Here is a 72,089-nt window from a genome sequence, read left to right as displayed (position 1 = left end):
GAATATTCATTTTTCTTAAGCCTAAAAGGGACCTCAGGATCACCTTCTTCTGTGCTACTACTTTATAGAAGTGGTCTTGGTAGGCTTTGGTGATGAATCTCTCCATCTCCCAAGATTTGGAGGTGGCGGCTACGACCTTTCTTTTCCTCTTTTTAGAGGGTTCTCCAACCTTGAGTACTATAAGTGGTAATGGAAAGCAAAAAGCAACACTTTTCCCACATAAAAATCAAAAGATTTGCTCGTCCTTGAGCAAAAATAAAGAAAAGAGAAGAATGGAGTAGAAAAAGAAGAAAATAGAAGAAGAATGAGGGAGAATGCAAGTCGGCTAAGGGGCTTTAGGGTGTGTATGAAAGGTGTGTGTATGAGGGTTAGAATGGTGGGTATTTATAGGAGTAGGCTAGGGTTGGGTTCGGTCATGGGTGGGATAAATGGGAGGAAAATTTGATTTTGAAGTGGGTGGGGGTTGGTGGGATAGGTAAAGATGCTGTGGGACACCTGGTCTTGAGAGGCTAGGGAATTCAGATTCCCTGCCATCTTAATGGGCGTTGAACGCCTAATACTATACCCATAGCTGGCGTTCAACGCCAGTAGTGCTACCATATGGGGGTTGAACGCCTGATAAACCCTAATTTTGTGGTTTATCTTGTGCTTATTTTAGGAAATTTTATTACTTTTTCTCACATTTATTCAATGAAATAGCATGGTTTTGATTATTCTCCTTTACTTGTGCTTAAGTGTGAAAACACGCATTTTAGCCCCTTAAATTGGTAATTTTGATTCACTTTAATTCTATTCGATGCCTTGATGTGTTTGTTGAGTGATCTCAGGTTCATAGGGCAAGTATTGGATGGAAGAAGTGAAGAGAAAAGCATGCATAGTGGAGAATTCGTGAAGAAACAAGGATTTGGGATGCTAAGATCGACGCGCACGCGTAGCAGACGCGCACGCGTGGAATGTGAAGTCACATGGCAACGCGTACGCGTACATGACGCGTACGCGTGGAAAGCAAAATGTCAAGCGATGCGTACGCATGACCCACCCGTACGCGTCAATGCTCGCACGTGACTTCATTAAAGTGAAAATGCTGGGGGCGAATTCTGAACTTCCCAAGCCCAAATCCAACTCAATTCTGAGCCTATTATATGCAGAAATCAAGAGGAGTCAAAGGGAGGGGGAAGTCATAATTGAATTTTGGAGGGAATGCTTTAGTTAGTTTCTAGAGAGAGAAGCTCTCTCTTCTCTCTAGAATTAGGTTAGATGTAGATTAGGATTTCTTAAATCTAGGTTTAATTCTTCCTTTTATCTACTTTTCCTTTACAATTTCTTGTTCCTCTACCTTTCCTCTCTCTAATTTTGTATTTCATTCTTGTAATTGTTCACTTGATGTTGATGCACTTTTATTTCTTCTATTTCTCTTTTAATGCAATTTATGTTTGATGTTACTTTATTGTTGATTTGCTTTATTGTTGTTAATTTCTTGCAATTGGTAGTGTAGATCTATTTTTCTTGCAATTTGATTTTACTTTCCTTTTATGCCTTCCATATGTTTGATAAAATGCTTGGAAGGATGCTAGAGTAGAATTTTCTCCTCTTGGCTTAGGTTGAGTAATTGGTGACTCTTGAGTTATCTAATGCTCTCGTTGATTGATAATTAGAAGTTGCTTATCAAATTGCAGGTCACTAAAGCTAGTCTTTCCCTTTGGATTTGTTTAGGACTTGTGAATCCAATTTGATTATCTTCACTTGACTTTCCTTCATAGTTAGAGGGTTAACTAAGTGGAACAATGAACAATTGTCATCACAATTGATGAAGATAATAAGGATAGGACTTCTAGTTCTCATGCCTTGCCAAGAGCTTTTCTAGATATTAGTTTATTTCTTTTGCAATTTACATTTCTTGTTTCTTATATCAAAAAGACCCCAAAGATATACAACTCATAACCAATAACAAGAACACTACCCTGCAATTCCTTTAAGAGACGACCTGAGGTTTGAATACTTCAGTTTATTTTTATAGGGGTTTGTTACTTGTGACAACCAAATATTTGTATGAAAAGATTCTTTGTCGGTTTAGAAGCTATACTTTCAACGAGAACTTATTGTGAAATTCTTTACCACACAAAAATCTCTTCATCAAAATGGCGCCGTTGCCGGGAAATTGCAATTGTGTGCCTTGTTATTGGTTATTGTATATTTGTGAATATTGTGAATATGTTTGCCTTTCGCTTCCTTATTAGTTTTTGGTAGTGGTAGGAGTTTGTTTCCTTTATTTATTGTTAGATTTTGTTTTTATTTTCTCTTTTCACTATGAATTCTCACTTTGGCTATGAGTTTGGTTCTAACTATGTTGTAGAAAATGGGAGCTTCAATGAGGATGTGTATCAAGGATGGGACAATCAAAGGTGGGAGGAGCCATATGCATATGATCAATCATCTTGGCAACAACCACCACCAATGCGCTATGAACAAGAGTCATTCTATGATGCATACTAATCAAATGGCTATGATGGACATCCTTGTCACTATCAAGAACCACCACCATATGCCTATGAGTCATATCCTCAACATAGCCATCAACCATACTCACAAGTACCTTTTCACCAAACACCTCCATATGACCCTAATCCATATCCACCATACGAATCACCTTTTGAGCCATATGAACCACACATGGAACCAACACAATATCAATACTCCCAAGAACCACCTCAATACACACAATCTCCATACCCATACCAAGAAGAATCACCTTCCTATTATGAATCCTTTCTCCAAGATAATGAACCCTCATATCCACCCCAAGCCCCAATAGATGAGTCTCTCATTTTGCTACTTCAAGAGCAACAAGATATGCAAAGGAGTGCACTAGAATATATAACTACCTTGATCGAGGTAGTAAACCTATTAGCCTCCCAATGCTTGAACACTCAAGGAACCCCCATGGCTACATGTGGAGAATCTAATGAAGAGTATAGCATGAAGAAGATATTGGAGGAACCTATGATTATTGAACAAAGGAGTTAGAATTTGTATTAGAATAATTGGAGGAACCTATGATTATTGAAGAAAAGGAAGAAGTGGTTGAAGACTTAGGAGATGCGGAACCTCCATGGGAATCTAGAATCATAGAACATACCTCCAAGAAGATTGAAATTGATGTTAAGGAAGAGAGTGCACAACCTCCAAAACAATTTTTGAATGAAGACTTGGAGGGAATGAAGCAAGAATTGAGTTTCCTTGGTGATGAATATCATGCATCAAACTTTCTTGGTGGTTAATCCTTTGAACTTGAAGAACCTATTCCCGATGAGATAGAAAGAAATATGGAGGTAGATTTCTCTCATCCTTCCATTTATGATTTGAGTGATGGAGAAGAGTTAGATGAAATTAGTGAACAAAGGATTGAAATTGAAGAAGTTTGTAAAGAGGTGGAAGTTGTCAAGGAAGAACATAAGGGAGTAGAGCTTGCAAGGACATTGGAGATACTTCTCCCCAAACCATTACCATCCAACTAAAATTCAAGTGGGTAAAATTCCTACCCTTAAGCTTTACTTTCTCACTTGAATATGGTTTGCTTGAGACAGATGGGCAACTTAGAGCTCTTTGTGGCTTTAAGAGTAAAAAGGAGAGGGTTAGTGGTTGGCATTGTAAATCAAAGTTCATGATGGTTGCATGTTCAAAGCCTAATAGCAAGGGTTGGGGTAGAATTAGATTGCTTAGGTCTAGGATAATCTTTGGTCGCTTGCGTGAGAATTCCAAGATTATGGCACCCAAATGGAATAATGATGATCAATTTGAAGACGGGTGTAGAAATAAGATTTGGGATCCCGACATACATGAGGATCAACTTTGGGAGCTCATGGTTTGTGAAGAACTCCATCAAAGCTTGGAGGTATTACTTTTGAATGATGGAGCTTATTGGAGATCCAAGCATTGGTGGATGTTTAAGGATGGATACAAGCACAAGCCACCTTGATGAGGAGCTCCCCATAAGTTCAACATAAGGACAATAAATAAAAGTGCTAGGAGGGAGACACCCCACCATGGTAAAATCTTTTCAATTTCTCTTTTGTACATAGTGGTAAAATTAGTATAATTTCTTGTTTTGATTGATTTTTTTAGTTTATTTGGTAGTCTAGTATGTTGAATACGGTTTTACGGTGTTTTGGTAGCTGTTTGGAGGTTGGAATGCTTGGTTTGGTGCAAGAACTTAAAAATTTTGAAAAACAGAGCACCAACCCACGCGTATGCATTATCCACGCGTACGCGTGATCCATGTACTTTTGCCCATCCATGCGCACGCGTGCGCCACACATACGCGTGGATCCAGAAGTTTCACTTCCCAGCCAAAAACCCGAGAGTTGCACCTGCATTGTGCACGTTTTGTGCCTTTCGCGCAAACCAACCCACGCATAAGCGTGAAGCACGCACGTGTCGACTCTCTGATTTGCCAAGCACGCGTACGTGTGACCCACGCGTATGCGTCGCTTCCATTTCGCCATCACCACGCGCACGCGTCACTCTACGCGTACGCGTGGAGTGTCTTCTTTCGCACACTTCTTTTCTTCTCCTCTTTCCATTTCTTTCCTTCTCCTTTCTTTTTCTCTTCTCTTACCCCTCATCCAATACTTCCAAACACCATTGATAACCATTCATTTTAGATAGTTGGTGTTTAGTTAGTTTAATTCTCATTTCATTTTCTCTTTTTCTTTGATAAGTGTTGGATTATTAATCTTGTTTATTGTTAAATTGCTGCTGATTACTAACGAGATGTTAGTTTAACATCATTGTTGTTAATTTTCATTGTTGAATTCTCTTGTTGAGGTCATAATTTGCTACTTGGTTTTAAATTTTTCATGCTTAACTTTTGTGAATACCAAGTGAGTGACATTGCCTATAGAGCTTTTTAAATCTTTTGATTTGCATGACTTGGCCACCATGTGATTTAAATCCTATTCTTTAATTAGGCAATTTCCTTATGGATGTTGAGCATTTATCTTAATGCATTGTGTTTCATGGTCATATGCATCCATGTGTTTTTGGCTTGAATACTTTCATGCTTCTTTATTGCTTGTTTGGGTGTCTACACCTACGAGTTAAAAGTATCTCAAACACACTAGAATGAGTGGAATGCATCATTCTTTTGTGTAATTGTGACATAGCTTTGTATGCTAGTGTGTGTTCTAGACCGCATGCATCTTAGAACCCACACACTTAATTCATTAATGTCACACTAATTCACTCACTCAATTCTAGTGGTTTTTACCTCATTCCAACAATTTATACTTCCCTGCTTTTACATTTACTTTTCTTACTATCCTGTATTCTATTTTTAGGATAAGTCACTATAAGTAAAAATGGAAGCGGGAGAAAGAACACACATCAGCCGGTTGACCTACTAGCTGAAGGTAGCAATTCGGAGAGTCACCGTATCCCCTTGTTCGTCTTTAGATGCACCGAGGATGGTGCAAACTTTTAATTGTGGGGAGGTCATCCGACCAGTCGGCGCTTTTGGGTGACAAATTTCTAATCCTAATACTTTTGCATCTCATTTTTAGGTCTTTTAGGATTTTTTGTTGTATTTTCTTATTTTTGCACACATATACATAATAAGCTTAGTCAAAATAATGAAAATTTTCCAAGAAATTTACCTATAGGGCCCCAATTGATTTGAGTAGAAATTTTCCTCATTGAACTTGCTTGATTTATATCTTGTGGAACATGTTTTAAGCTAAGAACACAAGCTTGTGAGTTTTGAGTCTAATGGTGTGGTTACATCTTATAACCACTTATTTTCCTTCTTGTGTGCATTATTCTCTTTCTATTATTGTAATCTTTGATTTGTTTGATTCTTTATGTCCATTATTTTGTGTATTCATGCATTTATATGATCGAGGCCATCATTTCATTAGCTCACTTACCCAAATAAGCCTACCTTTTATCTTCCATTGTTAGCCAACTTTGAGCCTACGACTAACCCACTTGTTCTTAATCTTAGCACATTACAAGCCTTAAAGCAAAAAATAATAAATGTCCTTTATTTGGATCTTTGATTAGCTTAGGCTAGTGTGAGTGTATATCATTCAAGTGTGGGGAAACTTAGGACATTGGTTGGGAAAAGGGTGTTTTTATATTTTGTTAAAAATATTGGAAATTGGGTACATACTCATGTGTTAATTAAATGTGTAAACCATATGCATTGATACCCTTGTATATAATTACATAAAAAAAAAGAGAGAACAACAAAAAAATAAAAAGAAAGAAAATATAGAAAAAGGAAAAAAATGAAAAAGAAAAGAAAAAGAAAAAGAATGAATAAAAAGGGGACAAAATGCTCCAAAGTGAAGTTCGATAAAAAAATCAATGCATATGAGTTGTGATCAAGAAAAGAAAATGCATGAATATATGAAAAAGTGAAGAATGGGTAGTTAGGTTAGCATTAAATTTGTATAGGTTGTCATAGGTTAGGTGGGAAGCATAGGTTAATCAAAGATTCAAATTTCAAACTCACTTAACCATATACAATCCTACCTTGACTCTAGCCCCATTACAACCTATGAAAAGACCTCATGATAATTGTATGCATGCATGAAGTAATTGTTGATTGTTAGATGAAAAACAAATCTTGGAAAGCATGATTAGGGGAGAATTAAGAGAATCGACCCTATATACTTGAGCGAATAGAGCAGATACACGTCTGGTGAGGGTTCGATGCTCAATCACATGTTTCCACATAGAATCATCACTTTTCTTGCAAGTTTGTAAAAATCTTAATAACTCAATTCAATTGTAGATTTGATGTGATTGCTATTACTTTAGCCCTTATGCTCATACATGTTTTCTTGGAAGTTGATTTATTTTGACCAGGTAATTGCATTCATTTAGATAGTTGCATGTAGATAGGTTACATGTAATTAGTTTCCATAAAATAAATGTTGATACCCCTTGTTTCTCTCTTGATTCAAGCATGAGGACATGATTGGTTTAAGTGTGGGGAGGTTGATAAACCCCAATTTTGTGATTTATCTTGTGCTTATTTTAGGGGATTTTATTACCTTTTCTCACATTTATCCAATGAAATAGCATGGTTTTGATTATTCTCCTTTATTTGTGCTTAAGTGTGAAAACATGCTTTTTAGCCCCTTAAATTGGTAATTTTGATTCACCTTAATTCCATTTGATGCCTCGATGTGTTTGTTAAGTGATCTCAGATTCATAGGGCAAGTATTGGATGGAAGAAGTGAAGAGAAAAGTATGCATAGTGGAGAATCCATGAAGAAACAAGGATTTGGGATGCTAACATCGATGCGCACGCATACCAGACGCGCACGCATGGAATGTGAAGTCGCATGGTGACGCGTACGCGTACATGATGCGTATGCGTGGAAAGCAAAATGTCAAGCGATGAGTACGCGTGACCCACGCGTATGCGTCGATGCTCGCACGTGACTTCATTAAAGTAAAAATACTGGGGGCAAATTCTAGGCTTCCCAGGCCCAAATCCAACTCAATTTTGAGCCTATTATATGCAGAAATCAAGAGGAGTCAAAGGGGGGAAGTCATAATTGAATTTTGGAGGGAATGCTTTAGTTAGTTTCTAGAGAGAGAAGCTTTATCTTCTCTCTAGAATTAGGTTAGATGTAGATTAGGATTTCTTAGATCTAAGTTTAATTCTTGCTTTCATCTACTTTTCCTTTACAATTTTTTGTTACTCTACTTTTCCTCTCTCTAATTTTGTATTTAATTCTTGTAATTATTCACTTGACGTTGATGCACTTTTGTTTCTTCTATTTCTCTTTTAATGCAATTTATGTTTGATGTTCCTTTATTGTTGATTTGCTTTATTGTTGTTAATTCTTTGCAATTGGTAGTGTAGATCTATTTTTCTTGCAAATTGATTTTACTTTTCTTTTATGCCTTCCAAGTGTTTGATAAAATACTTGGAAGGATGCTAGAGTAGAATTTTCTCCTCTTGGCTTAGGTTGAGTAATTGGTGACTCTTGAGTTATCTAATGCTCTCGTTGATTGATATTAGAAGTTGGTAATCGAATTGCAAGTCAATAAAGCTAGTCTTTCCCTTTGGATTTGATTAGGACTTGTGAATCCAATTTGATTATCTTCACTTGACTTTCCTTCATAGTTGGAGGGTTAACTAAGTGGAGCAATAAACAATTGTCATCACAATTGATGAAGATAATAAGGATAAGACTTCTAGTTCTCATGCCTTGCCAAGAGCTTTTCTAGATATTAGTTTATTTCTTTTGCAATTTACATTTCTTTTTTCTTATCTCAAAAAAACCCCAAAGATATACAACTCATAACCAATAACAAGAACACTACCCTGCAATTCCTTTGAGAGACGACCCAAGGTTTAAATACTTCGGTTTATTTTTATAGGAGTTTGTTACTTGTGACAACCAAATGTTTGTATGAAAGGATTCTTTGTCGGTTTAGAAGCTATACTTTCAACGAGAACTTATTGTGAAATTCTTTACCGTACAAAAATCTCTTCATCAATGCCCAATTTGTGCTCCCTGGCTGGCGTTTGACACCAGCAAGTTTGCCATTTTGGGCGTTGAACGCCCAGCTAGTACTCCCTGGCTGGTGTTCAATGCCAGCAAGACACTCTATCCAGAGTGGTCTGTTTTCATTGTTGAAGCTTTCTGTCTCTATTTTAACTGCAGCACATGATCATGAACCTAAAGAAATAACTGAAAGAAAAAACAAAATTAAGGAATTAAAATAAATAAAAATAATTAATTAGGGTCGGGTTGCCTCCCAACACGTGCTCCTTAAACGTCACTAGCTTGACGATTAGCTCCTTCTAGAGAATGGTATGGGCTTAGAATTTTGCCCCTTACAGTGAACTTTCTTCCTGTCTTCTCATGAAAGAGCTCCACATGCTCTAGAGATAGGACACGACTCACTGTATGTGGTATGATTGGCTTCTTAGTGAAGACAACTCTCATGTCAGGCGAAAAGCCTTCAGTGGGGACTTTCTTGTCCCTCCAGCCTTTAGGTACTTTCTTCCTAGTACCTTTGTTCTCAGTGCTTGTTAATGGCTACCCAACACCAAACTTAGAATTGATGTTTAGGGGCTTAGTAAAGCTCTGCACTGAAAGAGAAGGTTGGAACACTAAGTGTTGCACAGTTATCTCTCTTTTTTCAGAGGGAGAGTTGGGGTGAGGCATCTTGAACAAGATATGATCCTCTCCTAGTTCGTTGTAGAATCAGTTCTCCCTTAGCTATATCAATGATATCATTGATAGTGGCTAGGAAAGGTCTTCCAAGGATGATGGATTCATTCTTATCTTCCCTAGTATCTAAGATAAAGAAGTTTGTAGGGATGTAGAGGTTTTCAACCTTCACCAAGACATCCTCTACTAAGCCATATGCTTTCTTCATTGATTTGTCTGCCATCTCCAGTGAGATGTTTGCAGCTTGTACCTCAAAGATTCCCAACTTCTCCATTACAGATAGTGGTATGAGGTTTATACTTGACCTAGGTCACAGAGAGCCTTCTTAAAGGTCATGGTGCCTATGGTGCAAGGAATTAGGAAGCGTCCGGGATCTGGGAGCTTCTGAGGTAGCTTCTGCTAAATAAAAGCATTGAGTTCTTTGGTAAGAATTAGAGGTTCTTCCTCCAAAGGCTTTGTACCAAATAGCTTGGCATTCAGTCTCATGAGAGCTCTTAGGTACCAAGCAATTTGCTCTTTCCTAGTGTCTTTATCCTCATCAGAGGATGAGTGTTCATCAGAACTTATGCACTGCAGGAGTGCATGCAAAGGAATCTCTATGGTCTCTATATGAGCCTTAGCTTCCTTTAGTTCTTGCATATGGATAATTTCACTAGGTAATTTACATTTTGGAGGTGTGCCATTACTGGCATTCAACGCCAGTTCTAGTGGTTCTTTGGGCGTTGAATGCCCATGATGTATACCTTTACTGGTGTTCAACGCTAGTTCCCTTACCATTTTGGGTGTTGAACGCCCAGCAGGACTGTCCTTGCTGGCGTTCAATGCTAGAGTCCCTACCAGTTTGGGCATTGAACATCCAGTGAGGGCTTCCTCACTGGCATTCAGTGCCAGGCTCTTGGCTATTTTGGGCATTGAATGCATAGTGAGGGCTTCCTCACTAGCGTTCAATGCCATCCCATTCTCTTCAAATTTAGCCTCTACCTCTATGGTGATGGCCTTGCACTCTTCTCTTGGGTTTACTTCAGTGTTACTAGAAAGAGTGTTATAAAATTATGAGTGGTCTTAGAAAGGCTGGAGACTAGAATGGCTAAGTCAGAAAGGCTCAGCTTAGAAATCTCCATATTCCCTTGAGAAGATGGGAATGGTGGCCTGTTGTTGAACCTATTCTAGGTTCTTCCACCTTGATTATTATTGAAGCCTTGCTGAGGCTTCTATTGATCCTTCCATGAAAGGTTAGAATGATTCCTCCATTAAGAGTTATAGGTGTTTTCATAGGGTTCTCCCATGTAATTCACCTCCTTTTTGTTGGGTTGGTCAGGATCATAAGCTTCTACTTCAGAAGAAGCTTATTGAGTGCTACCAACTACAGCTTACATTCCAGTCAAATGCTGGGAGATCATATTGACCTACTGGGTCAAGATCTTGTTCTGAGCCAATATGGCATTCATAGTGTCAACTTCAAGCACTCCTTTCTTCTGAGGAGCCCCATTGTTCATAGGATTTCTCTAAGAGGTGTACATGAATTAGTTGTTTTCAACCATCTCAATGAGTTCTCTTGCTTCTGCAGGCATTTTCTTCAAGTGGAATGATCCACCTACAGAGCTGTCCAATGATATTTTGGATATCTCAGACAGACCATCATAGAAAATTCCTAGGATAGACCATTTTGAGAGCATGTCAGGAGGACAACTCCTGATCAGTTACTTGTATCTTTTCTAAGCTTCATAGAGGGATTCACCTTCTTTTTGTTTGAAGGTTTGAACTTTTACTTTGATTTTGCTCATTCTTTGAGGAGGAAAGAATTTGGCCAAAAAAAGCATTGACCAGCTTCTCCCAAGAGTCTTGGCTCTCTTTAGATTGAAAATCCAACCATATTTTAGCTCTGTCTCTAACAACAAAGGAAAAGAGCATAAGTTTGTAGACATCAGGATTCACTCTATTGGTCTTAACAGTGCCACAGATTTGCAAGAATTCTGACAGGAATTGGTGTGGATGTTCCAGTGAAAGTCCATGGAACTTGCAATTCTATTGCAAAAGAAAGACTAATTGAGACTTAAGCTCAAAGTTGTTAGCTCCAATGGTAGGTACAGAGATGCTTCTACCATAGAAATCAGAGGTAGGCATGGTGAAGTCACCAAGAACCTTTCTTGCCTCTCTTTCATGATTAGGTTCGGTTGCCATGTGTTTTGCTTCTAGTTCAAAATTTTCTGAGAAGTTTCTTCCGAAATGTTTTGGTTTAGCTTGTTGTAAACGCCTCCTTAGAGTTTTCTCAGGTTCAGGATCAGGTTCAAAGAGAGGCTCTTTATCTCTGTTCTTAGTCATAAACAAGAAAACACAGATACAACAAGAAAGAAAGGTTCTATGCCAGAGGACAGAGAACTCCCAGTGAGATGTGAGGGATAAAAAAAGAAGAATATAAATAGGAAAAGGGAGAGAAGAAGAATTCGAATAAGAGAGAAGAAGAAGAATTCAAAAATTAGAAGTAAAAGAGAAACAAGAATTAAAATATTTTTGTTTTTATTTTACTTATTAATGAAATTTGAAAATAGAAGCTAATTAAAAAAGAGTTGAAAATTAATTGATGGATTTTTGAAAATAGAAGGAAGAGAAATAGAAGAGAATTTTTGAAAATCGAAGAGAGATGAGTAAGTTAGGAAGTTTTGAAAAAGAATGAAGAGAAGACAAGTAACTAATTAAGAAAGATTTGAAAACAAGATAAGATAGAAGATTATAAAAGATTTTATTTTGAAAATATTTGAAAAGTCAACAAGATAAGATAATAATTGAAAAGATTTGAAAAAGATTTAATTTTACAATTTAAAAGAAGACAAGATATAAAAGATTTTAAATTAAAGATAAGATAAGTTAGGTAAGAAAGATAAGATAAGGAAGTTAAGAAAAGATAAGTTTTAAATCAAAAATATTTGAAATCAAAATAAAAAAGTTAGTTTCTAATTTAAAAAGATTTAAAATTTAAATTTTAAAAGAAAGATAAGATAAGAAAGAATAAAATTTTAAAAGAAAATATTTGAAAAGAAGTTGAAGAAGATAAGATTTGAAATTTGATTTTTGAAAAAGATTTGGTTTTGAAATTTGAATTTTGAAAATTTAAATTTTGAATTTTGAAATTGAATTTTAAAATTTAAATTTGAAATAAGATAAGATAAGATTTTGAAAATTGAATTTTAAATTTTTTTTATTTTGAATTTGAAACAAGATAATGTAAATATTTGAAAAAGATATGATTTTTTAAAAGATTTGAATTATGAAATTTAAAACTAAGATAAGATAAGATAATGATTTTGAAATTAAAATTTGAAAACTTGTTGTAATTTTCGAAAATTAAGATAAAGATAAGAAAGATATTTTATTTTTTTGATTTTTGAATTGAATGAAGAAAAAGAAAAACAACAAAAAGCCACCAAACTTAAAATTTTTAGATCTAAGACACCTAATATGTGAAAATTGCAAAGAAAAACATAAAGAGACACCAAACTTAAAAAATTTAAGATCAAAACAAAGAGAAAAACAAAAACGCTTTGAAGATCAAGAAGAACACCAAGAACAAAACTCAAAGAATTCAAAGAAAACAAGAACATGCAAAAGACACCAAATTTAAAAATTTTGAAAACTAAAGACACAATTTTCAAAAATTTAAAGAAAAGACATAAGGAGACACCAAACTTAAAGATTGACACAAGATTCAAACAAAAGACACTATTTTTGAAATTTTTTTGAAAAAGACTCAAAGAAATTCGAAAATTCAACAAGAACAAAAACAAAAGACTCAAACAAAAAACAAAGATTAAATAAAGAAAAGAAAAGATTTTTGAAAAAAAATTGAAAAGAAAATAAAATACTCAGATAAAATAAAACTAAACCTGTAAAGAAAAGCAAATTTACCTAATCTAAGCAACAAGATAATCCGTTAGTTGTCCAAACTCGAACACCCCGGCAACGACGCCAAAAACTTGGTAGCACAGAATTACACTACGCACTATTGAACCAGCAAGTGCACTGGGTCGTCCAAGTAATACCTAAGTGAATTAGGATCGATCCCATGAGGATTGTGATTTGAAGCAAGCTATGGTTATCTTGTAGATCTTCTTCAGGCGGATAGAAAAGTTGTTTGTTTGTTTAATTCGCATAAAAGGAAAATAAATAAAACGTTACTAGGTTGATATGTTTGCAATGATAAGAAGATGGTTAAGGCTTGGAGATGCGTTGTTCTTCTGGATCAATCCAATCTTATTGTCTTCTTCAATTGTGGATGATTTCTTATATGGCAGGCTGTATGTGATTAACGTCTTCTTTAAGAGATCGCTAATACTCCTCCAGATCTGAACCCCAGGGTTTGTGCAGATCCAGTCTTATTGAAGGTGAAACTCCTACAGTTCATTCTCTTTGGTGATTCTACTCAAAACGCCACAGACAAGGTCGAATCTTTCGGATCAGAGGATGTTGTGCCTTTGGTTCTAGCCTCTACCACAAAGACTCTAATCTCCCCATACTAAAGCTGAACTAGTGTTTTGAGAAGTCCTCAACGAAGTCGTGGATTAGCCGTCTAAGAGATGTATAATCAAGCTGGTGGTTCATCATTGTCCGATGAAAGACTCACTCTGAACCCATGTAGAATGAGATAATCTTATGCCGGTTCAACGCATTCATATTGATGAAGAACGAAGATACATCTTAGAATAGAGAATCAAACCTAGGAGGTTTAGAAACTCATACTGATAGAAAATACAATGTGAAATTCGAAAATATGGCATAAAGTCCTGAACAAGGGTGAATCTTGTTCTATATATACTAAACTAATGACTAAGGATTAAAAAAGAAGTGTAAAACAGTCTTTTAGTGCTAGAATCCACTTTCGGGGCCCACTTGGTGAGTGTTTGGGCTGAGCTTGATTGAGATCCGCATGCTAAGAGGCCTCTAGGGCGTTGAACATTGGCTAGGGGTCCTTTATGGGCGTTGGACGCTGGTCTGTTCTCCATTGGGCGCTGAACGCCAGAATAGGGCAGGAGGCTGGCATTAAACGCCAGTTTTTGGCCTTCAATTCTGAAGCAAAGTATGGACTATTATATGTTTTTGAAAATCCCTGGATGTTAGATTTCCAGAGCCATTGAGAATGCTTCATTAGGATTTCTGTAGCTCCAGAAAAGCTCTTTCGAGTGTAAGGAGGTTAGATCCGAAAAGCATATGCAGTGCTTTCTCTGCAATTGTTTCTATAGTTCATCTGTGTGTTAAGTTTCCTCTGCAAAATGATCAAGTTTCCAAGGAGATCACAAAGAAGCATGCCAATGTTACAACATCAGCATGAAACTCCAAAATCATCCCAGGAAACAAGTTAACAACATCGGCCTTCCCAACGAAAGCAGCGCACTCGCCGACCTTGATCCAAGAGCTGACTTTCTCGAACGCCCCACACCATCCGACGACCTGCAGAAAGTATATTTTAATAATGATCCCAACAAATTTACTTATGTAGGTACATCGATCGACACATCAGAACTAAAAGCCATCACTAACTTCTTACAAAATCAAGCCGACCTTTTCGCATGGACACCTTCAGACATGCCCGGCATCGACCCACAAATAATCAGTCACAACCTAGCAATAAGCTCGACTGCCCGACCAGTACAGTAGAAGAAAAAAAACTCGGTGGAAAGAAGAAAAGAGCATCACTAGAAGAGACTCAAAAGCTCATCAACGCAGAATTTATCAAAGAAATACGATTCACTACCTGGCTAGCAAATGTGGTAATGGTAAGAAAACAAAACGGTAAGTGGCGCATGTGCGTCGACTTCACTGACTTAAACAAGGGATGCCCAAAGGATTCTTATCCTTTACCATCCATAGATTCCTTGGTAGATAACGCCTCAGGTTATGCTACCTTAAGTTTTATGGATGCATATTCGGGGTATAATCAAATCCTCATGCATCCCTCCGATCAAAGTAAAACGGCATTTATTACTGATTTCGATAACTATTGTTATAAAGTTATGCCATTCGGATTAAAGAATGCAGGTGCAACTTATCAACATTTTATGGACAAGGTCTTCGCCAAACAGATAGGCAGAAACATCGAAGTCTATGTCGATGATATGGTCGCCAAGACACAGATCGGGAAAAACCATCTCCACAACTTAGCAGAAATATTTGGCCAAATACGCCACTACAACATGCACCTCAATCCTGAAAAATGTGCACTCACCGTTCAAGGGGGTAAGCTTTTAGGATTTCTACTAACACGCAGGGGAATTTAGGAGAACCCAGACAAATGCCGAGCAGTTCTGGATATGGCCAGCCCGACGACAATAAAGGAAGTTCAGCGCCTTACAGGAAGACTTGCTGCCCTCTCAAGATTTGTCCCATGCCTAGCTTAAACATCTATTCCTTTTTTCCAAACAATAAAAAAGAAAAACAAATTTCAATGGAACGACAACTGTGAGAAAGCTTTTACAAAACTAAAAACAACCCTCTCACAACCGCCAATTCTGCAAAAACCCCTCCAAGGGGAAAACTTGTTTTTATATTTATCAGTTACTGATTGGGCGATAAGCTCGCTCTTGTTACAGAAAGGAACAAAGTTCAGCATCCGATATATTTTGTAAGTAAAACTCTTCAGCACGCCGAGCTCAACTATCCGAGGATAGAAAAGCTCGCATTAGCTCTGATATTCTCGGCTCGACGACTCCAACCTTATTTCCAGAGCCATGTCATCTACGTCAGAACAGACCATCCATTAAGACAAGTATTACACAAACCAGAAATTGCAGGCAGACTTATAAAATGGGCAGTGGAGTTGTCTGAGTTCGACATCAGGTACCAATCCAGAGGCCCAATTAAGTCCCAATTCCTGGCCAATTTCATAGCCGAACTTACAATACCATCAGAAGAAGATCACACAAAGTAATGGACTTTGCATGTGGACGGCTCCTCCAATAATGGGGGCTGTGGAGCTGGAGTTCATCTGGAGGCCGACGATGGCTTCATTCTGGAACATTCTTTACACTTAGCTTTCAAAGCCAGCAACAATCAATCCGAATATGAAGCATTACTCGCCGAACTACGACTTTGTCTGGATCTCCAAATATCAGCAATAAAGGTATACTGCGACTCTCTACTAATAGTACAATAGGTAAACGACCTTTTTCAGGTAAAGGATCCTCTTCTATCTAAATATCTAATATTAGTGAAAAAATTAACTGCAAAATTCTCCAAATTTGAAATACAACACATACCATGGGAACAAAAGCAAAGGGCTGACATTTTATCTAAGATCGGCAGCACAGAATCCGAGTTATCCACACTGCATCAATTCACCATAACATCTCCAAGTGTTACTCTAATAAATGTGTTAAGTGTTACATAGGAAAATGATTGGAGGAACGACTTCATACAATATTTACAAACAGGTCATATACCAACAGAGGTCGAAAATACAAAAAAATTTCGAAAGCAAGCATCTTACTTCACATTACTCAATGGAGCTTTATACAGACGAGGATACACTCGCCCATTGCTAAAGTGCCTCAACAAGCCCGAAGCCGACCTAGCACTATCTGAGGCACATGAAGGAATCTGCGGAACACACACTGGTGCTCAGAGCTTAACAACAAAGGTCCTCCGTGCTGGATTCTTCTGGCCGACCTTACAACACGATAGCCAACAAAAAATCCAGACCTGTAACAACTGCCAGAAACATGCACCACTTATACACATTCCCGTCAAAGGATTGCATCACTCTGACATCAGTTGGCCTTTCAACCAATGGGGTTAGATATACTCGGTCCGTTTCCCACGGCACTGGACCAGGTAAAATTTCTCATAGTCGGCATCGACTATTTCTCAAAATGGGTAGAAACCCAACCTTTGGCGAGAATCACATCCCAACAAATTATTTCTTTCGTTTGGAAAAATATTATTTGCCATTTTGGAATACCTAACCATATCATAATTGACAATGGTCGCCAGTTCGCAGATCAGAAATTTCAGTCTTTTTTGCAGAATCTAAAAATCAGGCAACATTTCGCCTCAGTTGAACACCCTCAAACAAATGGACTGGCCGAGGCCGCAAATAAGGTCATCTTACACGCACTAAAAACGAAGCTCGATGACGTTAAGGGACTTTGGGCAGAAGTAATACCTGAAGTGCTTTGGGGGTACAATACAACCCCACAATCATCAACAAAAGAAACACCATTCAGACTAGTATATGGCTCCGAAACTATGATACCACTGGAGATTTCCCAAAGCTTAGTCAGAACCCAGCTCGACAATCATGAAGCCACTCGGAGATCCGAGCTTGATGTCATTGAAGAAATAAGAGACATCGACACATTACGACAACGTGCAGCACAGCACGCACTAGCTCGGCAATACAACAAAGGGGTTAAAAGCAGATCATTCAGAAAGGAGAATTAGTACTTCGTAAGACAGAAACTGCTCAAATACCACCATCACATGGAAAGCTCGCAGCAAACTGGGATGGGCCATACCGAATAGCAGAAGTACTCGGCAATGGAGCGTACAAACTAGAATCCATAGAGGGTAAAATCTGCCTAACACTTGGAATGTTTCCTCCCTAAAGAAATTCTATAGTTAACAAGTCAGGGACAGGCTTGTACTCTTTTTCCTACTTCCAAGATTTTATCCCAAAGGGTTTTGCTTGGAGAGGTTTTAACGAGGCTAGCCTACCTGCGCCTTTACATTCAAAGGTTCACTAATTTATCAAATAAATAAAAATTATCTCCTTCTGTTTAACTATGCGAATTATATTATCAGTCAAATACAACTCTATCTATCATCGATACAATTTGGACATTGACAATACTCGTCTAGTTACAAATTGCCAATACTCGGCAATCCTATCAAACAAAAGGAAATATTCCAAATCAATTTCCGATCAATCAAACACAGCTTTCTCTTAAATCAAAAACTGTGAAGTCTTTGGAGATTTATTCATTGTATAAATTTATTTTCTTTAATCAAAAACTCATTCGATGTGTCCTAACACAAAAGTTGAGCTTTCCAGCACAGAAATATTATAGGCTAGCACACAAAATATTTGTCTACAGCACAAAAAAAATAAGAATTGTCTTAAATATCTTATTTTATTGTTGTTGTCTTTATTGCATAGCACAAAAATTATTATGACTAATACATAAATTTTTATTCATAACACACAAAAATCTGTAAACTTCTTAATAAAGTATAAAAAAAACTGCTAAAAAATAATTGTGTTCTCTGCAGCACATAAATTATAACACATAGAATAATAACTTTCTTCTCAACACAATAATTATGAAATATATTAAACCAATGCTTGATTCGTTTAGTAATTTTCTATTTTAATCTTACAAGTAACAAATCTATTATACTATCTAATTAAAATGTTGAAAAAAAAATCTCTATCTCAAAATACAAATATATTTCTTTCTCTTTATTTACACATTTATATTTAATCCTATTCAATTTTTAAATTGAGAGCTCATACTTTATCTATGATAAAGACTTGAATATTTTTCTATCATTGATTCATGATCTACTAAATTCAAATTCTAAAAAAAAAGATCAAATTGAAAAATTACAAACATGTTAAACAAATATAATATAAAAAGGCATATTAAAACTACTTTAGTTAGAGCTTTTTTATTCTTTTTCTTTAATGCATTTGTAATTTTTTTTTGGTATTTGATCCCAACTATTTTTTAAGACGTCCTCTTATTTTCACATGTGGTGGACTTTGAAGTTATTAACATTATTGAAAAAATCGTCTTTATGTGATAATATAGTTTTTCTTTTATCTTTGGATTTATACTCCTACATCTTAGTCATTGAATTATCAATCGCAAGGTATAGAATAACAGTCAATTCTAAGCATTCTAACGCAAATTCACAAACATTTTGTGAATGAAAACTAGCTCATCAAATCTTTTACGTATTAGCTTTAATAATGGTTCATCATGACTATTCTTAACATCTCTATGCCTTCTCTTTAATTCTTACTTCAATACTCCAGTATATATTTTGTTTTTACTTTATCTACTTGCTCAAAATTTAGTACACACAAAGAAGAATGGCATAATATACATATTGATTCAAATAATAAACATTAATATCTTATTTCACCTAATAACGCATCATATGTGACTTTAAAACTATTAAACTTGGAGTTTGCAATATGTTCTAATACCTTGTATACTTTAATGCCTAAAAGATGTTGCTTTAATCTTGCAATACAATTTACCTTCTTTTTTTTTTTAATTGTGTTTGCATTTCTTTGAATTTTGTTTAATGACTAAAAAATGTTGCTTTAATCTTACAATATAATTTATCTTTTTTTTTAAATTGTGCTTGCATTTTTTTGAATTTTGTTTAATGACAAAAAAATGTTGCTTTAATCTTGCAATACAATTTATCTTTTTTTTTTTTAAATTGTGCTTGCACTTCTTTAAACTTTGTATAAATATAAGCATGTCAAAATTGATATTCAATTGGTAATTTTGTTGCACAAGGTATATCACTATTAAAATCTATAACATCAACATTCTTTTATTTTTGTTCTTTACTGTCAAGACAATTATCATATTACTTCATAAACTGAATCAATGAGCTCTTCCGCATAATAAGCTTATTAAAAAAAAGCATACATCCTTTCAATACTTTGTGTACTTCTCATTTTAACCAAAAAGTGATGATTAAAATATTATGAAACTCATAGATCACTATCTATATGGAGTTTTATAAAAAAGAATAAAAAGGTAAGCGAATAAACTAAAGCATGAAAATATATAAGCATGGTAAAGAAATAACGTCTTCGAACACAGAAATGTAGTGACTCAGTACAAAAACATTACATGTCAACTACTTTTTTCTACCTACATCATACTTAATAAGAAAATCACTTCGATTGCTTTCAGATGACTTTTTAAAAAGAAGTTCAAACAATATGATTCGTTTCTTGTTGAATTTTAACATATCTTTTACAACTACTTAATTTATGTGGAACCTTCTTCAAAATGTGCCAAATACACCACCTATGAATTGTAGTTGACATGCAAACCTCAATAGTATTTGGCATCATGCGCATTGATCAGTAATGATGTCTTTTATAACTTTTTTTACCCATACAACGAAGCCAACGTTCAAATAACCACTTGAATGACTCATTGTCAGTGACGGATCCAGAAAATTTTAGAAGTGGAGGCAAAAATATATATACTAAAATAATTTTTGTTGAACATTATTAATTATATAAAAAAATAAAAATTAGAAAGAATTAGTGAACACTTTCATTCTTAAAATACTAATTCATTATATATAATTTATAAAAAAATATTTTTTATTTCTAAAATTTGAACTTAAAACATTTTAATTAAATTATAGATAATTTGTTATCTTAACTAATTTTTTTATACACATTTAATAATAAAACACTGAATCAATTGGTACATTAGCGCTTAACGATACACTAGTATTTATAATTTGAAATTAGAAGTATATATAAATACTAAAAAAATTAATTCTGTATATGAAAAGTATTTTATATAAAATAATAGAAACTTAATTTATATTTTCAAATAAAAAATCTATTTTAAATTATTAAATTAATCAATTCATTTTAAAATTTTATATGCAACATAGTTACATATAATAGAACAAAGTAAAAAAAAAGTAATAAGGATGAATAAATTGAGAATAAAATAAAATATATAAAGTCATGAAGAGAATAAAACATTAGATTAATACCTAAATTATAATTGTTTGAATTAAAATTTTCAATTGGAAATATCAAAAAGAGAAACAATAAAATTGAAAAATACATACATAGAGTTATGGAGAGTTATATAAAAAACATAGAGAATTTGAAATTCACCTTTTTATGAAGAGAGGATGACTATTAGACAAGAAATAGAAAAAAAAGTTGAAAATATAAAAATAAGAAGAGGGTTTAATGGAATAAAAGAGTGACGATTCAAGAACTAAATTTGATCAGGTTAAATAATAGTTAAAATGATAGAAAAATAAAAAAGTAAATTTACAACTTTGGCAAATTTAATTTAATTTATTTATAATTGGGTCATTTAAAATTTGAAGTGGGATCACATTATATAAAACTGTTTTTTTTTTTTTAAATTGAAAACAGTGGGACAAGTACTCCCTCACTATTGTGCCTGCCTGCTGATTGTCCTCATTCTTCATTAAGGCATATCCAAAAAATACAGAATGGCCATGGTCACACCAACAAAAAATGCAAAAGCCAAATCATACTAGAAAATTTAAAAATAAGAATATATTTCAATTCGGCACAAAATTACGCACATAACACAAGAATTCAGATACTCAATACAGAAATTATGCATAATATCAAATACCAATTTATCTTGTAAGTGATATCAAAAGTCACCACATCACCAAAATACTCAAATATAGCTTTACTTTTTGCATCATCCTAAAATATATTTTTAATTAACTTATCAACATTAAGTTTAAGCTCATAAAAAAATTTTGATTTCGATCTTCCATTCTTAAAAAATATTTTTTCAATTTTTTTGCATCATCTACTTTAGAAATATTACGAATCTCCTTACTAATATGATTTCTAATTTTTTTTTATTAAATTTAATTCACGATGATCACTAATTGCTACAACAAGTGTTTGATATGTTTTACTTGGTTTAATACTAGTTTTATCATTATTTTCAATTGTCCAATAAACATGTAAGCTAAACTCTCTGTGTTTAAGCATTTTAGCTTGATCGAGACAATATGGATGTGAATGAGTAACCTAATGCTAGTAATCTTCAATATATGCACATAAATTTTTGTAGGATACTATGTAACAAATGTCGGATTCGTCTTCACAACTAGAGGTATACCAGATTTTCTATTTCTTTCTCTATTTGAGTTTCTTATTTTAGTAGAAAAACTTGTAAATTTAATATAATTTTTATAGAATTTTTCAACCCTTTCAAAAGTGTTAAAATTTATTCCAATTTTTAATACATATTGGTCATTAATATCATACAAAAATTAATCCTAAAATAATTACCGTAAAAATCACATAAAAAATAAGTTTTGGATCATCACAACACAAAAATATTTAAGTATCGTATCGAAATTCACATATATAAAAAAATATTAAAACGGCTTAATCATAAGATAACTCAAGTAATAAGAACTAACATCATTATAAATAACTATAATTAAGAACAAAAGAACAAAAATATACAAAAATAACAGATAAATATAAAACATAGAACAAGAACAGAAGTTAATATATCGATAACTCATATTAATTTATCAGAATTATTAAAGAAGATATTTGACTATTTGTACCTCTTCTATTACATTTAATGAAAAAGAAACAATTAATTTATACTATTTTAGTTTATCTAAATGATTATCTATTATAATTAAAAATTTGTGTAATGAAAATTCAGATTCAATTTTATAAATATAACATTGTAAATTAAAAGACTTTAAAATAAGATAGAATAAGCATAACATTTTGAACGAAATACATAAAAAAGTGTAGAAAAATTGCAGCAAAAAATAAAAAGAAAAAGGGAAAAATGATGAGTCTTTGAAAGAGATGTTATTCATTAAGGCCATGTTTGTTTGAAGGAAAAATGAAGGAAAAAAAAGGAAGTAAAAAAAATAAAAAAAATAATTATTTTTTATTGTTTGATTGAGAAGAAAAATGAGAGAGGAAGGAAAAGGGATGGAAAAATATTGGTAGACTCACTAATTTCTTTTCTCTCTAAAAAAAAATGGAGAGAAAATTAATTCTCTCTCTACTTCTAATATTACCCATTTATTTTTTTCAATATATTTTATAATATAAAGGTAAAATTGTCTTTTTATAACATTTCTTTCCTTCTTATTTTCTTTCCATCCAAACACATTTAAAGAAAATAAAAATTTTCTCAATTTCTTTTCTTTCCTTTCTTTCCTTTATATTTTCTTTCTCTCTATTTCTTTCCTTCCAACCAAACATAATATAAGGGAGAAAGAAAATGGACGTAATAAAAGGCATATACTTTAGGGTGCACATGGCCCAGTCAGGGTTTGAAGATCTGACTCAGTTCCGAATATTTTAGGGACTAATTTGGTGTGATTTCACCGAATTTAGGACTGAATAGGGATCTTAAAAATAGACCCGGTCATAATTTCGGATCGGATCTGAGTTAAGACGAACACAATTTTACCCAACCCATATGCACCCTAGTAAGAGAACTAAAAAATATATACATGTTTTAAATTAATTTTAATATTATGTTATATTAATTATAAACTTATTATTTTATTTTTAATCACACTTGTTGAATTAGAAAATAGATAAAAAAGTATCAAATTAGAATTTATAAACAAATTCAAATTTAAATATGGATATCAACTTTTTTGATAATAAATTTTTTTTATAAATAAATGCATAATAAATAAGTTTTTTTTTATAAATTATTGTTAAAGCTCTAAAGACCTGATTTTCACTAAGTTTGAACCAAGTATAATGGTGACTTGAAAATATTTAGGTTTTATTGAATTTAGAACCGAATTAGAATTTAAAAAGTAGACCCACTATATATTTAGAGCCAAATCTCAATAAAGACAAAATTGATTTCACTCGACTCATGAAAATCTTAGTATGTTTAATTATTTAGGTAGTGAGATTGAAAAGAAATTATTTAATTTATTTCGGAAAAAAGTTTCTACTGTCAATCATTTGGTGCTGTGAAATTACAATATTAGCCACACCAATCTTTTGATTCGTGGTCTCCTTCTTTTCCTCTCTCCCCCTTGTGTAATGTGTATTGCACTATTGCTTGCTGCTCTGTCTACTCTGAGCTACAGGCCTGCAGCATCGTTTTCGGGATATTGACCATCAGCGAACTTGCTCTGACCAACAACACTTTGGTGTCAGTTTGGCTTCACTAAAATGCAGTCCAGCCCCTTGCTCCTCGAAGAACCCATCAGGATGGCTTCCATCCTCGAGCCATCAAAGCCTGTTAGTCTCTCTCTCTCTCTCTCTCCCCGCCTTGTTTCATTTTGTTCCTTTTTCGGATTTCTTCAGTAATGCTTGTTGATTCGCTTGTTCCGTTGTCCCTGGAGTAAAAGCAATCGTTGTATTGGGGTTAATTTCTTTGATTTCAATTACTGTTTGCTTTTCTTTTTGGTTTTTCCGAAACCATTAAGTATCCTTGGAGTCAAATCTATTTGAGCATTTCATATCTCATACAGGGCATGGCTCTCCCAGTACCCATTTTTTTCATAGCTAGGATTCGAACCTGCGATCACTAGTTTAGGAGAAGGTGTACCGGTCACTCTCACTGATCATGTGTCGGTTTGCAGTTTTGCACTTAATGGTCCTAGTTCTTCAAGTATTTTGAGTAAAATTGTATAGAATCGTACCGATAACAACTAATTTTCTATTTTTGATTTGACTGTAGCGTGTAGGTTTAAGTTGAATTAGGAGAGGGTGGGAGATTTGATTTATTTCTGCAGTTTTCTTTCCTTTTCTACGAGAAGTTTGTCCTTGTTCTTTTGGAGATTTTGAGTGTTTTTGTCAATCATGACGATGATTGATGTTGTTGAGATGCAATCTGCAGTGCTTTTTCCCAGCGATGACAAAGATTGTTGGCACACTGGGTCCAAAGTCGCGATCAGTCGATGTGATTTCGCAATGCCTTGAAGCTGGAATGTCTGGTATTTCAACTTTGCTGTCTGTCATCTTTGTTTAACAACTGATTTTAGTTTTTTTTTTTCTTTTGTATCAATGACCCTTTTTATTTATTATTTTTCTGAAAGAACTACATGATTGGGTAGTATTTGGTTAGTTTGGGTTTTTGGGTTCCTATGCTGTCATATAAGAAAATTGTCAGTCAAATAGGCGTAGTTGGTTAACTAAGAGTTTGAATGCCTAGTAGTTTTTAAAAATTCATAACTATATAATTATAATTATATAATTATGGTCAATGAGATGGAAAAGCCAATAACTAGATTTTCTTTTATTTTGATAAAAGAAATACCGGTGACCTATTGTTTTCTAGTGTCATATTCTTTTTCTCTTTTGGGGAAAAAACCAAGGCTCGAGGGAATTGAAATATTTATATTATTAATGTCTAAAATTAGCTCAGATTATTCATTGGTCATCTTATTGTTTTTTATCTTACCTTTTGCTAGTGGCAAGGTTTGATTTCTCATGGGGTGATCCAGAATACCATCAAGAGACATTGGAAAATTTAAAGGCTGCTATCAAAAGTACCAAAAAACTCTGCGCGGTAAACATTTGCCACCCACACACATACACATATATACTCAGGCCAATCTATGTGCTGTTTTTACTACTACATGATCAAACATATGAGATTAATTGGTCTCTCCTTTGAATGAGTGCTCTTGTTTTACATGTCTATCTTTGATATTTTTATTTTTATAATATATTGTTCCAGAAGTTCAGTCTAATATTTCACTGTCTCTGTTTATTCCCTTGTTCCTTGAAAGTTGGTCATACAATCTGCACTATAATAGGTTTTGATCTTCACCATTCCAAGCAGGGGCGAGCTAGGTGAAATATTAGGGAGGGGACTAAAATAAAATTTTTAGAGGGCTAAACTAAACTTTGTATATAATTTATAAGGGAAAAAAAATTAAAAAATGGGATTTTAACATCCTAGTGTAGGAAATGGGATGCTAGAATTCATTTGGCTCAAGTTCAAGTGCGACTATATATTAATTTTCTGAATTTACATAACATTGACCCTCTTTGAATCTAACCATCCTAACAAATTCAGCAGTATTTAAACATCAAAATAAGACTATATGAGGACCAAAAGAATTTAAATCCAATCTCAGCAATCCCAAAAGGTAAAAAGTACTGTGACAATTACGTAGAACCTTTTACTTATATTTACTGATATAAGAAGCTAAATAATACTGAATGAATAATGAATTAATTCTTGAGGCTCGAGCTTATGTTTCTTGATACCAAGGCTTCTGTTATTGCATATCATCAAAATTTACTGTGATTTTCATTTGATAAATTTTATCCTTAGATATACTTTCGATATGTGAAAATACTGTATAAAGTTCATTTAACCTAGAAATATGTACTCATTTTTATCCAATTTCAGGTTATGCTAGACACTGTGGGTCCAGAACTACAAGTTGTCAACAAAACTGAGCACCCAGTTTCCCTTCAAGCTGATACATTGGTTGTCTTAACGCCGGATCAAGACAAAGAAGCTACTTCAAATCTTTTACCAGTAAATTTTAATGGGCTATCAAAGGTTGGTGTACCTTTTCCATGTAACTCGTTTGTTGGGGTCTGTAATATATTTGTGTTGAATATTTTATGGTGTTTGTGTGCTTGGTTCCTAATCCCTGCCTCACCTCACTTTCCTGCCGCATCATTCCCATCTGAATCCTCACCACATACCCATTAGTAATATCCGCCTTGAGGTTTCTATCACTCCCAGATCCCAAATTTTCTGAAGGCCCATGCATTTGATGTAAAGTACCTAACAAGGCTGGTTGTTCAAATTATGAATAATTGACCCTGCCTATTTACTTGATAGGATAGGTGAGTTCCATTCCTCCACTCTTTGTGCTGATGGCACAAGATCCTCTCTGTCTTCAATGATATAAACGAACTTTTACCTTCACCTTGTCACACAACTCAAATTTCACTTTCAGTATCCTTTGTTAGGTGTTGTTTCTAACTTGGTGTTATAATCTGATGTTTCTTGAAAGAATTGAATATAATAAAATTTGAAAAAGTGTCATTTTGTTTAAAGTCCTTTGGAAGGATGCTTTGATTTATTAGTTCAAACATTCAACTAATATACTACAACAACAACAACAAAGCCTTGTTCCACTAGGTGGGGTCGGCTACATGAATCAAACGATGCCATTGTATTCTATCATGTATTATGTCTACAAAGAGAACGTTTACATGTAGATCTCGCTTGACCACTTCATAGATAGTTTTCTTAGGTCTTCCTCTGTCTTTCGCCCTTTGTTCATCTTCCATGTCATCTATCCTCCTGACTAGGTGTTCTATTGGTCTTCTTCTCACATATCCAAATCACCTGAGACGCAATTCAACCATCTTTTCCACAATGGGTGCTACTTCAACTCTCTTTCTTATATTTTTATTCCTTGTTTTATCTAATCGCGTATGACCATTCATCCATCTCAACATCTTCATATTTGCCACACTCAGCTTATGTTCGTGTTCTTCTTTGGCCGTCTAATACTCCATACCATAAAGCATAGCTGGTCTTATAGTGGTGCGATAGAATTTACCTTTAAGTTTTAAAGGTACTTTTTTGTCGCATATAAAACCAGATGTACTCCGCCATTTTGACCAACTTGCTTGGATCTTATGATTTACATCGTGTTTAATCTCTCCATTATCTTGTATGATGCATCCAAGATACTTAGAACTTTTAACATTTCGTAGGATGGTTTCTCCAATCTTCACCTCTATATTAGGGTTTTCCCTTCTCAGACTGAACTTACATTCCATATATTCCGTCTTGCTACGGCTTATGTGCAGACCATACACTTCTAGAGCTTCTCTCTATAAGTCAAACTTTTTATATAGGTTTTTCCTTGACTCTCCCATAAGGACGATATCATCGGAAAAAAAGCATGCACCATGACATAGGCTCCTGGATGTGCTCTGTGAGTACTTCCAAGACTAATGTGAAAAGGTATGGACTTAAGGATGATCCATGGTGTAATCCTATACCAATAGAAAATTCTTGTCACACCACCTTGAGTTTTCACACTAGTTGTGGTCCTATCGTACATGTCTTTAATTGCACGAATATATGCGATCCTTACTCTCCTCTTCTCTAAAACCTTCCATAAGACCTTCCTTGGCACCCGATCATACGCTTTTTCCAAATCAATAAACACCATATGTAGATCTCTTTTATTACTACAATACCTCTTCATCATCTTTCTTAATAGGTATATCGCTTCAGTGGTAGATCTGTCTGACATAAATTCAAATTAGTTATCTGTTACTTGTATCTCTTTTCTCAACCTCCGTTCTATCACTCTTTCTTATAACTTCATGATATGACTCATGAGCTTGATTCTTTTATAGTTTTTGCAACTTTGTATATCCCCTTTATTCTTGTAGATAAGTACTAAGGTGCTCTTTCTCCACTCATCAGGTATCTTCTTTAACCTTAAAATCTCATTAAAAAGTTTAGTTAACCAGTTGATGCCTTTTTCTCTAAGACCCTTCCAAACTTCAATCTGGATATCATCAGGTTCTACTGTACTGCTATTTTTCATCTGCTTCAGAGCATCTTTTACCTCGAAGTCTTGAATCCTTAGATAGTAGTTAAAGTTTGGAGGATCTTCTTCCCTTGTGCATAACTGACCAAGGCTCGGAAAAGTCTTCTGTCTCTCATTAAATAACTCGTAGAAGTAGCTCTTCCATCTTTCATTAATCTTCTCCTCTTGAGCCAACACCTCTCCATCTTTATCCTTTATGCACTTAACCTGATCCAAATCTCTCGTGCTTCTTTCACGGCTCTTTGCGATTTTATATATATCTTTTTCTCCTTCTTTCGTGTTCAAAAACTGGTAGAGACCCTCATATGCTCTTGTTCTTGCTTCACTTACAGTCACTTTTATCTTTCTTAGTCGCCTTATATTTTTCCCAATTATCTGCGTTGCGGCATAAAGACCACTCTTTAAAGCACTCCTTTTTTATTTTTATCTTTTCTTGTACACTCGCATTCCACCACCAGGATTCCTTATCTCTTGGTCCTGTTCCTTTAGATTTACCAAAATTTTCTTTTGCTGTTCTTCTAATAATTTCTGTCATCTCCCTCCACATCTCTTCCGCGTTTCCATTCCCATCCCACTTTGTTTCTTCTCTTACTCGTCTTAGAAAGCTTCTTTGTTCCTCACCTTTCATCCGCCACCACCTCATCCTTGGGTTCTTCGTATGATGTCTTTTCCTCAACTTTTGCTCAACGCGAAAATCCATGACAAGCACCCTATATTGTGTTGTCAAACTCTCTCCCGGGATAATTTTACAATTAATGCAAAATTCCGGTCGACTCTCCTCAACAAGAAGTCGATTTGAGAGCATGTCTTGCCACTCTTATAGGTTATAAGATGTTCGTCTCTTTTTTTAAAACATGTATTTGCGATGAAAAGATCAAAGGTCGAAGAAAAGTCTAAAATAGTTTTACCCTCGGCATTGATCACCCCGAAACCATGGCCTCCGTGAATATTTTTATACCAGTCACTTTTCTCCCAACATGGCCATTTAAATCTTCTCCTAAAAAAATCTTATCTCCCGAAGGTATGTCTTGAACCAAACTCTCTAGATCCTCTCAAAACCTTATCTTGTATTGTTCGTCCGAACCCACTTGCGGTGCATAGGCGCTAATCACATGGAAAACACCTCCCTCCACCACAAGTTTGATAGAGATGATTCGATCTTCTACCCTCTTGACATCCACTACGTCTTTCTTTCACTGCTTATCCACAATAATTCCAACCCCATTCCTATTCTTCACCTTTCCTGTATACCAAAATTTGAAACCAGAAGTATCTAACTCTCTAGCCTTCGCACCAACCCATTTTGTTTTTTGTAGGCACATAATGTTAATCTTCCTCATTGTCATGATGTCCACCACCTCCATGGACTTTCCTGTTAGGGTGCCTATGTTCCATGTCCCAAATCTCAACTTTCTGTCGCTCCGACCTTTACCTTTTACTTTGTGAACTAGCTTATGTACCCTCGTCCGTTCACGAAATCGCGAGAACGCTTGCTCATTTAACACTACATTCAAGCACCGATGCAGCGACTCTTACTCATTTGACACTGTACTCGAGCCATACAGCGCGTTGCTTCTGGGCAACGACCTAGCTTTAGCACAATAATGTCTTTGATTCATGTCATGGGAATTCGACTATATTTTTATGTTGGTTGTCGAAAACCTAACACAACCCTTCTTTTTTATCCGGGCTTGGAACCGGCTATGTACCGCAAGTGTAACATAGGCGGAGTTATTCAACTGATGTACATCTTTATAAAATCTTAAGATTCAATATTTCCCATGCGTACTAGTTTGAGGATTAGAAATAGTAGTAGAAGTCATAAGATTAGATGAATAATGTATCCCTAGTTAATAATAACATCCACATTGGCAGTAACATTCAAATTAAATTTATTTATATAGTTTCTTTATTTATGTTTGAATGTATATAAATACTACTTCTCTGAAGTTCTAGTACTCAAGCAATTTAGGAAACATTTCTACTCCATATTCTTTAAAACCTCTCCTTTCTCTTTTGTGTGGTTTTGCAAATTTTGTTTTCTTATTTCTCATTTTATATTGATTTATGTGTTTATGATGCTTGTCTTGACTATTGTCTCCATAATTTTGTAGGCTGTGAAGAAGGGTGATACTATTTTTATTGGTCAATACCTGTTTACAGGAAGTGAAACGACTTCTGTGTGGCTAGAGGTAATGTTGCCTTTCATGGATAAAGTTTAATATTCGATGCTCATGCAAATAGGTATGCTTATTGTTTTTAAAATGTTGGCATTTCTGATAGGAAAAGATGAAATAATAAGGAAGAAGGTGTAAGGTTCTAGGATTTGGATAGAGAAAGCGTAGAGAAGCGGTAGTATGAATAGTTAGAATAACAAGAATAGAAATAATGTGAGAAATCACTGAAAAGGGAGTATCAATGTGATAGTCCCAACCCATTGAATGAGTATATGATTGTAATAGAAATGACGTTTGGCATTCAAGAGGCCAATTCTCTCCACAATTCTCTCTCTAGTCTTTTCCTACCTAAAACCAATGTTCCTCATTTCCTATTTATATCTCTCTTGTAACAAACTCCCTAAATTTGTAACTAACTCCCTAAATTCACAAAGCCTTTCTTATTCCTCTTCTCCTATATGTATATTTAAAAGGAGTAACTTCTCTATGTTGCCCCTGAACTTCTTGGCTGTCGGGGTTTGTCACAGAAGGTCTGTAGAATTTTCTTTTTATGATTAACTGAATCATAGTTGAACGGTTTTCAGCTTATATAGAAGCTGAGAGTAGCTTGTGAGGGAAGCTACAATGTGGGTAGTATGGAAAATACATTGATAAGTTAGTTGCTGACCTATCCTAGCTGGCTGAGGCAGTTACATTGCCTCAGTTACACTCTAGATGAACTTAGAGTCACTACAGCTTCTCCTAACGTACTCTATTATGAAACAGAAAAACACATTGAAAGTGGAAAGTAAACTGGTTTTAAATAAGCATCAAATTGATGTGGGGTGTGTTATCTTAATATGAATTGATAATGAGTTCAATTATAAGAGTGGCATGACAAACTCTCAAATCGACTTCTTCTTGTTGAGGAGAGTCGACCGAAAATTTTACATTAACTGTAAAATTATCCCGGGAGAGTTTGACAACACAACATAGGGTGCGTGTCATTGATTTTCGCGTTGGGTAAAAGTTGAGAAAAATACATCATACGAAGAATCCAAGGACGAGGTGGTGGCGGATGAAAGGTGAGGAACAAAGAAGCTTCCTAAGACGGGTAGGAGAAAAGACAGTGGGATGAGAATGGCAGAAGTTGTTCGAAGAACAGCAAAAGAATGTTTTGGTGAATCTAAAGGAATAGGACTAAGAGACAAGGAGTCCTGGTAGTGGAATGCGAGTATATAAGAAAAGATAAAGATAAAAAGGGAATGCTTTAAAGAGTGGTCTTTATGCCGCAATACAGATAACTGGGAAAAATATAAGGCGGCTAAGAAAGAGACAAAATTGTTTGTAAGTGAAGCAAGAACAAGAGCATATGAGGGTCTCTATCAGTCTTTGGGTATGAAAGAAGGAGAAAAAGGTATATATAGAATCACAAAGAGCCGGGAAAGAAGAACGAAAGATTTGGATTAGGTTAAGTGCATAAAGGATAAGGATGGAGAGGTGTTGGCTCAAGAGGAGAAGATTAATGAAAGGTGGAATAGCTACTTCTACGAGTTATTTAATGAGGGACAGAAGACTGTTCCGAGCCTTGGTCGATTATGCACAAGGGAAGAAGATCAAAACTTTGACTACTATCGAAGGATTCGAGACTTCGAGGTAAAAGAGGTTCTAAAACAGATGAAAAATGGCAGGGCAGTAGGACCTGATAATATCCCGATTGAGGTTTGGAAGGGTCTTGGAGAAAAAGGTATCAACTAGTTAACCAAGTTTTTTAATGAGATTTTAAGGTCAAAGAAGATGCCTGATGAGTGGAGAAAGAGCACATTGGTACCTTTCTACAAGAATAAGGGGGATATACAAAGTTGCGAAAATTATAGAGGGATTAAGCTTATGAGTCATAATATGAAGTTATAGGAAAGGGTGATAGAACGGAGGTTGAGAAAAGAGACACAAGTAACAGAGAACCAATTTGGATTTATGCCAGGCAGATCTACCACTGAAGCGATATACCTATTAAGAAGGATGATGGAGAGGTATCGTAGTAATAAAAGGGATCTAAATATAGTGTTTATTGATTTGGAAAAAGCGTATGATAGGGTACCAAGGGAGGTCTTATGGAATGTTTTAGAAAAGAGGAGAGTAAGGATCGCATATATTTGGGCAATTAAAAACATGTATGATGGGGCCACAACTAGTGTGAAGACTCAAGGTGGTGTGACAGAGGAATTCCCTATTGGTATAGGATTGCACCATGGATCATCCTTAAGTCCATACCTTTTCACATTAGTCTTGGAAGTACTCACAGAGCACATTCAAGAGCTTGTGCCATGGTGCATGCTTTTTGCCGATGATATCGTCCTTATGGGAGAGTCAAGGGAAGACCTAAATAAGAAGTTGGAGTTATGGAGAGAAGCTTTAGAAGTGTATGGTCTGCGCATAAGCCGTAGCAAGACGGAATATATGGAATATAAGTTTAGTTTGAGAAGGGAAAACTCCCAATATAGAGGTGAAAATTAGAGAAAACATCCTACGAAAAGTTAAAAATTTTAAGTATCTTGGGTGCATCATACAGGATAATGGAGAGATGGAACAGGATGTAAATTATAGGATCCAAGCAGGTTGGTCAAAATGGCGGAGTGCATCTGGTTTTATATGCGACAAAAAAGTGTCTCTAAAACTTAAAAGTAAATTCTATCGCACCGCTATAAGACCGGCTATGCTGTATGGTACGGAGTGTTGGGCGGCTAAAGGAGAGCACGAACATAAGCTGAGTGAGGCAGAGATGAAGATGTTGAGATGGATGAGTGGTCATACGCGATTGGATAAAATAAGGAATGAAGATATAAGGGAGAGAGTTGGAGTAGCACCCATTGTGGAAAAGATGGTTGAATCGCGTCTCAGGTGGTTTGGACATGTGAGAAGAAGACCTATAGAACATTCAGTCAGGAGGGTGGATGAGATGGAAGATGGACAAAGGGAGAAAGGCAGAGGAAGACCTAAGAAGACCATCCATGAGGTGGTCAAACGAGATCTACATGTAAACGGTCTCTCTGTAGACATGATACATACAGAGCACAATGACGTCGTTTGATTCATGTAGCCAACCCCACTTAGTGGGACAAGGCTTTGTTGTTGTTGTTGTATATGTTATTTTATTATGTTATGTTAGTAGCATGTACCTGCGACTTTTTATTTATACTACTACTATTGATTAGTAATAATACTAATATTCTTACAAAGATTGTTAGATTGAAATCCGTTCGTTTGCCTTTGTTTATTGACTTATGCTTTAAGGCCTGACATGTTATTAGAGTTGACAAGATCAAATGGTCTTGAGTTCGATGTTTTTATTCTTCTAACTATAAACATTAAGTTATAGCAAAATGTTAGGTGGATCTATGCATTCTCATGCAACACAATGAACTCTTGCATGATGGACCATGTTAAATATAAAACAATTTATGTCCTTCTACTTAAGAGCATGGATTTGTGGGAGAATTGGTTCAGCCAAAGTCCAGAATTTTCTCATAGTACCTCAGGTTTAAGATTGGGTTTGTATCACTATATATATATATATAGTAAAGTATCTTTTTTTGTCCCCAACGTTCGGAGTAAGTCTCAAAGTTGTCCCTAATGTTTCAATCGTCCTATTTAAGTCCCTAACGTTTCAAAATTGACTCAATGTTGTCCTGTCGTTAGGAATCTGTTAACAGAATTGACGGCGGGACAAAATTGAGACGATTTTGCAACGTTAGAGACTTAAATAGGACGAAAATGTTAAGGACAAAAACGATACATAAAAATAAATTTTAATTTAATTTTATCTTTCAATAATATTAATTTTTTATTTTTTATTGTATATAGTATTCAATTATTTTTTAATTACATCTAAATAATACTTAATCACATTACTTTCATTTTACATAAATTTATTTTTTATAATTTTAAAGAATTTTGATACATTAGAGATAAAAGGTATAATTTATATTTTATTGTATATATATTAGAAATGTTCACTTTTTAGGAAAACAATCCTTATGTTTATTTATGTGAGATATGCAAAGATTAATCATGACGAATCATAAATAATCAAATTCTAATTCCTTGATAATTTAATTTCTCTTTAACTTAATTAACCGCTAATTGCTCAGTCAATTACTTAAGGAAAAGAGATGAAGCATAATTCTGATTTAATTTCAAATAAGATTAAAAAATAGTCGTAAGGTTGAATTATATGTCACATATTCAAGTTAGTCCTAACAATTGAAACTCACAAGGTGTTGCACACTCTTTGAACCTATTCCTAGTGTAATAAAAAAGTAGTGTGAAAGAGTTTTCAGCTAATTCAAATATTAATTTTTTCCAAAACAATATTTAGAATCCAAAACGGAGTTAGAATGTTTCCCAACAATTCTAAATCTTTAAGGATGAAGAACGAAAATTCAATCATGAATTAAATCAAAATAAAATAGAACGCTTAGATTAATAATCCATAAAAAGATGAACAGAACTCCTAACTTTAACCAAGGAGAATTGTGGCTCATGCTTAACTTCAAAACAAAACAAATATGAAAAAATGGCCAAGGGGCAAATCCCCTGGATGTTGGATGCCCTTTTCTAAGTTCCTTAAGGACTTTATATACTAAAACTTAAAACAAAACCTAATCCTTAAATTCCAACTAATTCAAAATCAAATCAAATGAAATCAAATCTTTCACATTAAATCTTCAGCTTTGTGTGCTCTGGTTCAAGGCTTCACTGGTCCAAAGTGTGGGCTTTGAATGTTGCAAAAATTTGCTTGTGGAGACTTGGGCCAAGTGGCGTGTGAAACGCCCTCCCTTGATGTGCAAAACGCCATCATTTTTCTTTCTTGGGAGTGCTCCTTGGTTGGCATGTGGAATGCCAATATGTGACGTGTAAAACGCCAATAAAAATTGGCGTGTGACACGCCCAAATGGGTCTTTGAAGTCTTTGAAGTGGCCTTCTGGACGCCGGGCTTTGGTGTGTGAAACGCCACAACAAAATTCAAGTCCTCGAGGGTGGTGTTTGGCGTGCGGCATGCCAACAAGTGGCGTTACACGCCCTTGTAATTTTTGCTCAAAAAAGGGCTTGAAGGCGTTTTGAATGTTACACGCCAATGTAACTTGGCGTGTAACACGCCACTCCCTTATGCTTTGTTCCTTGCAAAACGCCACTGCAGGCATGCTTTATTGATTTCTTTATTAGCGCCTAATGCATGCTTCACTTGAAGAACGCTAATAAACATGCATGCTTCTTTATTCATTCATTGATTTGCTTTATTTATGCATGCATTCCTATAATATATGCTTCATACTTCATTGGCCTCATTAGTTAATAATGAATGCCTTACTTGCTTCGGTTGGCGTGCTTTATTCATTTGCATCATTCAAATGGCTCCATTGATTAATTGCATGCTTCCTTGGCTTCATAGTAACGCATGCATGCATTGCTTCGTGCATTTTTAATTAACTTTCTTTCATGCATTCTTTAATTCACGCCACATGTATACTTTATTCATTAATTAACGCCATAGAGTGCTTCATTAGTGTACATCACCAACGCCGCTTGAGAAGGCTTCATGGGCCACGCTTTCTTCAAGGGCCATGCTTTTCCAAAGTGTATCCTAAGCTTCAAAGCGTGCTTGTTTTGTGCTTTTTTTTTTTTACTTCTTTTTCTATTATTTCCTACAAAATTCATCAAATATCAAAGCAATATCCAACTTAGCACCAAAACACTCTATAATTAGGCATTTATGCATTTATTTCTTGTATGAAAAAACATAGAAAAACACAGCATGATGCCCATGCATCATTCTTCCGGCAGCAGTGCAGCCCAGAGCAGAGAGGGAGAGATATAGAAGAGAGTTTTGGGACTCTTAGAGAGGAAGAAGCTGTTTTCTGAAAAAAGGAGGCTGAGGAAGGTGAGTTGTTGCATTTAGGGTTTCCTAAATTACCAAAATAATCCTCAAATTTAAAAAGAATTCCCAAAATACCTGCCATCTCCATCTTTTCTATTGTGGTCCGCCATGGCACCACCACAATTGCGGTTGCCATTTCGCCGCCGAGAAAAACTAGTTCCGTCGAGCATTGTATGGCGGCGGGCATGAATTCCACCACGCCATGACACTATGGCAGTGCCATAACCACAATTTTAAAACACCGAGTGGGGTGAGGTGCTAGGTCCCTTAATGATAAGAAAGTAACAGCGGAAACAAAAAAATGAAGAGAAAATAGCGAAAATAGAAGAGAAGAAAGGGTTTTCCTACTAGACCTTTAAGAAACCTGTTCTTAGCAACCTAGGTCACCGGAAGGGATTCCCTACTAGACCTCCAAGGAACTTGTCCTTGACAACCTAGATCAAAGGGGGAAATTGAAAGAGACTAACACACAGAATTACCTTAGGTTGGATCCTTTAATTTTCTTCATGCAACAAGCGAAGCAAATTACTCACGTTAATTGATCACACAATAAAAACGTGCTTAGAGCAACTGGAAAAAAAATTTATGGGTATCTCCGACAATGTGAAATTTCCATTCTACCCTTTTGCCTTAAAATGCCCCAATTGTCCTCTTGACATGTATCACTTAAGCAACTCCAGGGTTCAAATCCTGGGATGTAAAAGGAGCAACAATTTGGGAGGGTCGCTCAGTCTGCAGTGCCTGAATCCGGATAGTTGGCCCAAACGGCTGGATGCCTGGTGGGAGACCAAAAACATATATTGTTTTATTCCTTGTGATTTTGTGTACTTATTGCAGGTTATAACAGCTATTTTCAGTTATTATAATTTATAAGTTGCCTTAGCAGTTTGTTCTACAAAGAACAAAGGTGACTTAGATATTGCATGTAGATGAAAATTATTCGGATCCTCATTGTTTTCTCCTTGTTTGTTTCTCTTGCCTCCTCTTTTTTCACTTTTCCTTTTAAAGCTTTCTTACCATAGTATGTGCTGTCAGCATCAGATAGTTTCCATGCTTCCTATTTTCTGTTGATTCTATGGAGAGGGAAAATTATAGGGATATTGAAAGGAGCATAGTGCTGATACTTGTTCTCAAAATTCTTACTACTCTTTTACTCAATTAGTTCTGATTTCGAAATGCAGGTCAAAGATGTGGATGGTGATGATGTCACTTGTGTCATAAAAAATTCTGCTACACTTGCTGGCTCTCTTTATACTCTACATGTCTCACAAATTCGTATTGATCTTCCTACGCTTACTGATAAGGATAAGGAGGTAACTTACAAAATATTATGTACTTAAATTAGTGAGATTCACGCGCTGATCAGGATGATATATACTTTTGTAGCTTGAGAGCAGTGCTATACCTTTTTACCTACATAAGCTGGGAATAAGGGTAGAATTGAGTTATATATCTTTGTCAAAATCATAGATTCGTTTTACAGAATTATCTTTCAATTATTTCTGAATATTCTTTAATGTTTTATTTGAAGTTTAGATAGATTTAAAAGTGTTCTAATGGCTACAAAATAGATGTGGTAAATTATGATATCACTTCTAGTCGCTTGTGTATCTTAGTGTAATTTCACATTCATGGCTGTAAAGATACCTACAATTTTAATCTCGTGTAGTCGTGTTAATCTTCTGATTTTCCATTCACTCACTCAGGTAATAAGCACATGGGGGCTTCAGAACAATATAGACTTCTTGTCATTATCATACACTAGACATGCAGAAGATGTTCGTCATGTAAGGTCTATCCCCGCTAGGTTTTTCTTTATGATTGCCTATTTTTTTTCTCCTTTATTATTATAAGATAGGTTCAAAGGAAATAACTAACATAGATTTAAAACTTAGACAGTTACTTAAATTTTGTCAGGATTTTGCTGCTGTATTTTACTTTGTTTCTCTTATGATAATTGACTTTTGTTCTATTGACTTGTTATGAACGCATTAAGAATAACTTGATGGTGATGCCGATTGCATATTTGTGTATAGATTATGATTTCTGCTTATTAATGATGAATATGTGCTTAATTGTAGATATAGCATTGTTGTATAAAATGTTTATCCACCCCCCCTCTCCCAAAAACAAAACTAAGAAAAAGAACATAAAAGAATGTCATTAAGACGGGGAATGGAATAATACAAGAAGGGAGGACAAGAGATCCTCTGAAGTCTCTGAACAAAAGCTTAGTGAAGTGTAGATTCCAATCTCTCAATGTGCCTAAGAGGGAAAACCCTAAAACCATCAAGAGTTTTACACTAGACATAATAGAAGTGTCTAATTCTATCTCACAGAATTTGTTTATTTGAAAATCTATCATTAAAGGAGCATGAATTGCACTACAACCCGGTGTCCAAATAGTAGCATATATTGCACAATACCACAGTTTGTCTCTTTCCTTCCCCCTAAACCAACAAATTTAATCAACAAAGCTTATCATAAGGTTGCGAGGCAGAACCAACACTCACCAAAGTATTCCATAAAGAGCCATAGGACAGGGCAAACAAGATTTGAAAGTGTATCCGATTTTGTCCCACACATAAAACACATCAGTGGAGATATCCTTATGCAGCCTTTGAACCTGTAAATTGTCATTGGTATTAATTTTGTTAAGCACAACTGTCGATATAAAGGGTTTGAGTTTAGAGGGAGCTTTGGATCTTAGTGATTTAGAAAGGGAGAGGATTGAGTTCTGAAATCTGATATTGTTGAACTAATGAGTCACAGTGTACATTAATTGATGTATTTATATGCAGTGAGTAGTTGCTGCTGCACATTACTCTATCTAATTGATAAGCTGTGGGAACAAGGGATTATCTTGCACTGTTACATGGCTTATCCCTTTAGGTGTTAATCTAAAATATTTTTCTGTTATTAACTAAAATTGAAAGAAATACAAATATAGGCTCGAGTTCATTGAACCTGAACATAAATAATAAGCTCTAGGTCGGTGGAATCATTTTGTTTTTTCATAATGGAATTAGCTTATGTGCCAATAATTTTCGATTCTGCAGGCTCGTGAGTTTCTCTCTAAATTCGGTGACCTCAAACAGACACAAATTTTTGCAAAGATTGAAAATATAGAGGTGAGACACTTTAAGATCATTTGAACATTTTACTTTCCACCCAAATAGACAATAATAATTGTTGAAGACCCTTGGCGTATAGTTAAGATATTGCCTTTGAAGTCTCATCTTTCTGGTTTCTACTCTTTAGGGATTGACTCATTTTGATGAGATATTGAGAGAAGCTGATGGTATAATCCTCTCACGTGGAAATTTGGGGATAGATCTGCCACCAGAGAAGGTTAGCTTTTTTGTGTATAGAAAAACCAGAATTTAAAATTCTTTCATGTGATTGTTGTCATTGTAGTATGCCTTTTGTAGCTGTTTATAGTGCTTATAGTACATTTTACTGGACTATTACAAATGTCTATACATTTGGCAGGTGTTTTTATTCCAAAAGGCTGCTATTTACAAGTGCAACATGGCTGGAAAGCCGGCTGTTGTTACACGTGTCGTGGACACTATGACTGATAATCTAAGACCTACCCGTGCTGAAGCAACTGATGTTGCCAACGCTGTGTTGGATGGTAAGTTTTATTTTACAAATATATCCCTTTCATGATGTGCTGAAGTTTGATTGTTAGATTTAGCAAATTCTGCCTGTGGCCTAGACACTGGGATTAGATCAATGATATTATCTGTTTCTTAAGTATTTCTTTTAGTTCTGGGTTTATCACATTATAAATAAGTATGCAATTCACCTTCATCTTAAATATGTTTTCTTTTCTCCTTTTTAATTCTCAGGCAGTGATGCAATTGTTCTTGGGGCAGAGACCCTACGAGGATTATACCCAGTGGAGACTATTTCCACTGTTGGGAAAATTTGTTCTGAGGTAGGTTTGTGCTTTTCATTGTAAACAACATTCCTACTACACATACAGTTATATACCAAATTTCCATGTCACTTTTCAGTTCTTAAAGATCAAGTTCACTTTTAGGTAGTCTGATGAAATTTCCATTTGTGATATTTTAGGAGTTGTCCTATTGTCTACCAAACATTTTTTCTTTTACCTTTTTCCTGCCTTTTTACAAAATTTTTATTGAGAAATCAAACCTCAATTTGGTGTTATTCATAATTTAGGTGGTGCTAATGCTAGGGAATATTTGTCTAACGAGTTCCTAGATATTATGACATCCCATGGCATTCTTTATCGAATTTCTTGTGCTTATACTCCTTGGCAAGGAAAGGTTGTTGAACACAAACCCATCACCCCACTGAAGCAGCTTGAAGTCCTCTTATTTATAGTGGTGTATTTTCTGCTTTATTTTTTGGTTGGGGTTGCAGTTCAAGGTGGAGGTTGAGATGGGTAGGATGGTGTTCTTGCTGCCACATTGGTTATTGTTGATGGAAATATCTTAGTAGGGTGGGGTCCTAATGATGCTATTGCTTGTTGCCAAATGTCACACCCAAATATTCAGTTTGGATTGTGTCAGATTGTGTAAATGTCTTCTCCAGTGCCAAGATGGCCTCTATTGAACTATCTTTGGCAACAGTATCAGTTGGATATTAAGAATGCCTTATTCATTGGAGACTTGAAGAAAAAGTCTATACAGAGCAACTTACGTCTTTTCCAAGATACCAAATTATCTCCTTGAAAAACTCATTATCTTGAGATAGAGTGTCTATTTGAAGGAAAACTTTGACACTTTTAACCAGATACGTCCATATGGCTTTTATTTTCTTAGAGAAATCTTTTAACTTGACTCCATTTTGATCTGATTAAAGCTGTATTAATCCTATACTTATCCTTGAAAAAGGATTTGTTTTGATAAAATACATCTAGAAGAGGTGGGACTATATCCCCATGGGAGCATACATAAATCATAAATGTAGATTATACAAGATTGGTTATTGAGAGGAGCCAATTCTGTGGCATTTGAATACTTCTTGTTGTAAATCTAGTGACTTTGAGGAGTAAAATCAAGTGCCGAGACAGAATTTTAGCCTTTTAGGCCACAGCATTTTGAATTTGTGAACTATGTTTGATTTTCAGATAACTTGATAATAAATTGCAACTACCTCTATAAAATTATTTCTTAACAACAAATCTGCTATTAGTGTTGCTTATCTCTGTTCAATGAGGCAGCATAGAACTGATAGGAACCTAGAGAAAACTGGGCTAATTATAGTGGCTCTACGTGTAACTAACTGCTGTGGTGGCATAGTATGTAGAAAGAGTGAACGTGCAAAGGGTATATGCTGTAAGGGGAAGCATCTTAGGCTACTGGGAGAGATTGAGCACTCAACTGGAAGATGTAATTGTTCTTTTATGTCTGCAATTATCACATTGCTGGATGTGTTTTCTTGCTGAAACAATCCATTCAACAACTTCTGCTATCTTTTATTTAAAGTTGATAGTGGTCTCCCAAAAGATTTAGGATAATGTTTTAACTACTCTGTTTTCTGCGTTTAAATCTGTAGAAAGATCAAAATTCCTAGAAAGAGAGAGATGCTAATTGAAGCTGCAACTGGTTTGAATATTTTGTCTAGAAATAGTTTGGAGGATATCTGCTCAAGTCCTTTTTTATGAATAAGTTGTGTGGAGGATGCTTAATAATACTAGTTTTAGGTATTAAAGTAAAAGAAGGATATACTGTGTTTTGTTAAATATATTCCATTTCAAGTGGGAAAAGATTTATAAATTAGATCTGGAATTCATATTTGGCACCAGAAACATTTAATATATCATTTAAATATAGTTCTGATAGTCAGAATACTTTCTAATTTCCAAACCACAGAGTTGGTCTTAACAAGCTGCTCATTTGCAGGCAGAGAAAGTTTACAATCAAGATTTGTATTTCAAGAAGACTGTCAGATATGTAGGAGAGCCAATGAGCCATATGGAATCAATAGCTTCCTCTGCGGTATTACTCTCTCTTCCATTACTTAGGTTTTCAGTATTTGTTTATTTGTTGAACTGTGCTACGTCTATTCAATTGATCAATGAATCTTGTGCCAGATGTAGCCATGTAGACATGTCAAAAATGTTAGAAAAATATATATCTTCACAGCATATCTTGTAAATATGGTAGCAAATCATCTATACATGTGACAGGATGACTGGATTAATTAGGGGCTATCTTAGACTTTAGGGAATTTGAGTCAATTACTTGTGAGAATTAAATACTATACACAAGAAACTTAACAAAATCCATATCAACACTTCATTTCAAGCTGGTGTATATATGTTGTGTGCATCAAGCTTGTCACATGTATAAGTTATGCTTGGATCCTTGAGGGCCTTCATGAAGATATTGGCCATATTGGCCACTTGATCATGCTAAATGATGTTGGTAACGTCTTTGGAGATAATGTTTACCCATGAATAGTAATCAATTTCTATATGCTTGGTGCGGTTCATGAAAGAGTAGATTAGAAGTGATATGCAAGGCAGCTTGATTATTGCAAATGAGTTCATGGTCACAATCTCACAAAAGGTTTCAAATCTTGTAAATCCATTTGGTTAAACACCTTAGGCTATGTTTGGTTACTATTCATGTCCATAGGAGACATTTCCATAGGCTCCTTGAAATAATACTAATAATATTAAAATTTAATTTGGATTCCATTTCCTATAAATTAGGAAAATCATACTAAATATTTGGGGTCATTATAATCATGCTATTTTCATTGTAGCTGCATGCATATATATGGCAGCCATGGTGCAACTGAGACACAAGGTGTTTTACACTAATGCTTCTCTCTTGTCTTAACTCTCACCACTAAGTTTGTTGTCACTTTTTTGAGAGAGAATTCTATTGTGAGACCCTGCTAATGCTTTTTCAAACTCTATACTCAGCCTACAGAAATGTATACTACAGCAAAGGTCCCCGGGTCAACTATACTTTTAGCAAACTTGGTACATATTATATCATTAGGAGCACGGATATGTTGAATGGTGACGACGATGAGTTTTTCTGGCAGGTGTTGAGAGAGCAGAGAACAGATAGGAAATTAATTATGGGGAATATGATTGAATAGAGAGATCTCTCAAAGTGCCTCTTTATGAGAGAACTTTTGCGTGGTCTAGAAACTTGCGGATAAATTCTCGTTGCAAGTATAGTTTCTAAACCTTCAAAAGTTCTTTCATACAAATGTTTTGGTTGTCACAAGTAACAAACCCCCTTGAAATTGATAACCGAATATTCAAACATCGGGTCGTCTTCTCAAGGAATTTGTTACATACCTTGGAGAGAGAGAGAATGCTGACTCAGCAGCAAAGGGAAGAAAATAATCCCTTTACTACCTTATCATTATTCTAGAAGAAGCAATAAAGAAAAGGGAGGAATAATAGGCAGGAGAAATGTGTAATTATAAGTGACAATAATTGATGATTGGATTAGTCAGATGAGAGAATCAAGGAGGCGTAATCGTAGGAGTTGAATGCTAATTATGATAATTAATTTGAGGAAAGGCAATAAAAGGAGGAGCTGATTAGGTGAGAGGTAGGAAAGGATTTGGAAAGGCCTAGGTTAGGAGAGAAGAGGACTCTCGAAATTCCTCTGTTATCTTTTACGTTTCTATTATATTTCTGTATTTCCATTAAAATAAATACCAGTGTAACAACTGGTATCAGAGCACCGGTTCTTGGTGTTCTGTGCATGGTGTCCACGCAAGCTGCCATGGAGTCAAGGTTGGAGGCGGTGGAGAAACGGATTGAGGAGTTACAGGAAGCTCAACAACGATCCTTGGAGGCATTCTCAGCAAATATGTTGAGACAAATGAGGGAGTTGCTACCTCAACAGCACCAAGGTGGAGGTGCTGGTGCTAACGACACCGGTGGAGGAAATGACGGTGGAAGGAACGAGCAAGATGACGAGAGGATAGAAGGGAACGGTGCAGGAGATGAAGGGCAGAGGCGATTCGAACCAATTCGAAAGCTTGACTTACCGGTATTCTCGGGGGAGGATCCGAATGGCTGGTTGGTGAGAATGGAACGCTACTTCAGGGTAATCGGAGTAGTTCTAGCGCAGAGGCTGGATTTTGCAACAATGGCTTTGGAAGGGGAGGCCCTCACCTGGTTCGAATGGTGGGAAGAATACACACCATTTCAGACATGGAGACGATTCAAGGAGGACTTATTGAAACGTTTTCAACCTGGAGCTGCTCTCAACCCCATGGCTCCGTTACTAGAGGTGAAACAGGTGGAGGACGTCGCTCAGTATAGGCGAGAGTTTGAGGCTGCAGCACGAACGCAGAGAAACCTGGGAATAGAGGCTCTCATGTGCATCTTTGTCAATGGACTCAAAAAGGAAATTCAGGCAGAATTGGAGGTGGCTCAGTTCGATAATTTACCAGCTTTAATGGATAGAGCCATGGCTATTGAATGGAGAAATCAAGCATGGAAGGAGACCGGGGTTGACCCTAACGGCATGAGGGTGGAGGGGTTGACGAAAGGGAGCGGGTCACGCGGATCTGGTTCGGTAGGAGCTAGATTTGGATTTTTCAAAAATCCTAGTTCGGTGAAGTACAACACCCACGACGGCATAGGCGAATCGAAGGGCGAGATTGGATCCAACACAAACAGAGGCACCCCTACTCCTCGTACAGGCCTTACCACCAGTTTGAACGGAGGCAACAACGCTTCTCATTCGCAGACGACTCGCGGCACACGGCGGCTCTCGAACGAAGACTGGGCAGAGAGACAGAGGAAAGGGTTGTGCAATTGGGTAACATAAATCAAATACAAATAAAAGCTTCAGAATAAACAAAAATAGAAGAGAAACATAAATTATTGAACCTGGTATGAAGAAACAATCCTAATCCTAATAGAAATCCTAATCCTAAATGCTAAGAGAAAGGAGAGAACCTCTCTCTCTAAAAACTACATCTAAAACATGAAAAGTGAATTATGAGAGCATCATTATGAATGGATGCATTCCCCCACTTTATAGCCTCTAATATGTGTTCTCTGGGTTGAAAATTGGGTCAAAAACAGCCCAGAAGTCACTTCCAGCATTTTCTGGTCCGTACAGGTCGCGAAAAAGTAACGCGGCCGCATGGCTCACGCGGCCGCGCGGGTTGCGTTCCTGCCAGGTCACGTGTCCGCGTGACTCACGCGTTCGCGTCGCCTGGTGTCGGGGCAACTATGGCAAATTATATATTAAATCGAAGCCCCGAACGTTAGCTTTCCAACGCAACTGGAACCGCGTCGTTTGGATCTCTGTAGCTAAAGTTATAGCCGTTTGAGTGCGAAGAGGTCAGTCTGGACAGCTTAGCAATTTCTCCAACTTATTGTATTCCTTCTACTTTTGCATGCTTCCTTTCCATCCTCCAAGCCATTCCTACCCTATAATATCTGAAATCACTTAACACACATATCAAGGCATGTAATGGTAATAAGAGAGGATTAAACATAGGGAACTTAAGGCCAAAGAAGCATGTTTTCAATCAAAGCACATAATTAGGAAGGCAAATGTAAAACCATGCAAATAGTATGAATAAGTGGGTAAAGAGTTGATAAAAACCACTCAATTGAGCACAAGATAAACCATAAAATAGTGGTTTATCAACCTCCCCACACTTAAACATTAGCATGTCCTCATGCTAAGCTCAAGAGAAGCTATAAAGGAATGAAGAGGAATGGTAGAATGTATGAGATGCAACCTATGAATGCAACTAAATGCAACATGCTTTTACCTACTTGGTTAAAAGTAAACAATTCTTTTAAGAACATATATGAACTGGATTTCACTAATTCAAATCATAAAAATGAAGTACAAATAGACTTGCAAGGAGAAAATAGCTCATGAAAGTCGGGAACAAGGGATTGAGCATCGAACCCTCACTGGTAGTGTATACACTCTAATCACTCAAGTGTTTAAGGTTCGATTCTCTCAATTCTCTACTAACCTTGCTTTCTAAGGCTTGTTTTTCTTCTACCAATCAACAAAAATTTAATGCATAAATGCACATATCAAGAGGTCTTTTAAGGGTTGTAATGGGGTTAGGGTCAATGTAGGATTGTATTTGGCCAAGTGGACTAAAATCTGAATCCTTAATTAACTGAAACTTTTCCACCTAACTTAAACAATCCATGTAATCATAATACAACATCTAACCATCCATTAACCATGTTTTCCACATATTCATGCATTCTAATTTCAAGTACAGTACATATGCATTGCCTTTACTACTTACTTTGGGGCATTTTGTCCCCTTTTTCTTATTTGCTCTTTTTCTCTTCTCTTTTTTTTTTCAATGCATATGATTAAATTATTGGATGCATGAATCATGTCCTAAACATTTCTTTCACATTTTCAGAAAATTCTAACATACTCAATTCTCAAACCAAATGTTTCCAAATTTACTTCCCCACACTTAATTCATGAGCACTCTCACTAGTCTAAGCTAACCAAGGATTCAAATTAAGGATATTATTATTTTCCGCTTAGAGTTAATGATGTGCTAAAGTAAAGAATAAAGGGGTATAATAGGCTCAACATTGGTTTGCAAGGGATAATGAAAGGTAAGGCCATATGGGTATGTAAGCTCAGTGAAACAAATGCCTCAATCATGTAAGTGCATGCATACATCAAATAATGGAAATATAGAATTAAGCAAGACAAAGATCACAATTTTAGAGAGAAAAATACACACTAAAACAAAATTTTGGTTGATAAAATACAACCAATTCAAATAGGCTCAAAATCTCACAGGTTTTGTGTCCGAACTCTTCCATGGAGATCGGTATCGACCTCCCCACACTTAAAGATTGCACAGTCCTCGGTGCATGCTGAGATGTGCAGGTGGATGGGCTGTTCCAACTGATGCTTTTCTTTAAGATTTTGCAGATGGACTTGTCTGTCTCCCCATGTAAACGTCTTCCGGTTCCCCTCCGGGTGGCCATCCTGAAAGAAAAAGGGAAGAAAAAGTAACCCAGAAATAAAGATAAGAAAATAAATAAAGTATGGGTGGGGTAATGCCAAATGATAAGGGTCTCATTTACATGGAAGCTTCAACATGTACGTGAGAAAATAATAGAAGCCATGGCATACCAGTGGCATAAAATTTGTAACATAGGGGAGGAGAGTGGGTAATGGAAGTATCAATACAAGTTCATGCCAATGCAAATGGAGTGCAAGTATCATAAAAGATTGGCATTGGCAGATAATTAGTATCATCCCACAGTGTAAAACAAGTTACCAAAATAAATTCAAGAAAATATGCAACGGTTGAATAAGAAAATTTTTTTAACACCAATAAAAAATTCAGAAAAGGAAAGAAAAATATGCACAATTTTAAAATGCAATGAATGAAATATGCAAATAAATGAAGTAAAATAAGATGAAGGTGAAAAAGAATGAGAAGTGAAAGAAATAAAGTAAGAAAGAAGAAAGAAGAAAAGATAGAAGAAATTAGGATTGAGGAAGAAAAGATAAGATATTTTGGCATATAAGGTTAAGGTGTGCGATGCTGGCGACGCGGCCGCGTGGGGCACGCGGTTGCGCGACTTGCGCTGATACTGATTGACGCGATCGCGTCGGTCACGCGGTCGCGTGACACAATTCATGCTACTGGCGCGAGGGCAGCCTCGCGCTCGCACAACTCTCTGTTCAATTTATTATTAGTGCCAAATTTTAAGTGACGCGATCGCATGGGGCATGCGATCGCGTGAGTGGGCTCTAAAGGAATATGACGCGGTCGCGTGGGTCACGCGGCTGCGTGGGAAGGATTATGCGTTCAGCACCACTCTCGCACAACTTTCGGGTGTGCACCACTTTGACGTCGAAATCTTGGTCACGCGGCCGCGTGGGTCACGCGGTCGCATGGGTCACACGGTCGCGTGGGAGGCCATTATTCCCATGCGACGCGGACGCGTCAGTGACGCGGTCACGTGGGTTGAGTTGTGCCATTGGCACGCCTCCAGCCATGCTCCAGCGTGACTCTCTGTTCGTTTTTATTTTTTTTTTATATATGCAATATGCAAAATGCAATATTAATATGAATGTTATGCAAAACTCCAGGTTCAATGAAATAAAATAAAATTCGAAATTAAACAAAACTAAATAAAATTATAATTGAAAAAAGGAAAGATCATACCATGGTGGGTTGTCTCCCACCTAGCATTTTTAGTTAAAGTCCTTAAGTTGGACATTTGATGAGCTTCCTGTCATGGTGGCTTATGCTTGTACTGATCCAGGAATCCCCACTAATGTTTGTATCTCCAGTAACCTCCGGGGTCCCAGACTAAACATATAAAGCCCTTACGAAGCTTCAAACAGATTCTTAGGCTCCCGGGGTGACAAATGTCAAAACAGATTCCAAGATCCCAAACCTTACCTTTACACCCGTTTTTGTCTTGATCTGCATTTTTCCAGCCGGGTGAAAGGTGATCTGAATTCTCACTGCAGCGACCAAACAGCTTCCTAGACCCATTCAGTTGAGCTTTATACCAACCTTTGCGTTTAAACTTAAAACTTCCAACCATGATGAACCTTGCAGGACAATTCTTACCACTGACCATCTTCCTCTTACTCTTGATGTCACAAAGAGCTCTAAGTTGACCATCCGTCTCCAGTAGCCCATATTCAAGTGGGATTAGAAAGCTAAGGGATATGAATTTTACCCACTTGAATGTTGTGAAGGATGATGGCAACTTAGGGGGAGGTATTTTTAATGAAATTGCAAGCTCCACTCCCTTGTGCTCCTCTCTGATAATTACCACCTCTTTGCAAGCTTCTTCAATTTCAACCTCTTCCTCTTGGTAGCTTTCTTCCAATTCAATCTCCTCTTTATTGCTTTCCAAGGGCATGGGGGGTTGTGCTTCTTCTTCTTGAATCTCCATCTCTTGATCAACCTCTTCTAAGTCTTCAACTATGATATGCTTTGGAGGTTGTACACCCTCCTCAGCATCAATTTCAACCGTCTTGGAAGGAGGCTCTATGTCTTGACTTTCCCATGGAGGTTCTGCATCTCCTAAGTCTTCAACCACTTCTTCTTCTTCTTGAACAATGACAGCGTCTTCTACTTGTTCTAGTATGAATTCATTCTCTGTCTTGTCCACTGGGGTTTCTGGTATCTCCGTCATGCTACGCTCTTCAATAGACTGTCCACATGGAGCTGTGGCTGATCCTTGTATATTTGAGCACCTAGAAACCCATTGAATTACTACTTGCTCCAGTTGTTGAATGGTTGCCTGAAATCGATCCACTGTTTCCTTGAAACGATCCTTTGTCTCTTGATGTACTCGACTTTCATAAGTAGGATCATAGTGCTCTTGGATTGATGGATATGGAGATAATGAATATTGAAGTGGTGGTTCTTGGGAGTAATTGGGTTGGAATTTGGGTGGTTCTATATATGGTTCATATGGCTCATAAGGTGGTTGGTATGGTGGTCGAGGGTTAGGGTCATATGGAGGTGAATGGCGGAAAGGGGCTTGTGAGTTTGGTGGTCCAAAGTTATGTTGAAGAAAGGGTTCATAGGCATATGGTGGTGGTTGTTGATAGTCCATTGGAGGTGGTTGTTGCCATGAGGATTGATCAAGTCCTTGTGGCTCCTCCCATCTTTGATTGTTCCAACCTTGATGCCTGTTCTCATTGTAATTTCTTCTTCCTGCAACATTATTGTAACCAGACTCATAGCCAAAGGAGTGAGAGTTCATGATAGCAAATAAAAAAAATTAAAAACAAAAATAAAAACAAATTGAAATTAAAAAGGTTATTTGAATTTGAAAATTAAATTTTGAAATTTGAATTTTAAATTTTGAAATTTGAATTTTTAATTTTTGAAATTTGAAATTTATTTTTTTTTTTGAAATTTGAAAATTGAAAATTTTTAAATTTGATTTTTGAAATAAGATAAGATAAGATAAATATTTTAAAATAAAAATCAATAACCTCTTAATTTACGAAAAAGCAAATAAAAATAAAAAATAAAAACAAATCAAAAAGCAAATATTTACAATAACCAATAATAAGGCACACGTTTGCAATTCCCCGGCAACGGCGCCATTTTGACGTTAGAATTTTTGCCAGTAAAGAATTTCATAAAAACAGTCGCGTTGTAGATATAGTCTCTAAGCCGACAGAAATCCCTTCGTACAAACGTTTTGGTTGTCACAAGTAACAAACCCCTTTGAAATTGATAACCGAGTATTCAAACCTCGGGTCGTCTTCTCAAGGAATTGCAGGGAGGTATGTTCTTATTATTGGTTATGAGTTTGTAAATTAGGGGTTTTCGAAATTAGGGAGCAGTATGTTGCATAAGAAGAAATAAAATAAATAAATAACTATAAAATAAACTCTTGGCAAGGTACGAAAACAGGAAGTCCTATCCTGGTCATCCTTATCAATTGTAAAGAGAATTGGATTCTTCTCCCACTTTGTTAACCTCTAACTATGAAGGTAAGTTATGTGGATGAATTAATTCTGATTCCTCAGGTCCTAGTCTTTCCTAGAGTTATTGGAACTTGAATTAATTCTTGAAGAATTCCAATTTTCAATCAACAATGAGTTTAATAACTCAAGGGTCACCAATTATTTAACCAAAGCCGAAAGGGAAAAATAAATCTAAATTGAATTGAAAGCAATCTTAAACAGAATAAAACAATCATAATCTGAAATACCTCAAAATGCATTAATAAAAGAAATCAATTCTAACATGAAGTTCATAAACCAACATTAGCAAACTGAAATAAAATAATAGAATAAATAAAGAACCCGGGATTGAGAGCCACTCCTAAAACTAAGAGAAATCCTAAATCCTAATACTAAGAGAGAGGAGAGAACCTCTCTCTCTAAAAACTACATCTAAAACATGAAAAGTGAATTATGAGAGCATCATTATGAATGGATGCATTCCCCCACTTTATAGCCTCTAATCTGTGTTCTTTGGGTCGAAAACTGGGTCAAAAACAGCCCAGAAGTCACTTCCAGCACTTTTTGGTCCGTACAGGTCGCGGAAAAGTGACGCGGCCGCATGGCTCACGCGGCCGCGCGGGTTGTGATCCTGCCAGGTCACGTGTCCGTGTGACTCACGCGTTCGCGTCGCCTGGCGTCGGGGCAACTATGGCAAATTATATATCAAATCGAAGCCCTGGACGTTAGCTTTCCAACGCAACTGGAACCGCGTCGTTTGGATCTCTGTAGCTAAAGTTATAGCCGTTTGAGTGCGAAGAGGTCAGTCTGGACAGCGTAGCAATTTCTCCAACTTATTGTATTCCTTCCACTTTTGCATGCTTCCTTTCCATCCTCCAAGCCATTCCTACCCTATAATATCTGAAATCACTTAACACACATATCAAGGCATCTAATGGTAATAAGAGAGGATTAAACATAGGGAACTTAAGGCCAAAGAAGCATGTTTTCAATTAAAGCACATAATTAGGAAGGCAAATGTAAAACCATGCAAATAGTATGAATAAGTGGGTAAAGAATTGATAAAAACCACTCAATTGAGCACAAGATAAACCATAAAATAGTGGTTTATCACCTCCATTTTGATTGTTCCATTTCTTTAATTTTTTTCTATATCAAGGTTTTTACTTGATATCACATACTAATGTTGCTGTTGAGACCATAATAAAGAACATTTTCTCATCATTATATTCTTTTGTCTGTTACCAGTTTCTGTCAGATACATTAGCAACTTTGTGGAGGAGCCTTAGTATTCTACATATATAATATATCATGTGCATATCTCATTAATAGCATTTGTGTATATATATGAATGCATCAATTTTGAGTAATTTTACTGGGGATTATTGTGTCTTTTCCTACATGCAGGTTCGGGCAGCAATCAAGGTTAAGGCATCTGTTATTATATGCTTCACCTCTTCTGGAAGGGCTGCAAGGTTTTATTATATCTGTTTTTATAACTTTGTTAAAATAATTTTATCATCTTTTGTTCATTATACCTTGTTATTATCAAATAAACTATCTTATAACATCCTTATTGTATCATACTACTGTCTTTGGTGATCTTTGATACTGTCTTTGGTGAGTTTTGTTGTTTCGTTTGAGAACTTTGTGTTAAGGATAGGGAGGTATGCTCTGGTGATTTCAAAGTAATTTGGTGTTGGTTGTTCAGTGTTGGACATGGCAACAAAACTGACACTCTGCCACTGCGGACATATGTGTCAGAGGCATGTTGCCAGGTCTTGCTGTGTGCTGCTTCAACATTTATGGTCAAAATCCCCGACACGCTACACACACAGCTGCTTCTATAGTTACCACTTTGTAGGCACTGAGATCCAACTTTACCTAGGACCAAATCCTTTTTCCTAAGCATGTCCTCCCTTCCGAACATCATTTGCGTGTTTCTTTCCAAGGCCACCCTGATAGTTACTCACCATCTTTTTTCTCATTTCACTGCAATAATAGATATATTAGAGTTCTTAGAATGTGAGAGATAGAAGAGAGAAATCAGAGGGAGAGAGAATACAGAGAAAAATATCTGCAACTTAATCGGTTATTCTCTGTGAGCACTGAAGAGTGCTTTGATACAACGCACTGTGGCTTGCTTAGCAAGCTAATCCCCAAGGGTTAGAACTGTCTTTTCTCTACTTACGTTATTTACCCTAGCTGATTTTCTAACTAACTCCTATGGAGCTATCACTGGCTTACTCTATGGTGATCACTCAATTTCCCTCTGCAGACCCCTTAATAATATTGGCCTTGGGTTTTCTATCGGCTTACTCAGTGCACTGTATTGCTTTGTTTATTTTACAGTGTCTCATATCAATATATTGTCAAATAATTTATAGTATCTATTTTTCCCCCTTAAAATTTCCCCTTTAAAATCCATAATCTCAATGTTTATTAGTATTTGCTTATTGTGTTGATAGTTTCTGAATGGCCATCTTTTGATGAAATTCATCAGATGATATTGATCTCCTCTAATAACCTTCTTAGGGTAGTCTTATGTGTAAATTATACCAAGTACAAAGACACCAAGTGTATTTTACCTAAATCTTTGGGAAGATCAAAGTATGTTTTTAGAACGATTCTATTTTGATGACTGACAGTGTAAAAGGTTTTATATTATCATCTAATCCAATTCATTGGTTTAGATAATCAAATTCGAAGTCTTTTACACTAACAATGAGGGGAGTCGGGTTGAATTTCATCCAATTTCAGCAGAGATCAGTGTAATTTGCCAGTTTATCTAGGCTGTTAACAGTTGCATGCTATTTTCTTCATTTTTAATATCTTGCAAGCCTATAGTTTGAGAATATGATGATCCGTGACTGAGCAGGTTAATTGCAAAGTACCGGCCAACCATGCCTGTAATATCTGTTGTCATTCCTCAACTAAAGACAAATCAACTCCGATGGACTTTCACCGGAGGTTTTCAGGTACTTTTTATAAGGGTGTAACACTTGTTGATTCATTAAGAATATTTTATAAGGAAACAACATTAAATCCACTCTGACTTGACACATCCTTTGGTGATTCATTTGTAGGCAAGACAATCACTTATTATTAGAGGCCTTTTTCCTATGCTAGCAGATCCACGTCATCCAGTAAGAATAATTAATCTTGATTATTCATATTTATATGTATAGAAGATGAAAATTTGATTTAAAAAATAGGGATGAGAATGATATTCATCTGGGCAGGGACATATCTCATCCTAGATGTACAAAATTATCCCTAGTTCGTGAATAGAATATGTTAAAAGCATAGTATATAAGCATGGAATATTGTTAGCATCATTTTGGTATCACGTGAAAGGAATCATAGTATTATTCCTAGTATGTACACACTTAGGGTCAATTTTATCTTGTTACTATTAAGTACCAATAATTGACCAAGATACATGTTACTTATTCTTGGTAAGAACTTACGCTTGTTTGTATTGTGGCTGTAGGCCGAGTCTAAAAGTGCAACAAATGAATCAATCCTCAAGGTTGCTTTAGACCACGGCAAGGCCTGCGGTATTGTAAAGCCACATGATCGTATTGTTGTTTGCCAGAAAGTTGGCGACTCGTCAGTGGTGAAGATTATTGAGCTCGAAGATTAGAAACCTCATAATTTTGAAGGATGTATTGAGATATCGCTTGTACTTGTTTTATTTTGCTTTCCATCGATGTATAACTAATAATAAGCCCAAAGGTATGTAATGTTCAAGTAACCTCCAAATGCTTCCGACAAACTTGACTGATTATTAAGGATTTAGAGTCGCTTTGCAGCATCACCTATGTCGTATTTTGTATTCCCCACTTATCTGCAATAAATAACGAATCACCAATGTTCAGTGAGTACCTTGTACATAGACATAGCTAAAATTCTGTTTTACTGGGTTTCTGATTTCCTATCAACTAAGGTGTCTTGGACGATTATCAAAGGTTCAAGATCTTATTTTGGAAGTAAACCAACTCTTCTTTATGGGTGCTAGTCAAAGAAGTACATCAAAGTTCAGAATTTGTCATGAAAAAGAAGTAAATTTGACAGTTATAAACAAAGAACACAACTTTCTGGAAATAATAACTTGAAATAAAATTAGACTTTACAGAAATCCAAAGCATTTGACAAAGAATAATCTTTACAGACATTTGAAGATGCAACTACAATGAAAGAGTAACAACAAATAAAAGAAAAGCCTTTGTAGAGAAGTAAAATGCATGAAAAGTAAAGAAAACAGAGAAAATGTAGGACAAACAGGACTTGGAGGACTATGTTATGTGTATACTAATATTAGTCACCAAAATCAGTTATTAGTATAAAATACATGTTGAAATACAAATACATATTGAAAATAAATCAAATTACGTATTTATATACAACTATATTAGTGATTGATTTTAGTGGTTGATTTTGGTATACGAATATTATTTTTGGGACTCAACAAATGCAGAAATTCTATGATGTATGTGTTTAAGGGTATTTTGAGAGTAAAAATTTCAACCTTGAGCCAGTTTTCTCTGTAACGAATAAAAATATGTCTCTGTATGTAAATGAGAACCAAATTCTATGATGTATGTGTTTAAGGGTATTTTGAGAGTAAAAATTTCAACCTTGAGCCAGTTTTCTCTGTAACGAATAAAAATATGGCTCTGTATGTAAATGAGAACCAAGTAGAGTTAGCCTCACAAAGTAATGAACTGGCGTCACCAAATACGCATGAGGAATTAGTTACGAGTCAGGGACACGTGGCAAGTATTCCGAACAATTCGGGGCTAAGAAGCGAAGGGAGAGAATGATTAATAGGAGGCTCGATGACTTTGCATGGTAGCGTGTTGTGGTATTCACTTGTCAGCTAATTCATTCTGTTTCTCTTTGTTTTTCTTTTTATTTTGAGTAAATTTTCATAATGATCTGTAAGATTTATGCAACTAACTGAAATGGTTCTCAAAATTCAAATTTCTCTATAGTAGTTTTTCAAATAGAGTTTCAGATACTACTGTAAGACCCAAAACTTTTGAAAAGTCTTTTTGTGAGCAAGTCTCAAATCATATAGTTATTTATAACCTTAATTTCAGAAATTATTTTATTAAAGATAACTAAGGCAAGTTTTAATTTATTGGATTTGAGACGAGTTATAATTATTATCCAATTTTATAATTATTGGATTATTTTCTATATTTAAATTATAAAGTTGCCAATTATAAAATAATAAGGATTTTATATGATTTGAATTAGATAAGTAATATTTTAAATATTAATACTGCTATTTTGAAAAATGAAAAAATTAAGTATATTATTTCTTATTATTTGATTTGGGCATTTTATTGAAAATAATTGTAAAGTTGATGAACAAATAGTATTTTATACGTTATTGTTATTGGATTAGAATTTATTTCTAATTACTATATTATCCATATTTTTAAGTGAAATTACTATAATGCCCCTTACCCTAATTTTGGCATACCCTTTCCCCATTCCCCCTTCATGCTGCACAGCCTCAAACCCCTTTCTTTACTGTCCTTGCTGCGCAGTCTTTATGCTGAACACCCACACCCACACTCTTCATTGAGAAACGCATCACACACACACCCACAAAGCACGGTTGGCCGAGGGAGGAGAATCGCACCGGCGTGTCGGGCTTCACCACCACCATCGCGCTGGGCCGTTGTGCTCCACGCTGTGCCGTCGCCGCTGCACACCGAGGGAAGAGAGATCGAGAACAGAGCTGCAATTGGAGGGGAAGAGACTGACGGGAAGGGCCTCGCGAGGAGGGTTCACGCCGTGCCGCCACTAGCGCTGGGGTCTGACGCCGCCTGTCACCGTCGGGAGCTTCCTTGCCGTTGCCACAGAAGCTGCCTTTGTCGGCGCCGTTGGAGGCGCGAACGGAAGAACGCCGTTGAGAAGGGAAATGTGAGCTGTGAGCCACGGGCAGAGGAGAAGCTCCACCCTTGTTGTCGCTGGAGGAGTTCTGTGCGTCGCCATCGAGGGTTGCCGCGGGTGGGGAGAAGACGCCGCCGCCTCACGCCGCTATCACCATCTGAGCTCGCTGCTGCTGATGATGGTAAGCCCAAACCGTCGCCGACAAAGGGATTCAGGCCGCCGCAGGTGTTGCTGCCGGAAAAGGGGACTGCATCTCCGTGATTCCGGCCGCCGGGAGAGGTTCTGTGACCTCTGGAAGCACCGCCGGAGTTCCGGACTCAGCTTCTGCCACTCGAGACCCTGCTGCCGTCGCCGGAAAGGTTTGCCGGTAAGGGTTTTATTTGAGGTTTCTGTCTTTTTTGAGTTCCGAGAATATCGTAGTCACTACGTGTTGGTTTCAGTTGGCGCGATCTGAAATTATCGTCGCTGTCGCTTGAGGTGGCTGCCGCGTTGCCGCCGAACCGGTTCAGAGACCGCCGCTGTTTTGGTTCAGTCGCTCCTTCTTCGGTTCGGTAAGCATTTTGATTTGAAAGCCCTTTCGTTATTATTCTATTATCTCACGCTGAGGTTTGTGGTGTTAATTGCTATAAGATTGAGTTCGGTTGTTGTATGTTGCGATTAGAGTTGTTGAGACTGTTGCGAAAGTGGCTTGGAGCTGAGGTTTTGGTTGCCGTCAGTTCGATTTGAGGCGGAAAGGACTTGATGAGTCATTTGGGTTATGGAATTGCGTTTTGAGGTAGGGCGCTTTCCAAAGACGATGTTTTATGTATTGAAATTATTACATATGGATACTGATGTGAGATATTGTGTGTTTGGTGATTGTATCTGCCTTATGTATTACTTGATTGACTCGAATGATTATGGATGTTGGTTTGGCTGAATTGTTGTGCGGCTTTGTGAAATGTAATGTTTTGAAGTTGATTCTTTAAAGATTTGAAATCTGAGTTTAATCCGCTGAGGATTGATTTGAATTGAGTTAATTGTTTTGATGATTTGAAAAGTCGAATGCACTTTTGGATTCAGCCTGGTTTACTTTAATTGATTCGGTTTTGGACAAATGATTTTTTATTGAGCCGTTTCTTTAAAGCCTTGGAAATGAGTTAAATCGATTGATATTGAGTTAATTTTGAAATAGTATCCTTGAGATACGCCACTGAGGCGATTGTTGGATTTAGCATGCTTTGAATTGATTTCTGGTTTTGTGTTGTTGAAAAGGAATGAGGAACGGTTTAGTTGGGACCCGAACCGGGTGACAAAAGTCCAAGTTTTAGGGGAGGTGCTGCCGAAATTTCTATAAAATCCGAGTCCTTATTGAAATGTTGTCTGGAAAATGATGAATTAAAGACTTTTATTATTTTATTTGAATTATCAAGAAAAGGATGATTCATGCTTTCGAAATGAGTTAGTAAAGAGGAAATTGTGATTTAATCTTGCTTCTTAAGGAAGGCCTTGTACCTCTTTCAAGAGAAGGTTAATTAGATGAAACTTGTGTTTTAAAGCTGTTTGAATGTGAAAAGGATTTATGCCTTTGAATTTGACTTGGGGGTTTCAATTAAAGAAGTTTCAATGACTTTGAAAGAACCTGAATGCCTATTGACAAGTTTCATTTTGAAATATTTTGAGAAATGTTTTAGGTACTCTTTGAATTTTGAATTCTTGTAGTTTGAATTTTGAATTCTTGCAAGACTAAAACAATTTTGAATAGTTGAAACGTTCTAGAATTTATCAAGGGGGTTGAAGTTGGTTTTGCCTAAGTAAAGGAAACGGCTTTGAAAGAAGTGAATGATTACGTGACTCAGTTTGGCATAGATCCTATTTTATCATTCAAATCAGAAAGCCAAGGTTTTAATGATTTAAAATGATTTTGGTAGAATGAGTTATGTTATTCTCCCCTAAAGACTTGGAACTCTGTCGGAAAACTTTTCTTATAAAATCCCATTGTTGGATGGGTGATTTTGAATACTTTGAAATAAATCCTTAACTTGCCATGGTTTTGGGAGTTTTGGAAAGAGAATGCTGAGGATGGCTTTGTTTTAAAAAGAGAACTCACTTTGAGTAAATTTGGCTTATGAGCCTGAGATGATTTGAGAAATGAGATCTTTAAAACCAAGGCTGAAAAGAGTTTAAATTTGATTTCAAAGTGAAATGTCTTGAGAAAAGTGAGTTATGGCTTAAATGCCGGTTTTATGAATTTGATGATGTTAAATGGTGGAATGGCTGTGTATGATGTTGATTTATGGCTGATTGCCGAATGAGTTATGGGCCGTATGGCTGATTATGAATTATGAATTTAAGCCGAAGGGCTGGATTTATTGATAAATTGGCTGGTTTTGGATTGAACCGTGAGCCGGATGGTGATCCATGGTTGAGTACAAATGCATGTATGCAATTGAATGAATTGTGAATTTAAGCCGGATGGCTGAGATGAATGTTGTATGCGAGTATGCTTGTGTTTTCTCTCTGGTTGTAAGGGTGACAGGGCACCGATACCCTCTAATGGCGACAGGGCGCAGATACCCTCTAATGGCGATAGGGCGCAAATACCCTCTAATGGCGACAGGGCGCAGATACCCTCTAATGATAATAATGTGCAACAGAGAGACTGTGTCCGAGTTAGCTACCAGACACGGCAGGTTGGCTTGGTAACCGACAGATGATATCATCAGCCACTAGGACAGACATGCATCATTTGCATCTATGTGACATTGTTTGGGAGTGCATATTGTACGTGGTTTGCCTTTGTGATTAACTTCTAATTATTCTACTTGCTGTAACTATTTGTTTGTGATTGAACTTCCTATCTGTGTTTGCATCTGGGATTCTGTTGGATTGTGGTGATTGGTTGATGGTTGGATTGTTTGGGCCTAGGGTCATGGTTGGAATGGGATGAACCGATGGTTGATTTCGGTTTTGTGTTTCTGATTTGGAATAAAGTATGAAATGCTAATTTGGTTCAGCATGGTTACACCTTTTTGAAAGGCTTTTGAGTTTTTGAGAATTGAACAGTTTCTCTTTTAGAAAAGATTTCAGATTTCTCTTTTATTGTAAACTGTTGTTTTTGAAAAGAGGCATAAGACGGTTATTAATCACTGGTATGGTTTATCTTCACGTATCCTATTACAGTAATTCCGAAAAACCCTCTACTGAGAACCCTTTCGAGGATGATGTTCTCACCCCCTATATTTTTCCCCTTTCAGGACATGGGCACAGAAGTCATGAAGAGTTTATTTAATTGTTGTTGAGATGCTCTGTATTGCTTTAGATTATTATTTTTGTACCCTCGCCTTTACCTTGATATATTCTGTAAGAGGGATAGGAATTGTATTGGGTAATGTTTGTAGTATTATTTATATATATGTATGTATATATATATATATATGGATGTACTCTTGATGAGCTTTTGTAAGTTGTATGGTATCTATGGATGTACGTTATCGAACGAAAGTAAATTTTGGAGCAGTATTGCGGTTTAAAGTTTTAAACATGCTCATATTTTAGTATTAAATAGTATAAGTGTCGTCGTAATGTCCAAGCTATCAGAGTTGCACAGCCGAAAGCGTGAGCTTTGGTAGTTAGGGTGTTACATTATGGTATCAGAGCGGTCCTTCCTGTAGAGCCTGAGGAATGGACCAATTATGCTTCAGTTGCATACCCTGAACGTTTGTCATGTATTAGGTCTTGTCGAATGACGAGAATTAGAGCCTTATGCACATGACGATCTATTGATTAACGCTGTTAGTCTTGCATTGCATAATTCTTGGTATTAAGTTTGGCCGGCTTAATACTAGTGAATTTTGTATATGAAAGCACTAATGGGTTATCATAGATGATATACGAGTTGAGTAAAGCGAATCGCGGGTTTTGGGAACGTTAGAAACTATTTCTCGAGGCTATTCAGTTGTGTATCTTGGATTTTGTTCGAGTCGACCTGTTCTTTCATATCCTAACTTGAAGTTCTTGTTGCTACTCCTCTTGAAAAGTAATTTGATGTTTCCACTCTGTTTCTCTATTCATATGCATTCTTGTTGATCTTAAGTGCATATGCTTATTTAAAATCCTTGTTGCATCTATCTTCCTCTATTTGAGTTCTTCTTTTACTGGTTTATGGAACTGCATTTACTTTAAATTACAATTTGACTTTCTAGCAATTTTACTATAGTTCCAATGCACATCTTCATTTGATTATGTATTTGGATATTTTTCAAAATTTTGGAAAGGAAAGCTTTTTCACTTTTATCCCGGTTGAGTTTTGGTTGATAAGCTTTACTTAACTTATTTTGAATTGAGTTTGATTTAGCATGCTATATGGTTTGTGCCATTGTTGCTCTTTTGAAAGTGTTGGACTCATAGCTTTCTTCCTATGAACGGACTAAATTCTCTATTAAACCTTCCATCTCTATGAATGTTATACTTGACTTTGTTTTTAACTAATCTTTTACATCTTGTGAACGTTACCATTGATCTTGGTTTTTCCAATCTTGTGAATCTCATTCTTATGTGAGTTAGTTTGATTTGTTTCAGAATAATGCATCCGTTTCAAAATAGTGCATCGTTTATCCTCTCGTTGTCTTTACAAGAGTTTTTTTTTACTCAAAGATTTATCCTTGAGAAATTACTAACGATTGGGTTGTCTTTTCCTATGACTTTGTATTCTTTTGAATCAATTGAAAACTTGTTTGATGTCTCATGCCTAGTGGATCTTGTTTGAACTACTTTGACTTAAGATCCTTCCTTGTATGACTTAACTCCTTTTAAGTACATTCTAATCTCCTTGAATATCCTTCGGAGATGGTGATTTCAAGAACACTTTGGAGTCTTGTTTTGAACTTTTAAAGAAGTTTTGAATTCTCTTTGAAGAAGTTCTAAATGAAATTTATTTTCTATTGCTTGATTGAGATTGAAACCATTGTTCGATTTTGACAAAGTTGATTTAAATTTGGCATGCGCTATTTTAAATGAAGTTTCGAATGGCTTCATTGTTTAATGGAAACCTATCCATTTGTAACGCACCGCTTATTGCCTTTACCAAATTGTAAGCAAATTTTATCTTGGAAATTCTTTTCTAAAAAGAGTTTAATTTTCTCTTTCGTCCTTGCTATGAATGTTATACACGCTTGTTGGAGTATGGACTCTGGGAATTTTTGAACAAGCATTTGATTTCTCTTCCGAGTTTTATGATTGCCTTTGGTTAAGTTGTGCACCTAATTATCTTTCTAAAATATTTGAGGAGATATTTTAGCCTTTAGCTAAACTTGTGTGCACCTTGTTTTTAAAATTCTGCATGATCTGTTTCAACATAAAAATTGTATTACAGCAAAGCCACGTTATTGCTTTTGTTATTCTCTTGGAGAATGTTTGTTACTTAACCTTTCTTCTAAATTGCGAAGTGATTTTTTCGCAAGTTTTCAATTCTTTTATGAACAATGTATTCGGAAGTATTTTTAATCATGCTCTTGAGTTCTGTGAGTTTTATCTTGGGTTTGAAATATTTTCTTCTGTAAACATCATGCTTCCTCGACTTAGCTTGAGTTTGTTTCAAACTGATGTGCTGGTTTTCTTCTTATTGATCCTATTGGATTTCTTTGATTCAAGGATCATCTTTGAGGTTGTCAATTGTATTGTGTCTAGCAAACTTCATTGCTTGAGTATCCTTGGCCATCTGGTATTGGATACATCCTCTCAAATCTATTATTGCTATCCTTGACATTTGACTCTCCTTTCTAAATCTTGTATCCTTCTGAGTAGACTCGAGAATTGTTTTGATATCACGTGCGACTTGTAGACGTAGTAACGCGATGTGTTAGTTCTTTAAGACGTGATATGTGTATATAGAAGGTGAAACAGTAGGTGTACCATGTTTTGAGTTGTGGGTATTTTGTCTCTCGCAGACGAGTTTGCGGGTGTTAGGCTTATGTTGGCTATGAGGTTGTACAATGTTTAATGGAGTTGGGAAATTGAAGCTCTAAAGTGGGAATGAGTTTTGTCAGCAAATGGTATGCCGCTGTTTAAATACCAACATGTTTTGCAGCCTTTTACCACACTAATTACCACTTTGCTTTGTGAACGTCTATCTTGATTTGCACCCTATTGTGGCACCTCAAGTGTTTGTAAAGCCTTGAGATCATATGACCTTGTGCATTGAGCCTATCTTGTAACGTTTACTTTGCAATCCCATTCCTACCTTTGTATCCTTATGCATACGACCATCCAAGAGTTGAGAAGTATTTTTGCTTCTTCCTTAAATGTGTTCAATGGTGAACTGTTAGGAAATTTCTCTCATTTTGTATCAATTTTCGAGGACGAAAATTTTTATAAGGTGGGTAGAATGTAAGACCCAGAACTTTTGAAAAGTCTTTTTGTGAGCAAGTCAATCATATAGTTATTTATAGTCTTAATTTCAGAAATTATTTTATTAAAGATAACTAAGGCAAGTTTTGATTTATTGGATTTGAGACGAGTTATGATTATTATCCAATTTTATAATTATTGGATTATTTTCTATATTTAAATTATAAAGTTGCCAGTTATGAAATAATAAGGATTTTATATGATTTGAATTAGATAAGTAATATTTTAAATATTAATACTGCTATTTTGGAAAATGAAGAAATTAAGTATATTATTTCTTATTATTTGATTTGGGCATTTTATTGAAAATAATTGTAAGTTGATGAACGAATAGTATTTTATACATTATTTTTATTGGATTAGAATTTATTTCTAATTACTATATTATCCATATTTTTAAGTGAAATTACTATAATGCCCCTTACCCTAATTTTGGCATACCTTTTCCCCCATTCCCCCTTCATGCTGCGCAGCCTCAAACCCCCTTCTTCAATGTCCTTGCTGCGCAGCCTTTATGCTGAACACCCACACCCACACTCTTCTTTGAGAAACGTATCACACACACACACCCACAAAGCACGGTTGGCCGAGGGAGGAGAATCGCACCGGCGTCGGGCTTCACCACCGCCGTCGCGCTGGGCCGTTGTGCTCCACGCTGTCCCGTCGGTGCTGCACACCGAGGGAAGAGAGATCGAGAACAGAGCTGCAATTGGAGGGGAAGAGACTGACGGGAAGGGCCTCGCGAGGAGGGTTCACGCCGTGCCGCCGCCAGCGCTGGGGTCTGACGCCGCCTGTCACCGTCGGGAGCTTCCTTGCCATTGCCACAGAAGCTGCCTTTGCCGGCGCTGTTGGAGGCGCGAACGGAAGAACGCCGTTGAGAAGGGAAATGTGAGCTGCGAGCCATGGGCTGAGGAGAAGCTCCACCCTCGTTGTCGCTGGAGGAGTTCTGTGCGTCGCCGTCGAGGGTTACTGCGGGTGGGGAGAAGACGCCGCCGCCTCACGCCGCTGTCACCATCTGAGCTCGCTGCTGCTGATGATGGTAAGCCCAAACTGTCGCCAGCAAAGGGATTCAGGCCTCCGCAGGTGTTGCTGCCGGAAAAGGGAACTGCATCTCCGTGATTCCGGCCGCCGGGAGAGGTTCTGTGACCTCTGGAAGCACCGCTGGAGTTCCGAACTCAGCTTCTGCCACTCGAGACCCTACTGCCGTCGCCGAAAATGTTTGCCGGTAAGGGTTTTATTTGAGGTTTCTGTCCTTTTTGAGTTCCGAGAATATCGTAGTCACTGCGTGTTGGTTTCAGTTGGCGTGATCTGAAATTGTCGTCGCTGTCGCTTGAGGTGGCTGCCGCGTTGCCGCCGAACCAGTTCGGAGACCGCCGCTGTTTCGGTTCAACCGCTCCTTCTTCGGTTCGGTAAGCGTTTTGATTTGAAAGCCCTTTCGTTATTATTCTATTATCTCACGCTGAGGTTTGTTGCGTTAATTGCTATAAGATTGAGTTTGGTTGTTGTATATTATGATTAGAGTTGTTGAGACTGTTGCGAAAGTGGCTTGGAGCTGAGGTTTTGGTTGCCGTCGGTTCGATTTGAGGCGGAAATGACTTGATGAGTCATCTGGGTTATGGAATTGCGTTTTGAGGTAGGGGCGCTTTCCAAAAACTATTTTTTATGTATTGAAATTATTACATATGGATACTGATGTGAGATATTGTGTATTTGGTGATTGTATCTGCCTTATGTATTACTTGATTGACTCGAATGATTATGGATGTTGGTTTGGCTGAATTGTTGTGCGGCTTTGTGAAATGTAATGTTTTGAAGTTGATTCTTTAAAGATTTGAAATCTGAGTTTAATCTGCTGAGGATTGATTTGATTTGAGTTAATTGTTTTGATGATTTCAAAAGTCGAATGCACTTTTGGATTCAGCCTGGTTTACTTTAATTGATTCGGTTTTGGACAAATGATTTGTTATTGAGCCGTTTCTTTAAAGCCTTGGAAATGAGTTAAATCGATTGATATTGAGTTAATTTTGAAATAGTATCCTTGAGATACGCCACTGAGGCGATTGTTGGATTTAGCTTGCTTTAAATTGATTTCTGGTTTTGAGCTGTTGAAAAGGAATGAGAAACGGTTTAGTTGGGACCCGAACCGGGTGGCAAAAGTCCAAGTTTTAGGGGAGGTGCTGCCGAAATTTCTATAAAATCTGAGTCCTTATTGAAATGTTGTCTGGAAAATGATTAATTAAAGACTTTTACTATTTTATTTGAATTATCAAGAAAAGGATGATTCATGCTTTCGAAATGAGTTAGTAAAGAGAAAATTGTGATTTAGTCTTGCTTCTTAAGGAAGGCCTTGTACCTCTTTCAGGAGAAGGTTAATTAGATGAAACTTGTATTTTAAAACTGTTTGAATGTGAAAAGGATTTATGCCTTTGAATTTGACTTGGGGGTTTCAATTAAAGAAGTTTCAATGACTTTGAAAGAACCTGAATGCCTATTGACAAGTTTCATTTTGAAATATTTTGAGAAATGTTTTAGGTACTCTTTGAATTTTGAATTCTTGTAAGACGTTTGAATTTTGAATTCTTGCAAGACTAAAACAATTTTGAATAGTTGAAACGTTCTAGAATTTATCAAGGGGGTTGAAGTTGGTTTTGCCTAAGTAAAGGAAACGGCTTTGAAAGAAGTGAATGATTACGTGACTCGGTTTGGCATAGATCCTATTTTATCACTCAAATCGGAAAGCCAAGGTTTTAATGATTTTAAATGATTTTGGCGGAATGAGTTATGTTATTCTCCCCTAAAGACTTGAAACTCTGTCGAGAAAACTTTTCTTATAAAATCCCATTGTTGGATGGGTGATTTTGAATACTTTGAAATAAATCCTTAACTTGTCATGGTTTTGGGAGTTTTGGAAAGAGAATGCTGAGGATGGCTTTGTTTTAAAAAGAGAACTCACTTTGAGTAAATTTGGCTTATGAGCCTGAGATGATTTGAGAAATGAGATCTTTAAAGCCAAGGCTGAAAAGAGTTTAAATTTGATTTCAAAGTGAAGTGAATTGAGAAAAAGTGATTTATGGCTTAAATGATGATAAAATGGCTTGAGAAAAGTGAGTTATGGCTTAAATGCCGGTTATATGAATTTGATGATTTTAAATGGTGGAATGGCTGTGTATGATGTTGATTTATGGCTGATTGCCGAATGAGTTATGGGCCGTATGGCTGATTATGAATTATGAATTTAAGCCGAAAGGCTGTATTTATTGATAAATTGGCTGGTTCTGGATTGAACTGTGAGCCGGATGACTGAGATGGATGGTGATCCATGGTTGAGTACAAATGCATGTATGCAATTGAATGAATTGTGAATTTAAGCCGGATGGCTGAGATGAATATTGTATGCGAGTATGCTTGTGTTTTCTCTCTGGTTGTAAGGGTGACAGGGCACCGATACCCTCTAATGGTGACAGGGCGCAGATACCCTCTAATAGCGACAGCGCGTAGATACCCTCTAATGATAATAATGCGCAACAGAGAGACTGTGTCCGGGTTAGCTACCGAACACGTCAGGTTGGCTTGGTAACCGACAGATGATATCATCAGCCACTAGGACAGACATGCATCATATGCATCTATGTGACATTGTTTGGGTGTGCATATTGTACGTGGTTTGCCTTTGTGATTAACTGCTAATTGTTCTACTTGCTGTAACTGTTTGTTTGTGCTTGAATTTCCTATCTGCGTTTGCATCTGGGACTCTGTTGGATTGTAGTGATTGGTTGATAGTTGGATTGTTTGGGCCTAGGGCCGTGGTTGGAATGGGATGAACCGATGGTTGATTTCGGTTTTGTGTTTCTGGTTTGGAATAAAGTATGAAATGCTAATTTGGTTCAGCATGGTTACACCTTTTTGAAAGGCTTTTGAGTTTTTGAGAATTGAACAGTTTCTCTTTTAGAAAAGATTTTAGATTTCTCTTTTATTGTAAACTGTTGTTTTTGAAAAGAGGCATAAGACGGTTATTAATCACTGGTATGGTTTATCTTCACGTATCCTATTACAGTAATTCCCAAAAACCCTCTACTAAGAACCCTTTCGAGGATGATGTTCTCACCCCCTATATTTTTTCCCTTTCAGGATATGGGCGCAGAAGTCATGAAAAGTTTATTTAATTGTTGTTGAGATGCTCTGTATTGCTTTAGATTATTATTTTTGTACCCTCGCGTTTACCTTGATATATTCTGTAAGAGGGATAGGAATTGTATTGGGTAATGTTTGTAGTATTATTTATATATATGTATGTATATATATATGGATGTACTCTTGATGAGCTTTTGTAAGTTGTATGGTATCTATGGATGTACGTTATCGAACAAAAGTAAATTTTGGAGCAGTATTGCGATTTAAAGTTTTAAACAGGCTCATATTTTAGTATTAAATAGTATAAGTGTCGTCGTAATGTCCGAGCTATCAGAGTTGTGCAGCCAGAAGCGTGAGCTTTGGTAGTTAGGGTGTTACAACTATAGTGATCTCTACGTCATTTCCAACGCTGAGTCAACTGTTGCACATGGCCTGGTCCGGTCCAAAGACCCGGCCCGATCCCGAACACTTTAGGGGCTAATTTGGTGTGATTTCACCGGGTTTAGGGCCGGGTAAGGGTCACAAAAATAGACCCGGTCATTAATTCGGGTCGGGTTCGGGGCACAGCTCCGGTCACGCGAAGTCGGTTTGATGGCCCGGTCATCATGCACAATTAATATTTTGTGTTATTAGTGATAGATCATGGCTATTCTTATGTAGAATTTAAGTATTGTAAACTTTAATATTTTGTGTTATTAGTCATTATATGACTATAAGTTAATGTTTTATGTTTAGAATGCATAAGATTTTAGACTAAAGCATAATATTGTGTTATTTGTATTGATTTAAATATTTGGTGTTATTAGACAATTATTAGTATTGATTGTGGTTATGCTTTAGTATTGATTGTGGTTATGCTTTAATTTTGAAGAAGGGTTGGTTCTTATTATATTTTTCTAAGTGAATTTTACCATGTCAATTAATAGTTGGAGTCTTGAAAATTTAGATATTTTTACATGGTAGCTAGCAAGAAGGTATCAACATAATGTAATGTTAATGGCCCGATTTTTGTCCGGTTTTCACCCGGTATAATTGTGGCCCGAAAGTGTGTTGGTTTCATTGGGTCTAAAGTCGAGTTCGGGTATAATAAATAGACCCAATGTATATTTCGGGTCGGGTTTTGGTCACATCAAATTCGGCTTCACCCGACCCATGTGCACCCCTATGTCAAAGTTTAGCCATCTTTTGTCATGCTAAAGAATCTAACGGCATGAATTTATTCCAATTTGAACCCAATTTGATCCATTCCCTATTTTATAACCCCAATTCCAAATGTAGAGCGTGATTTTCATCTTTTTCTTCATCTCTTTTTTTCTTCTTCTTTATCTCTTTAGCTCAGGTACTCACTCTTGTACTAGTTGTTTTTTCAGCTAGTTCATAAAATTCTAGCTGCCAATCACTAAGGCACTGTTTGTTTCTAATTTATTCGTATGTTCTCCTTTCATTTGTCTCTATTGGAATATCTTTTGCATCTACTTCTGATGCATGTTGCGTTAGGTTTATTTCAATCTGTGAGCTGAGTTTTCAAATTGAACTCGCTTTATTTTATTTTAATTCCTGAATTTCTCATTGATTTATTTGTAAAAATGAGCTATCGTTTAGTTCTTCATACAAGGGTAGTTTTAATCGGTGAAGTATTTTGTTATTTGTTTTTTGTTTCGGTTGGTTGCAATCAGTGACCGATCTAAAAAATTTTGTCATGGAAGCAAAATATATTAAAATAATAATAATTATTTGGGTTTAACTAACATTTATCTTAAGGGCACATGACAAATTTACCATTAATCGAAGGTTTTAAAATTTTTCATTTAATAACTGTAAAATAAATACATTAAAAATTTAATTTTTTTTGTATTTTTAATAAAAAATTCTCAATTTATAATCTTAATATGTGTCTTTAGAACACAAGATAGATAAATTCTAATAATTTTTTAATAAAAATATTATATATGCATAAAAATCAACTATACAAAATTATTCATTAATTACTGTTATAATTATATTTTGTTATTCTAAAATATGATTAGTCTTTAAAATATATAATTTACATATTAAAATACTAAAAGAGTAAATTAAATAATAATATATATTTTATAATTTTTTTTTAGGTTTTATGTTTTTAAAAAAATTGAGTAATCTTTTTTTTTTACAATACAATCGAAATGTCTCTCTTTATATATATATATCACTAAATAATTATTTAAAAATTCACTTTTCACACAATCAAAAGCCAACTCTCAGCGATATTCATAATTGAAAAAAATCTTTTAATTAATGTAGTTGTTACAGAAAAAACTAAAACTAATTTTAAAAAAAGATAAATAATATCTTTTGAGTTCATTGTTAAGAAAGAATACCAATCTCATTTAAATTGAGAATTGATCATTATAATAAACATCTAATATGAAATTTTTAAATTGATTATTAAATTTTAAAAATTGAGTAAAAAATTATTGTGGAGTCAAATTTAATAATTTAATGGGAGTAAATAAATATTATTATTATATACTACCAAAAAAATTTCAAATTATAGTGAAGGTACTTGGCCCACTACAATATATATAGATACATTCCTGGTTGCAATGCTGTAATACTATAAGATACATTGAAAATATTATTCACTTCTATTAAAAATGGTTCTAGTAGTTTCAAATTGATTTAATTAAAAAATATTATTTAATTGGAACCATATGAGATACATTGAAAATATTATTCACTTCTATTAAGAATGGTTCTAGTAGTTTCAAATTGATTTAATTAAAAAATGTTGTTTAATTAGAACCATACTTTTGCTTTATAGAAATAAAGAGATGGAGAAGATGAAAAAAAGATGAAAAAGAAGATAAATAATATATTCTGCATATTTGGAATTAGGATTATAAAATGGAAAAATGTTCAAATTGGGTCCAAATTAGAATAAATTTATGTCATTTAGTTGTTAGAATTGTCTAAAGTGGTAAAAAATGATCACATTAAGAGTCTGACAACTAACTCAGCATCGAAAATGACATAAAGACTACTATAATGCCCAAAGATCTGGGAGACCATTGTAAAAAAATTTGAATTTCAAAAACTATTTCGAATAATTACATAAATCTGAGGGATTATTACGGGGATTTATTCTCCTATTCTCCTAACTTTAATTCTTCCTTGAATTCAGGTAGCTCCCAAATTGTGGTTGTGATCGGGAATAACTCACCAATCTCTTCTTCGATCTTATTATATTATACCCTACACTCTTTGTTGTAATTGAATTGGCCATTTACTGTTTCCTTGGTGATACATATATACTTCCACTTACTCCATACTCATCCTATTATTCAATAAACTCGCATATATTTCAATTCACCCATCCAATTGGTGCTTTCATTAACCTTGTTAGTGGTGGAAAACACACGTATGAAGGGGATAGAAGCCGATATTAAGAGACCCTATCAGATGCTGGAAACCAGGGAGGAAGAAATCAGAGCCGAGCGAGCGAGAATGTCTAAGACGAAGGATCTCAGGTTCGAAGCAATTCAAACTTCGATTGCTCAGTTGATTTCTGATTAGAATCAGAGCCACTCCTTCAAACGAGATTGTGCATGGTTTGAAGTTCGAACTCAAGCTACGATCAACATTCACATTATAATCGACAATATCGAAGGGCCTATCTTCCCAAGTTTGACGGCAGTGATGCGTTGGGATGGATCTTCTCCATGAATCAATATTTTGAGTTTTTCATGGTTCCTGAGGAGGAGCAAATTAGAATCGCTGCAATCCACATGTCAGGAAGAGCAATCACTTGGTTTCAGATGTCACAGCGTACGACACAGCTCAGGTCGCGGACTCAGTTGAAGAGAGAAATAGAGATTAAATTTGGACTATTATTTGAGTCACCTGGAGAACTTCTATTCAATTTGTAATAACACGTTTCGTTAAGTGACTATTATCTGAGTTTGTGGCATTGGCGAATTGGACTAGAATTGATCATCTTGAAGCTCTTAAAGATTGTTTCACTAATGGCTTGAGACAAGATATTAGATGTGAGGTGAAGGCTCAGTTCCCTTCTTCCCTCATGAGAGCTGTGACTTTAACTAGGCTCTACAAGGATAAATTTGCATCAGTTCCAAGGATAAATAATCATTACCGCACCCAAACTTCCAACCAAAACACCACACCGCCACAATGAACCAAAACACGAAGCAACCTTCCACCTCTTCTCACCAAACAAACCCAACGTCCCTTAAAAAACACAAATAAGAACCCAATAACAAAATCGACCCTTGCTAAAATACATAGTCGTAGAGAGAAAGGCTTTGTTATTGGTGTGATGAGAAGTTATCAGCGAGTCACAAATGTGGCAATCGGCACTTCATACTTTTGCAACTTGAGGCTGATGGGGTGTTGAAAAAATTGAGGTTCAATAAGAATCTATCTAACAACAAAAGCACAAAAAATAATTTTTCAACAATCTGTACGATTAAATAGGTAATACTAAAGATACTCCAAATAACAAATATAATGGCAAAAATTAAATGATCAAACACCAGAATTTTATCGTGACAAAACTCACGGGACCTACTCCAGTAAAATCTTCCACTATCAAAATAATGGGTACACAATCAGTCTTCCT

General features: G+C 35.9%; 2 protein-coding genes and 1 long non-coding RNA gene across 4 annotated transcripts; all 3 read left to right on the top strand.

Moving 5' to 3' along the window:
* The first annotated feature begins 23,977 nt into the window (after nucleotides 1-23,977).
* LOC107477539 (pyruvate kinase 1, cytosolic) lies at nucleotides 23,978-54,933 on the top strand. Its single transcript, XM_016097578.3, has 16 exons — nucleotides 23,978-24,213; nucleotides 24,815-24,911; nucleotides 25,389-25,486; nucleotides 26,339-26,494; nucleotides 30,635-30,712; nucleotides 37,796-37,927; nucleotides 38,321-38,401; nucleotides 39,674-39,745; nucleotides 39,876-39,965; nucleotides 40,107-40,251; nucleotides 40,469-40,557; nucleotides 42,494-42,589; nucleotides 52,454-52,521; nucleotides 53,925-54,024; nucleotides 54,133-54,192; nucleotides 54,540-54,933. Exons 1-16 carry the CDS (start codon nucleotides 24,145-24,147, stop codon nucleotides 54,690-54,692), a joined length of 1,584 nt encoding a protein of 527 aa, XP_015953064.1. The 5' UTR covers nucleotides 23,978-24,144; the 3' UTR covers nucleotides 54,693-54,933.
* A 2,255-nt stretch (nucleotides 54,934-57,188) lies between these two features.
* Nucleotides 57,189-65,122, top strand: LOC107477550 (uncharacterized). Its single transcript, XR_008006606.1, has 4 exons — nucleotides 57,189-57,323; nucleotides 57,397-57,507; nucleotides 57,618-57,731; nucleotides 64,977-65,122. It is a non-coding gene; the product is annotated as an uncharacterized LOC107477550 (long non-coding RNA).
* LOC127745414 (uncharacterized) lies at nucleotides 57,220-65,122 on the top strand. Of its 2 annotated transcripts, none has more exons than XR_008006605.1 (3): nucleotides 57,220-57,341; nucleotides 64,587-64,752; nucleotides 64,863-65,122. XR_008006605.1 is itself a non-coding variant. In XM_052258050.1 (3 exons), the coding sequence occupies exon 1, from the start codon at nucleotides 63,806-63,808 to the stop codon at nucleotides 64,460-64,462; it is 657 nt and encodes a 218-aa protein (XP_052114010.1). In that variant the 5' UTR covers nucleotides 63,803-63,805; the 3' UTR covers nucleotides 64,463-64,568; nucleotides 64,642-64,752; nucleotides 64,863-65,122. The 2 variants fall into 2 exon arrangements, 1 of the variants encoding a protein (XP_052114010.1); XM_052258050.1 differs by lacking the exon at nucleotides 57,220-57,341 and adding an exon at nucleotides 63,803-64,568 and having other exon boundaries at nucleotides 64,642-64,752.
* Nucleotides 65,123-72,089: the final 6,967 nt, after the last annotated feature.

This window comes from Arachis duranensis, chromosome 3 (assembly GCF_000817695.3).
Source record: "Arachis duranensis cultivar V14167 chromosome 3, aradu.V14167.gnm2.J7QH, whole genome shotgun sequence".
Lineage (NCBI taxonomy): Eukaryota > Viridiplantae > Streptophyta > Magnoliopsida > Fabales > Fabaceae > Arachis > Arachis duranensis.
Note: the sequence above shows the minus strand (reverse complement) of the source record. Positions and strands in the feature narration are given on the sequence as shown.

Excerpts from the sequence above, each read along its gene's own strand:
- LOC107477539 (XM_016097578.3), top strand. The coding sequence starts at position 24,145 with ATGCAGTCCAGCCCCTTGCTCCTCGAAGAACCCATCAGGATGGCTTCC. Across the intron at positions 52,522-53,924 it reads TCTTCTGGAAGGGCTGCAAG|GTTAATTGCAAAGTACCGGC; the intron begins GTTTTATTATAT and ends GTGACTGAGCAG. Across the intron at positions 54,025-54,132 it reads CTTTCACCGGAGGTTTTCAG|GCAAGACAATCACTTATTAT; the intron begins GTACTTTTTATA and ends ATTCATTTGTAG.
- LOC127745414 (XM_052258050.1), top strand. The coding sequence starts at position 63,806 with ATGCTGCGCAGCCTCAAACCCCCTTCTTCAATGTCCTTGCTGCGCAGC.